Genomic DNA, 72089 nt, shown 5'->3' with positions numbered 1-72089 from the left:
AATGAGGCATAACTTCATAAATCCAATACAAAAATAAGAAAAAAGAAGTAGAAAACAACTTAAAAATAAGTGATAGGTAGAATACATGATGAAATAGTAAAACTCAATGTCATTGCTTTGAATATAAGTGGACTAACTTCTTCCATGGAAGAATAGAGAATATCAGATTGGATTTTAAAAATTAAACCTTTGTAAAATCTTTATAAGAAACACAAAATAATAAAAAGGTTATAAATATAGGAGTGGAAAAGATACTAAACAAACCAAAAAGGAAGTAGAAATGGCAATATTAATATCAGACAATGTGAAATTAGAGTAAAAATGCTAAAGATAAGAGTTAATTTTATAATGAGAAAATATCTATGAAAAATGTATAGACAAGATTTTATTAACAAAGAGCAGCTAAGTGTATAAAATAAAAATTATCCAATATACAGAGATCTGCTTTAAAAAAAATAGGCTCACAGTAGAAGACTATAATACATGACTTGGTAAAATTAACACAACTTGAAGGATTATATCATATTATTTAAAAATGTGGTTTAATGGATAAAGTATTTGTGTGTTTATGTGCATATCTTATAGCCCTTGACTAAAAAATAAATTTTCTCAATATTTCTTGAAGACTTATAAAAACTAATCATCTCCCAGCTATAAAGAAAACCTTAATAAGTTTGAAGAAGTATCTTAAACGTCACATTGTTTCATAATACTCTAGTAAAATCAGAAATAAGCTAAAATGAGTTACCAAATAAATCTTGTTGTGATTTGGATGTGAGGTGTCTCCCAAAAGCTCATGTGTTAGATAATGCAAGAACTTTCAGAGGTGAAATGATTAATGAGATCCTTGACCCAATCAATGAACTAATCCCCTGATGGGGATTAGCTGAGTGGTAACTGAAGGCAGGTAGGGTGTGACTGGAAGAAGGTGGGTCATTGTGGGTGTGTTTTGGGAGTATATATTTTGTATCTGGCAAGTGGAGTTTCTGATCATCATATGAGCTGCTCCACTACACTCTTCCGCCATGATGTTCTGCCTCATCTCAAGTTCTAAGGAATGGAGCCTGCTGTCTATAGACTGAGACCTCTGAAACCAGGAGCCCCAAAATAAACTTTTCCTCCTCTAATTGTTTTGTTTGGGTCTTTTAATCCCAGCAGTGAACAAACTGTCTAAAACAAATCATGAGTCTTAGAAATTAACTAATTTACTCTTAAACATAAGAGAAAAATTAAAAGAAAATTTACAAACTATATAGAAAGCAATGAAAAGAACATCTATTTTCACTTGTTTTAAAAATTTGGAATTAAGATACTTTAATTCATACTGGCATTTCTTTTTTCACATGGGAATAGAGTATATTTTGAAGTATTATACGTACATAGAATAAATACAACATTGCAATTAGGATCCCATTATTGGGGTAGTACATGATGTGGAGTTATATTGGTTGTGTATTCATATATGTGGATAGGAAAGATATGCTGATTTATTCTCTTTCCTATTCCCATCCCTCTCCCTTTCCTTCATTCCCTTTTGCCTAGTCCAATGAACTTCTAATCTTCCCCTCCCCTGTTGTGGGTTAGCATCCACATATCAGAGAAAACATTCTGCCTTTGGTTTTTTGGGACTGGCTTGTTTCACTTAGCATGATATTCTCCAGTTCCATTCATTTACTGGCAAATGCCATAATTTTATTCTTCTCTGTGACTGAGTAATATTCCACTGTGTATATATACACCACATTTTCTTTATGCATTCATCTGTTATCTGGTCGACTTTAGCTCAGTGATTACTTCCTCACGCTGGACTTTCCATCCATTATTTCACTTCATAATTTGAAATCTGGTGAAAGTTACTCAGGAAAATGTACAACCTTAAATATTTTCATTATTAAAGAAAAGTAAGAAAAAGAAGATGCTAAGTATTTCTTTCATGTTTGAAAGACCAATAATAAATGGCAGTCATCATTCCTATTCATTAAGGAAAATTAGAAAAATGGATCACAAAATACAACTTTCCTTACTTCCACATGGCTAGAGTAAGTCATGTGAGCACCCCTGAGTCCAAGGGGACAGGAAAAGCATTATTCCTCTTTTCCCAGAAGTAGAACAGAAATATCTGTGAGTAGCCCTAGACTACCACAGTACCTATGCCCAAATTTCATGGGTTTAACATTGGGATGAAATATTCATTTTCAAATTCCAAATCTCAAAGTCTATTTAATACAAAATGTAGGTGAAATAAGATTTATGTGACCTTTTAACCTTTAAAAAATCCTAGTTTATCAGTCCTGAACTTCCCTTACACACTCTGAATCTCTCTGAATCTGAGGGCTGAATTGAAGAAATTCTCAGCATTAGTAAACAAAGTGTGAGGTTAAAGGGTAACGACCATTCTGTACTGATGTACCTGTCACTATGAGCTCAAGTATTAGTAAATTGGTATATTCACATCTACATTTACTGGTACTGTAAAATAACTCTCCTTGATTAGAAAGTAGTAGTCTAATTATTGTGTATTTCATAATGTATATTTGTGTTTAACATTAGCTCATTGATGTAAATATTTTTGTTGGAATGGGCAAATATAAATCTTATTAAATCAATAAGCAGGACTAATCTGAGATGTAGCAGCAATATCATCAATAAATGTTTGTGTGTTTATGTTCACATTTGCTACCCAATTAGTTAAAAAATTATGTTTATATTGGAATGTTAAGCCAGTGAAAAAAGTATAAGGCTCCAAGAAAAAAAATTACATCTTCTTAGTTGTTTAGCTGAACAAGGAGACAAATACTGAATAATAATTTCAATTATTAAAGGAAAAAATTCACAATTTGAAATTGGACACTGCTAAACATTGAAGTGCAAAGGATATAATATCAAAATGTTTTATCAATTCTCTAGATGGCAAATCTTCAAAGACAACACCAACAACTTCCCATCTGTGTCTTTATCTGATATGAGCTTCATGACTCACCAATTATTTTCAGGTAAAACTAGTAGAGTTCACTTGATTTAAAATAAGAATGAGCACTGAAACAATCATATTATGTATGATTACATGTATAAATTTTATATATCATTTTATATATATCTACATATTTAGCTATCAATTTACTATTTATAATAAGAAGATCTGAAAAATTCAAAGTACTTTTTAACTTAGCTTTTTGCTTTTGCCTTTTATTAGTGTAATAGAATTATCTTAACTTTTTGGATGCTAAGCTTTTAAATAAAACCTTGCATTCTCAAGGTGTTCTATCTTGCCCTTACAAAATCACTGATTAACCTTATTTCAACTCCACTGAGAATTTTTTCAAACTCAGTCCTCACCTTTTTACCACCTCTGAAAATTTTTAGAATTTAATTTTTTTTTAAATCTTCACAAGCAACCCTCTGAGGCATAGAACTTTCCCTTTACCAGACCCTCCCCAAAACCATTTTTTTAAAATTTCCCTGGTGCCCGCCTTTCCCTTCCCTCCTCCCTACCCCTATGTCCTTCCCTTCTCCCTCTCCCATTCCCTTTCTTCTATTTTACTGGTCTACCTTCCACTTATTTATATATTTTTAAGTGGTGCTTTATAGATACATACTAAGATAGAATTCACTGTGGCATATTTATATATGCAACATAGTGTAATTTTGTCAAATTCATTCTGCATTTCCTCCCCTTTCCCATCCCTCCCCCCACCCCCTCCCCCTCAATCTCCTTCTACTGCACAGATCTTCCCTCTATTTTCATGGAAACTCTCCTTCACCTTTTCCCCTCCTTAATTTGCTTTTAGCTTCAGTTTCAGCATATGAGAAAGGACATTTGACCCTTGACTTTCTGAGTCTGGCTCATTTCACTTAGCATGATATTCTCAGTTACATCCATTTACTGGCAAATGCTATGATTCTATTCTTCTTTATGGCTGAGTAAAACTCTTTTATATATAATAAGTACATATTATATATATCTGTGTATTATATACATAACACACACACACGCACACATACACATGCACACCCAATATATTCTTAATCCATTCATCATCGGTGAGCACCTGAGTTGGTTCCATATCTAGACTATCGTGAATTGCACTGCTATAAACCTTGGTGTTCATGTATATCTAGTATGCTGATTTTAATTCTTTTGGATAAATATGAAGAAGTGTGATAGCTGGGTCATATGGTGGTTCCATTTCTAGTTTTTTGAGGGAATCTCCATATTGCTTTCCAGAGTGGTTGAACTAATTTTCAGTCCACCAACAACTTATGAGTGTACCTTTTTCTCCCACATCCATGCCAGCATCTATTATTATTTGTATTCTTGATAACTGTCATTCTGACTGGAATAAGATTAAGTCTCAGTGTAGTTTTCATTTGTATTCCTCTGATTGCTAGTAATGTCTAAAACCTTTAATTTAATCTTCAAGTTGAGTTAATCCTCAATTTGCCACAGTTGCTTACAATTACAATGAATTTTTAAGCCAAGCAATTTATTTAGAGTTCCTTAAATAATCGTTAAACTAACACCAACTTTTTACAGTGGTATGATAATCAGAATTTCAAAGGGATAATAGAATGACTAGTTGGAATGAACACAGGAAATAGATAAGCACATTTTGTATTTGTTTGCTTATGACTATAGAGGTACAGTGTATAATCATTGTAGAAAAATTGGCAAATTGAAAAAAGAATAAGAAAACAGAAATCTCTATAATTTCTCCACTCAGATATAACCTATTAATATTCTAGTTAAGTTTTGTTTCATAATAAACTGTATGCTGCACAAGATTCCATAAGGATGTGAAAATAAATGTATTTCTCTTTTGTCCCCCTTCCCCTTATGGAGATGCTAAAGAGCAGTGCTAAACAAAGGAGAAAGAATGAAAGGATGGGGAGAAATGAAAGCCATCGTGAACAGAGCATGCTGAAGACACCCATTCATGTGGGATTTTTAGCAACACTATTTTCCTCTGGAAGATGGCTAAGTTCAGCTAGTACTTCCACTGAGCAAATCCCCTAACAACAGCCATGCTATAAAACATGCTGTGTTCTGTGATACTAGTGTTTGACATCCTTGGTTAAAAGTATGGCTGGGCTTGTTTACCTAGATGTGATACATGGACTGTTCGCTTGCACCATGGTTAGCTTCTCATTGTTGCATTCAGTCTGCCCATTATTTCAGGTCCTTTAGACAAACATCTTACCATGTTTCATGATGTCATCAATCAAGATAGTGTGTGTCAATATCCGTAAGTTTACCTGTGCACTCAGGTTTATGAACACCTGGTCTCTGAGCCAAGTTTTTCTATTCAATTGCTGTCAATACTCTTGGAATCCTTTGACTCTTTTGTTGCACATAAACATATTTTTTATTTGTTCTAATTAGTTATACATGACAGTAGAATGCATTTTGACACATCACATGTAAATAGAGCATAACTTCTCATTCTTCTGGATGTACATGATGTAGAGGTACACTAGTCATGTAATCATATATGCAAATAAGGTAATAATGTTTGATTCATTTTACTGTCATTCCTACCCCTATCCCCCCTCCTGACTTCACTTCCCTCTGACTAATCCAAAGTACCTCTGTTCTTCCCTGGCCACCCCACCCCATTGTGAATTAGCATCTGCATATCAGAGAAAATATTCAGTCTTTGGTTCTTTGGGATTGACTTATTTCTCTTAGCATGATATGCTCCAGCTCCATCCATTTACCAGAAAATCCCATAATTTATGTGTGCATATTTTTGAAGGATGTTGAAGATTCCTATTCAATTTCAGGTTATCATTCCCCTTCATATCATCTTTCTTTAAAGTTCACTTTAATAAATTAATATTTTTTGTTGTTTCTTTCAGGACCACCTAAAAATAACCTCTCCTGCCTTCTTCAGTGTTTAATTGAAAATAAAATCTTATTCAAAATGGAAACATTGTTTTACTTAAAATTCTCCCACTTCTTAGGCCACAAAAGTTTATAATAGGTGAGTATACTATAAAATCAGGTTGGGTACTGACCCCTCTGTCCTGGTTTCTTATCTGCTGTTCTCTTTCTACTTTCTTTGTCTCACTTTCTCCACTATAAAATGTTTTCTTCATTACAAATATTTTTGTCCCCTGTATAGTCCATTAAAGTGCATATGAGTTTAACAAAATCTATCTTTGTTATTCTTTTTTTTTCTTGTAGATTCACCATTCATGTAATCATACATGTACACAGGGTAATGATGGTGGAATAAGACAGACGTCTTTCATACCCCCACCCTCTCACCTCTCTCATTTCCCTCTTCATAATCTAAAGTTCCTCCATACTCCTCTTACCCCCACCTCCCACCCCCATTATGTATCATCATGCACTTATCAGGAAAAACATTTGGCCTTCACTTTTTTGGAATTGGTTGATTTCACTTAGCACAATATTCTCCAATTCCATCCATTTATCTGCAAATGCCATAATTTTATTCTTCTTTATGGTTGAATAATATTCCATTGTGTATATATACCACAGTTTCTTTATCCATTCATCTGTTGAAGGGCATTTAGGTTGCTTCCACAATCTAGCTATTGTCAATTGAGCTGCTAGAAACCTTGATGTGGCTGCATTATTGTAGTTTGCTAATTTTAAGTCCTTTGGGTATAAACCATGGAGTGGGATAACTGGATCAAAACATGAGTCCAGGGCTGGGGAGATAGCTCAGCTGGTAGAGTGCTTGCCTCACAAGCACAAGGCCCTGAGTTTGATCCCCAGTACCACAAAAAAAAAAAAAAAAAGAGTCCATTCCAAGTCTTCTGAGGAATCTCCATAATGCTTTCCAGAGTGGTTGCACCAATTTGCAACTCTACCAGCAATGTACAAGTATGCCTTTTTCCCCACATCCATGCCAAAACCTATTATTGCTTGTATTCTTAATAATAGCCATTCTAATTGGATTAAGATGAAATCTTGGAATTGTTTTGATTTACATTTTTCTAATTACTAGAGATGTTGAACACTTTTTCATATATTTGTTAATCACCTTGTTGGGGGCTATGCCATGCGGACTCGCCAAGATGGCGCCTGGCAGCCAGCCAGAAGCTGTTTTGATCACATTGGAGGTACCCTACACAGGTGTTCCCGAGTGCTCCTGCTTGCACCTGCTCGTGATTGGACAACTGGCTCCTCGCCTGATGGCAACTGGCTTGGCCCCGCCCTCCGCCTCCTGGAGGGAATATAAGCAGGCGGTGGGCGGGGGCGAGAGAGTAAGAGCAGCAGCTAGCAGAAAGAAGCAGAGAAGCCTTTAGCAGAAAGGAAGAAGATGCGGCAAGCAGAAACAGCGAGTAGGGGCAGCGGCGGAAGATTGATCGCAGAGTGGAGAACTGAGAACACGTCTTTAGGTTGCAGAAGGCAGATCGCAGTACGCGGGACACATCACTAAAGCACCTTAGGTAGACGCACCCTTGGTTCACAGGATGCAGGAGGCGCCTTTAAGAAGAAGCAGCAAAACTAAGAAGACATGGATCTCTGAAAGTGTGGTCTCTCTCTCTCTTGAGCAAAGTCTCTCTCTCCTCTCAAAGCAAATAAACCTTATTTCCTCTATCCTCTATAAACAAGCAAGCAAGGAAGGAAGTAGCTCAGAAATAGAAGTGGCTCAGTTTCCAGTCCACCCCCCTTAGAGACCCGTGCAAATTGTTGCTGCAGGCAGTGACAAATATCCGCGGATTTGGTACCGTGAAGAGCCAGCGACATCACGTATCTTCTTCTGTAAAATTTCTATCCAGTTCCTTGGCCCATTTATTGACTAGGTTCTTTGTATTTTTGATGTAAAGTTTTGTAAGTTCTTTGTAAATTTTGGAGATTAGTGCTCTATCTGAAGTGCATGTGGAAAACATTTCCTCATACTCTGTATTATTCTTTTGTATAATAATATAGTTAAAATTGTTCCGTGGTCTGTGTATATTCATATATCTTCATTTTCAGAAAATTTTAGCAAAGAAATATTTTCAGTGTAAGACAAATGTGATCTTGTTCGTTGGGAAATAAAATTATATATATAACAAATGACATGGTTTTTATTTAAATTAACTGCAGTATCAAGAAACCCCACCTATTAAACAATGACTACTTCATATTATGTAAATAATTATCTTAAATAAAAATGGTTTCAAATAGAAATTTTTTATGTACAAGTCTTAAGTGTATGTTAAAAGATGGGTAAATGTAAATACAAGACTGAGAAAGGATTCTTATAAAATTTCCTTCTAAAACTCACATTGATTATTACCTTGTCACATAGTAAAAATAAACAGAAAATAATTGGTTGATGGATTAAGATTCTCAGAAACAATCTCTGAGGTGAAAAGTAAATATTTAATTGAATGAAAATGAAAAATAATATATCAACATTTGTATGCTAGGAGCTTGGGGTGTGGCTAGATCACTTGCAGGAATCTCAAGGCACTGGGTTTAATCCCCAGTACTATTTAAAAAAAACACCAAAAAGTGTGCTGAATGAAAGCAAGACTTAGAGGGTAATTTTTAGCATTGAATACATGTATTAGATGAGAATAAAACTCTATAATCAATAATCTAAGCTTCTACTTCAGGAAACTGAAGAAAGAGCAATATCAAAACAAGCTGAAGGAAAAAATTAGAGCAGAAATCAATTACTTGAAAACAGGAAATCAATAGAGAAAATCAATAAAATCTGGTTCCTTAAAATAACATTGGTAAACCTGTAACCAGAAATGAAGGGGTAGGGAAGAAAAGACACAAATTGTTATTACCAGAAATGAGAGAGGGGCCATCACTACTGATTGTAGATGTTCAGAGACGGGGTTGCTGAGGTTGAGGACGAATAATGCCTACCCTACCTAGCCTTACCCAGCATGCTTACTCAGGCGTAGGAGATTGAGCTCTGAAGGCAGGGATCTAGGGTTGCACGGGACATGTATAGGCACATTATCCAATCAGGTTAACACACTTGTTAAAGTATAACAGAGTCAGCCTATAGGTGAACTATACGTTGAGGGTCCAGGTAGTGTAAACAACAAAGCATGCCTAAGCAATTCTGCCCAGCAACAGGTCTGAGACAAAGGACTGGGGGAATGGTAAGCTCCTGCACACAGAATGAGGCAAGGCAGCGCTGGCGAGCTTACATCATAGCTTGCTGGGATGCATGACAGGGCGAGGCCTCCCCTCAGCTCCGAGCTCAGCCTCAACAACTGCAAAGACCTTCATTTCATGGTGAGTCTTTACCATTACCTCAGTTTCTCTGTTCAAATTGTTTGACTTACTTAGACCATGGTGTCAGTGACTACCACCAGATAAGTTGAGGAATGTTCCCTACAACTGATCACACAGATATTGAACCCTGAATAACAGATATACATATATGTCAATTCACACATAGACATAAAATACAAAATATGAAAAAAATACTCATCAAAATCAATGTATAGGTTACCCTTGGAGAAGGATCTGGAATGTAGTAGCAACTTGAAAATGACTTGACACAAACTTTTAGCAGTGTATTATTTTAAGCAAGAGAAGATATTTATGTATTTCTTATGCTATTAAAAACATTTTTGAAATAGAAGAACAGTGAAAGTCCTGGATAATCCTCTAATTAGCATTATATAAGGCAAAGGTGAGTATTGTTAGCACAGGAGCACACCCAACCGATACAGGTGCATAAGGAGAGTTGTCAGTCACTGCTGATAGTATAACCACACTCATCAAGTGCTCACAGTGTGCCGGCAAGAGAGTTGGGATAAAACTTCCCATGATGGAGACATCATCATCAAGAACATACATTTGGCACCTACTTCCATTCTTAGGAGGCAAGATTTATTGAGCACTAACCATGTGCCAGGCACTGTTCCTTATGTTTTGCAACATGGATTTTCTACCCAGTCCTCACAGAAACCATATGCATTATTCTATTTCTGTTCTGAAAATACCCAACCCAGGTGGGTTAGTAACTCGCTTATGTAGCCCAGCTAGACAGAGGGATTCAAACTCACTATGCCTTGCTGTCAACAGTACTTTATTCATCTTTACCTAAACCTGGCTAAGTACTACCCACTATTATTTAGTATATGAGGAAACAGACCTGAAGAGGTCAGCAGTGGTATATGGTCACACCAACTGGTGGCGGCAGAATCAGATTTTCAACCAGCTCCGTCTCTCCAACAGTCATTCTTTATGGAGCTATGGAAATGTCTAAGTATATAAAAGCCTTTTAAAGGTATACTGTCCAATTTGTTTCTAGTTTTTATTGGGGAATAATTGGTGCATGCAAAAACCATGCACAAGTAAAGTACCCAACTGGGTGAGTTTGGACACAGGTATACACTCATGTCACCATCACCACAATCAATTTAATAAACAGATCCAACACTTCCAAAGGATTCCTTGTGTCCCTTTGTGGTTTGTTTTGTTTTGTTTTGTTTTGTTTTATGGTAAGAGCACTTAAGAGACCTACCTTCTTGACAAAATTTTAAGTTCATAATAACTTGTTAACTATGTGTTGTACAGAAAATCTTTGGAACGTACTCATCTTCTATAACTAGTCAAAGGAAGAGAAGTAGTCCAGGGTGGAGAAGTAAACAGTAGAGGTTACCAGAGAATACGTGGGGGATTTGGGAAGGCGTTCAATATGGTGCTTCAGAGGCTTGGCTAATACCCCAGGGTGACTACTGAGCCTCATTGCCACGCTGTATTTCTTCTGTACCTTAGTCAGTTCCCCTCAACCTTCTTCCTCAATTCCCTTCCTGCTGTTTATCTACATGGGTTTCCTCTTGGTAGCTGCTTTTGTCTGTCAGTCTTTCTCCCTTTTTCTCTATCAGCCTGCCTCTCTTAACTAAACCCTCTATAAATAGTTATAACAAACTCCTAAGTTAAAAAACACCATTCTTCATGGTTTCAGTTTAAGGAAAATGCAAAAGAGGAAGCACTAGTGCTCTTGGTTAAATGCAGGTCTTTGTTGATCAATTATTTCCTGAAAAGTTAGTGTTTTCTTCTTGTGCATGTTCACAATGACTGTGGTTGCAGTGGTTTAGTGTGCATACATGTATCACATATGTCATATACAAGTGCTGATGGAAAAGGGTCTTTATGGGTAAAGAACTTGCCAGCTGGTGCCTGGATGCTTAGAATGCCTATTGCTCTCAAATCGCAGGCTGAAAACTTCATAATGAAACCCGAAAATCACAGAAGCATAAACACAGCTGCTTATGCCTCTAAAGTAAGTGGTTTACAAGGGAAAGCATAATCAGTAGAATCGAGTGTTTAGTCAATTACATTAACAGCAGACAAATAGAAATCATATGTATTTGACAGAAGGCCATTTTAAGAAACTTTGTATGCTGCAAATGTAATGAGACATCTTAAAAGAAATGTCATCCATTATTCATGAGTTTGAATAAAATACAAAGGGCTCTCCTAAAAAATTAGAAAATTAAAATTCTCTTAAAATGCAAGGTTTTGATTTTAATAGCTCATTTTGTTTTTTTAAATTGGCTCAGAGGTGCTTTTTTTTCTAGAAGTGACTTTTATGTGATTACAACCAGAGAGATTTAATACACCTTAAAAATACCAGAGATATTATTTCAGGAAATCCTGTGTGTCTGAGAATTTCTAAGAATATAAAAACAATCTCTCAGAACTTGAACTAAGCTGGGACAGGGGCATAGAGAAAAGTTAGACCCTGCAGAGTGGGGCAGGTGGTGGAGGAAATTCCCTTGGTGGATGACAGAGGGTAATCACTGTATGCAGGTGGACAATGGAGGCAAAATCTGGTAGAAGGCAAAGGTCAGAGTTCAAACCAGGAAGCTCAAAAGGCCCCTTGCAGGCTCTTGAATGGAATTCCAGTCCTTGGGACCCAGAATACAGAAAGATCATTGATAAAACCTAAAACACCAGAAAAGAACCCCTACAATGGGACTAGGGTACCAGCATCCTGTTATTAGAATTGCAACTTCAGGTAGGGGACCATTTCCAAGGCCATCCAGACATGAGTTACAGCAGGAGAGTTATTTATTTCTTAAATTCTACTGATTAAAGTCTGTTTTGAGGGACTAAAATGGGGCTGCATGTTCTAGGTACATTGTCCTGGTGATGGAGTCTGTGGGAGTGGGGAAAAAAAAGCTACTTGCAAATGAAATTTTACTGATCTATCGCTGCAGCAAGGATAAAGCAATAAATGATAAAGTTCCAGTACATACAACTAGAAATAGAAAATTTCCCAAAGCATTTTTAAACTCCAATTTTTATGGGAAGTCCTTGGGGCATCTGTTTTAGTAAACAGATAAGGTGCATGGTTCATATAATTAGCGCATCAGTGATGATACCCAACAACTATCACAAACCAATGCATCAGAAAAATCATGTGACCATATTTTACAAACAAGGCACCCACAGATGAACGGGATAGAACTTGAGAGCAAAATAAGTCATGCTAAAACAGTCAAAAATCCTGTTTTCTCTCACATGTGAAAACTAGAGAGGAAAAGAACAAAAGTTGTTGTGGGGGAAGATCTTATGAAAATAAAAGGGACCAGGGGGAAGTAGGAGAGGAGGAAAGGGCAAATTCTGGAGAATGATATTGATCAAGTTACATTGTTATATTGTGTGTATGTATGAATATATAACAATATATCCCACCATTAAGTATAATTATAATATGCCAACAAAAATATGGACAAAGGAAATAATCCAATCTGAGAAAAAGCCTGAGAATCTGCATTTACTACAAGATCCTTTCAGGGAGCCACTGACATTGACTATACTCCCTTTTAGAGTTTTATCCAACTTATGAGACAGAAGAATTTTGAAAAATGCTCCAAAGAATCTACGAATTTGAAGTCTTTTCTCAAATAGTTTAAGCATTCTCTCTTCCAATAATATCACTCTATTATGCCAAAATGTTCAGTTTTAGCTTACTGTTCTCCAGAACTATCACAAATTCAATTGAATAAATCTGAATTAATGAACCTTTAATTCTAGAAAATCATCTTCCTCAACTCCTCCTATTCTACTACAATTCATAACCCCTGGGACACATCTTCCCACAGACACAATGTCCTTGGAACCATCTCTGTGTTACTTTATTCCCACTCTTTCCTGTCATTCTGGAGTAAGTTTTATTTGGCACAGAGATGTGAGAAGACTCAATGAAGGTCACCAGAATGTGAAGACTCTCAGATTATTGTCCCAAGATGCAGATAAAAACACAGGATTGCACAAGATTTGAACACTTTAGAAGGCATCCTGTCACCAAACCTCTGGGCAAGTCCCTCTCTTCAGCTGGCAGCTGAGAATGGTTTCTAAATTTGTTCACAAATCCCAGTGATTTTCCCAGAATCCTGGATGGAGGGAATGGAGACCTGAATTCTGGTTTTTCCTCCAGGACCAGTCAGCTGTGTGTCCTTAAACAAATCGTCTCACAGCTCCAGGCTCTATTTTCTTGTGTAGAGGTAGAAACAAGCATTTAAATCTTCATTTTCTACTTATTTACATAATTTGGGGCCAATTATTAATATCTAACCTCTCAATTGCCTCATCTATAAATCAGAGATAATAAAAAGACTGCCTCAAAAAGTTGTTGGGTAATTTATTCAGATATTGTATATGAATGCTTAATATCATGCCAAGCACAATAAGCACTTCTTCCTTATTTTGGAAGAAGTGGGATAACAAATGTGAAAAACCCTTTGAAATGAATGAAAGCACTGATGAACATATGTGAGAATGGTATAGTATCAGCTATCTAATGCTGTATAACAAATTACCCCAAAACTAAGCAGCCGGAAATAGCCAGTATTATCTCACATGGTTTCTGAAAATAAGTTGTTTTGGCTCGGGGTCTCTCATGAGTGTCAGAAGTTCCGTTACGTTGAGGAGCAAGAAGTGTCAGAGTAACTGATTAAAGCAACCAAGAAAACAGAAGTAGCAAGGATACCTTTACCCACTTACTGCAATAGTGTAAACCAGAAACTAAGATGGAGCCAGGCATGGTGGCACATGCCTGTAATCTCAGCAGCTCAGGAGGCTGAGACAGGAGGATTGCAAGTTCAAAGCCAGGCTCAGCAATTTAGTGAGGCCCTAAGTCACTCTGTGAGACCCTGTCTGTAAATAAAAACAAAAAGGGTTGGGGATGTGGCTTAGTAGTTAAGTGCCCCTGGGTTCAATCCCTGGTACAAAAAAAAAAAAAGCAACTAAGATGGGAGAAAGTTCCCATTTCCCCTGTTCCACTTTCCCTCATGGAATAGGGTCAGGTGTATCCCTTCACTGTTGAGGGAGCCTTGAAAGATAGGCACCTGAAGCTTTATGGTGGGTGACCAGGAATAGAAAAGCACTGGGTGAAAGTCAAGGTCCCCACCTGCCACAAGGAGACCTTGGCCACGGAAGCTGAGGAAGGCCTTGCCCAGAGAGGCCTAGAGCTAGAAATGCAAATATGCATAAGTCCTTGAGGGCAGCACCCCTGAGAGATGGCACTGCACCAGGCATGTACCAAGTCTGCTGCAGGGAGGCCAGGTAAAGTCTTGTAACAGCATACTGTTAAGCTTGAAAAATCACATCCAGATTTTTGGTCGGGAGCCTCAGATGTGATTTGTTGGGATGGTGGGATGAGGCAATAGGATGCTTCAGCGTGATCCTCCAGCCAAGCTAGACAAAGCCTCAGGCAAAGATAGGGAAGGGTCAAAGAGTCTGTTTGAGTAAATGTTCCCATACAGTCAAGCAAACAATAAGCCGGTACCTGAGGGCCAAGGGCCAGGGAGGGCTTCCTCAGTCGGCGGGAACCTGGGACCTACCACTGAGTGTTTCTCCTGGTGTGGTGCTGGCTCCCCTAGGGATTCTGCAGGTGCCACGCTTGGTTCTATTAGTTTCAAAGTTGAATCAGGACGTTTTAAAACATTTTTAACTTTTGCTGCATACCACAGTTTGAGGACCACCAAACAAGAGTTTAAAAAGGAGGTGGAGAGCAGATCAGAAGCAGTCAAAAAGAGGTGGCAATGGCATGACCCTCTCTTTTCCAGGTGAAAATGATCCAACTATGGCTAGATTAGCTTGGAAAAACACAAAGAAGAATAATTGGAAATGGCTAAGGGGGAAAAAAAAAAAAAAGAGGACTGAATAATGAAAGCCAGTGTGGCCCTTTTTTTTTTATGTTTTTTTTTATTATTGTAAACAAATGGGATACATGTTGTTTCTCTGTTTGTACATAGCTTTAAGGCATACCATTTGTGTAATCATAAATTTACATAGGGTAATGTTGTTTGATTCATTCTGCTATTTTTTTCCCTTCCCCCCCACCCCTCCCACCCCTCTTTTCCCTCTATACAGTCCTTCCTTCCTCCATTCTTGCCCCCCTCCCTAACCCTAACTCTAAACCTAACACTAACCCCTCCCACCCCCCATTATGTGTCATCATCCACTTATTAGTGATATCATTCGTCCTTTGGTTTTTTGAGATTGGCTTATCTCACTTAGCATGATATTCTCCAGTTTCATCCATTTGCCTGCAAATGCCATAATTTTATCATTCTTTATGGCTGAGTAATATTCCATTGTATATATATACCACAGTTTCTTTATCCATTCATCAATTGAAGGACATCTAGGTTGGTTCCACAATCTGGCTATGGTGAATTGAGCAGCTATGAACATTGATGTGGCTGTATCTCTGTAGTATGCTGATTTTAAGTCCTTTGGGTATAGGCCAAGGAGTGGGATAGCTGGGTCAAATGGTGGTTCCATTCCAAGTTTTCTAAGGAGTCTCCACACTGCTTTCCAGAGTGGCTGCACTAATTTGCAGCCCCACCAGCAATGTATGAGTGTACCTTTCTTCCCACATCCTCGCCAACACCTGTTGTGCTTGTATTCTTGATAATCGCCATTCTAATTGGGGTGAGATGGAATCTTAAGGTGGTTTTGATTTGCATTTCTCTTATTACTAGAGATGTTGAACATTTTTCCATATGTTTGTTGATTGCTTGTAGATCTTCTTCTGTGAAGTGTCTATTCATTTCCTTAGCCCATTTGTCAATTGGATTTTTTGCATTCTTGGTGTAGAGTTTTTTGAGTTCTTTATAGATTCTGGAGATTGGTGCTCTATCTGAAGTATGATTGACAAAGATTTTCTCCCACTCTGTAGGCTCTTTCTTCGCATTGCTGATAGTTTCCTTTGCTGAGAGAAAGCTTTTTAGTTTGAATCTATCCCAGTTATTAATTCTTGCTTTTATTTCTTGTGCTATGGGAGTCCTGTTGAGGAAGTCTGGTCCTAAGCCGACATGTTGAAGCTCTGGACCTACTTTTTCTTCTATAAGATGCAAGGTCTCTGGTCTGATTCCGAGGTCCTTAATCCATTTTGAGTTTAGTTTCGTGCATGGTGAGAGATAGGGGTTTAATTTCATTCTGTTGCATATGGATTTCCAATTCTCCCAGCACCATTTGTTGAAGAGGCTATCTTTTCTCCATTGCATATTTTTGGCCCCTTTGTCTAGTATGAGAAAATTGTATTTATTTGGGTTTGTGTCCGTGTCCTCTATTCTGTACTATTGATTCACCTTTCTATTTTGGTACCAATACCATGCCGTTTTTGTTACTATTGCTTTGTAGTAGAGTTGAAGATCTGGTATTGCGATACCCCCTGCTTCACTCTTTCTACCAAGGATTGCTTTAGCTATTCTGGGTTTTTTATTCTTCCAGATGAATTTCATAATTGCTTGCTCTATTTCTGTAAGGTACATCATTGGGATTTTAATTGGAATTGCATTGAATCTGTATAGAACTTTTGGTAGTATGGCCATTTTGACAATATTAATTCTTCCTATCCAAGAACATGGGAGATCTTTCCATCTTCTAAGGTGTTCTTTAATTTCTTTCTTTAGTGTTCTGTAGTTCTCATTGTAGAGGTCTTTCACCTCTTTTGTGAGATTGATTGCCAAGTATTTTATTTTTTTCGAAGCTATTGTGAATGGGGTAGTTTTCCTAATTTCTCTTTCTGAAGATTCATCGCTTATGTATAAAAATGCATTAGATTTATGTGCATTGATCTTATAACCTGCTACTTTACTGAATTCACTAATGAGATCTAAAAGTTTTCTGGTGGAATTTCCTGGTTCCTCTAAGTATACAATCATATCATCAGCAAATAGGGATAGTTTGAGTTCTTCTTTTCCTATTCGTATCCCTTTAATTTCTTTGGTCTGTCTAATTGCTCTGGCTAGAGTTTCAAGGACGATATGGAAAAGAAGTGGTGAAAGAGGGCATCCCTGCCTTGTTCCAGTTTTTAGGGGGAATGGTTTCAGTTTTTCACCATTTAGAATGATATTAGCCATGGGCTTAGCATAGATGGCCTTTACAATATTAAGGAACGTTCCCACTATCCCTATTTTTTTCTAGTGTTTTGAGCATGAAGGGGTGCTGAATTTTATCAAATGCTTTCTCTGCATCTATTGAAATAATCATGTGATTCTTGACTTTAAGTCTATTGATATGGTGAATTACATTTATTGATTTCCTGATGTTGAACCAACCTTGCATCCCTGGGATGAAACCCACTTGATCATGGTGCACTATCTTTTTAATATGTTTTTGTATGCGATTTGCTGAAATTTTGTTGAGAATTTTTGCGTCGATGTTCATTAAGGATATTGGTCTGAAATTTTCTTTCCTCGATGTGTCTCTGTCTGGTTTTAATGGAACCTGGTGATAGTGCAATCCTAAGCCCCAGGACTCATCTTAGCCATCTTTTTGACTTTGAGTTTCTACCATGAGTAGAAAATAACAACTCTGATTGACATGGGAACCAGTTAGGTTGTTTCTCACGTAATCTGTACTGACTGCTGCAGGTAGATTAGATCTCTTGTAACTTGATGTGATCTATCTGGCTCAGTCTTTTTTCTTTTTTAACCTTATCTTTTATTTATTTATTTATTTATTTTAATGTGGTGCTAAGGATCGAACCCAGTGCCTCACACATGTTAGGCAAGTGCTCTACCACTGAGCCGCAACCCCAGGCCCTATCTGGTTCAGTCTGGTAGGGATATTTCAGATTTCATTGAAATAGCATTCGTGCTAATAAGAAGGCCTTGCTTTATTATGGGAAAGCCAGCTGGCTGCAGTCGTCCTCTGAGAAAGAGTTCATTGTTTCAGTGGTATAATGATTGTGGCCATTGGTAATGATACAGCGAATTAGTTAATAAATACAAATCCTAATGATTTGCAAATCCAAATCCTAGTGGCTATCTGAAAAAGCTGTCTTCCTACTGGGGAGAATAATAGACTTAAGAAATTCATATCTCTTGTTCTTATCTTAGTAATATATTAGAGCATTACTAGTATTCGATATTTTATCTACCATCCATACCAGCCATAATCAACAATTCAAAATATACTGGAAAGTATGTACAATTTTCTAAAGGCCTTTAGGGTCTTTAGAAGTTCAAGAGCTTAACATAAGAAATGTGCATGAGTTTTCTACTAACTGATAAAATGAGGTGACCAGATCATATGTTACAAAGGGGCTCATTTTAATAAAGAGAAGGTTCTCATACTTAAGACAGAGTGGGGATCCACTTTTAGCAGTCCTATGAATCTGATATTCTGAGAGGCATCCTCCTGAACTGCAAATAGATCCTGAACAAAAAATATATTTTAAAAAGTGATGGAGTTTGCAAGAAAGTAAAGGAGATTCCCAAGAGCCAAAAGAAGAAGCTGTGAGCTAAAATCAGGGCTGAGGGAAACATAGAAGCCTGGCCTACCCTGGAGCAGATGCTGACACCTGGAATCCAAAACTCTGGGTTTTGTAATCAATAAGGAAATGAGAGGGTATATTTCGTGCCTATGCAAGACAAGGAAATAAAGCCTGATATGCACATATAAAATGAAGCCCTCCAAAAGGAATATGATCTCAATGGGAAAATGTGTAAGGAAAAAAATCTGAGAAAGCAGCTAGCAGGAAATTATCTCTCTGGGCTGCAGCATTGGCTCAAAATCACCAGAGTAATAAAAAGACAATATTTGTCCCCTCAGAATTTTTAACTTTATCCATGTTCTTGTGATTTGGAAGTTTGGATTTATACTATACATTGAGTCAGAAAAATCCCAAACTGAGAAAATAAAGTAGTAGCACTTCCTGGTGCCTGGCATAAACTAATGCAACTCTTGGGGAAAGCACTTTTTTAAACTTCAGGATTCTTGCATATTAGATCCAAACAAAGACAGATTTCCAGTGAGAAATTTGCAAATACAATAAAAATGAACCATGAGCTCTGGACTACAACAAATGATAGGTTTAGATCCTATGGAATTCAGATAATGGAATATTCCAAAACTGAATATAAAGTAGCTATTAAAACAAATGAAAATTAAACATTCTACAAGCAAAGCTAATAAAATAGTAGCAAATAGAATTTAATACCACATTAAGAAGATAATAAATCATGAGCAAGTGAGATTTATTCCAAGAATGCAGGGTTGATTTAATATTAGGAAATATATTATTATCATATACCACATTGGTATGGTATATGATACCATACCATATCTCAATAAAACTTTTAAATAGCTTTATTGAGATACAATTAGCCTAGATATTTAATAGCATGTATTTGAAATGAACTCATTATCTTTAATGAGTTTTGACACATGTATACCTGTGAAACCAGCACCAGAGTCAAGATAATGAACATACCCAGAAGTTTCCTCATGCTATTTTGTAATTCTTCCCTCCCTCATCTCCTTATGGACTCCTTCTCATCCTTGTGCAACCACTGATATGCTTTCAGTCACCATAGATTAGTTCACATTTTCTAAAATTTGAAAATTTCTGTCTAAGTGAAGAGTAGAATCAAGAAAGCAGATTAGAATGGTGCTAGATACGGCCCTGTGGTCAGATGCATCTGCTATTTCAGGAAGCACTGAGAAGGACCAGGCCGGTAGCTAAGGGTCAGGAGGAGTAATTGGTGTCGTCATGGGAGATCATAAAGTGGGAAAGGAGACAAAAAAGGTAAGAAGGGCTGGTAATGGAAAGAGTAAATGAGTGATTTTCAGACAGAGTTCTCATCCAAGGTCATTTGCCATCTCAATGCTTGTAACACACTCCCTTCCAACCCAGTCTGGAACCAATTCTCAAGCAGACTGTCACAGAGGCAAACTGGAACGGCTGCTGGGGGAATGTGGCAGCAGAAGGGAAACTTACTTCCTTATGGGCATCTTTGGTGCTCCTGGAAAAATAATTATGTGCTAAAGAATTATTTTGAATAGCAGCCCTTCTAGTGCCTTGGAAGTTATTTTATTTATACACAAAATTCTTGCTTAGTAACCAATGTAATGTATTTTTTTAAAAAATGATTATAATTCCAACATAGCTGTGATTCCACCCTCGTGATAATCTCTAACACAGATAAACAGGAATTATGTTTATAGGTAGCAGCAATAGCTGCCAAAATGAATTTGGTGTGCCAGGTTCTGAATGCTTTCCAAATGTTAATTCATTTAATTCTCACAACAATCTTATGAAGCAGTCGCATCATTATTCCCATTTTATAGAATGACCTGTTTGCATTTTCGCTGGGCTAACAATGTATTTATTGGATTAACAGCTTTTTTTAGTCTCATAATGAGTATGTTAGTAGTATTCAGAAAAATTTTGTCAACTCAACAAATGATATAATAGGCATATTAATCATTGTGATAACAGTCATATTTTTTCATTGAAATTCATTAAGTAGCATTGTAGAGGTTCATGAACTGAAAAGAGGATCTAAAATGGAAGGTTCTGTGATCTCACGGAAATGCCTTCCTGGCTAAAAATGTGTACTAGTAATCTGACTCAGGCCCTGATAGATGGGAAGGGTAGAGCATTGACTTTGTTTATCTTTCATCCGTTTTCAACACCTCATTGCATTTTAGACTAATCTATTTTCCTAATTTCCTGCCATCCATTTCTCCTCAATGAAGGAGCAAGGAGAAAGGAATTAAAGCATAGGGATGAAGGATTTAATCCTCCTAAGGCAGATCCAAACTGAATGCAGCAATGGAAACACTGGGACCTGAACACATTCAGAACCCCTCAGAGCATGAACTACACTGGGTTTTACACAGAAGCTGATAGTTGAATTGCCTAGCCCAGCATGGTTGGTGCTACAGAGAGCTGCTAGAGAGTAAGCTGACCCCCAGTCCTGGAGTTCGTCTCTTTCTTCTCTTAGCCTTGCCCACTTCTGTGAGGAGCACATCATTCTCCTAGTTTCTGACAGCATCTGTAGACAGGTCACCTCCACGTTTTTAATTTAAGTCATGTTTTTCTTCTAAGTTATACATCTCACTGTTTATTCAACATCTCTACTTGACTGACTCATCTAGGATGTGGCCGGAACAAGACAGGCAAAAACTCTGTCCTTGTAGAACTCGTGTTCTATGCCTAGACTCAAGATGTACCAAACTGAATGTACATACCCTAAATCTTTTCTACCCATTCAGTCACTTGGGCTACAGTCTTCATCTTTTTAACTGGAAGGTATTTTTCTCATTTTTGAGTGCCAACACAATAATCCAAGAAATCTACCATTTCTCTCTTGAACTCCTCTAAATGGCTACTAAATGGTTTCCCTTCAAATTCTCCTCCAATCTCAGCTAGAATAATAACTTGAAAAGAATCACTCCTGGAAAATGAATTTAAATTACAGCTTAAAATTTTTTCAAATGCAGGTCTGGGAATATAGCTCAGTTGGTAGAGTGCTTGCCTTGCAAGCATAAGGTCCTGGGTTTGATCCCCAGCCCAGCAAAAAAAAAAAAAAAAAAAAAAAGAAAGAAATTTTCAAATGCAACTGGAATAAAATGTAAAGTCTACTAGACCTGGCATGGGGTGGCTCCTGCCTACCTCTGAACTCTCCTCCCTCAGCTCTGAGTTCCAGCTTCAGTGATGTTCAGTGGGTTCTTTTTTGTTCCATGTTTCTTATGGGTGTATTATAGTTGTACATGATAGTGGGATTTGTTGTGTGTTACATACTCATGCATGCACACTATATAACAATAGCAGATTCCTATCTATGCCAAAATTCTTCTCACTCTGTGGACATTTTTTCTACTGAGCTCCCTTAACTCCAATCATTTTCAGATCTCAACTCAAACATGATTTTTTTTTCTAGTCTATAATTCTTACCATATTATTTTGGGTTCCTCTATGTACACATTCCCAGCATATATTTTTTCTTCTTTTTTTTTTTTTTCTGCAGTGCTGGGGAATCAGATCCAGGGCCTTGTGCATGCAAGGCAAAAGGCAAGCACTCTACTAACCGAGCTACCTCCCAAGCCCTTCTTCTTATTTTTTAACATGATAATTACTTGTGACAATCTTCTTAATGTCTGTCTCCACTGTTAGGGGAGGAAATACATCCATCTTTTTCACCACAGAATCTATCACAATAGAAATAGTAGGCATTCAATGAATATGTGTTACATTTGTTGAATTTTTAAAAAGGTTATAAATTCTTCAAGTAAGCCAGTATAACTCATCACTAAGTATGTAATTATGAGAAAGGAAGGAGTACTCATGACCAATTAGAAAAAATAATTTAAATAAAAATTGTATTGTCCATATAAATATAGTGAATTAATACAAATGTAGGAGAGGGAGATGTATGTTGATAATAGCTAAATGTGATAGGGACAGAGAGAGAATAGCAGCTCCAATCTGGAAAGAGTGGGGATGAAAAATCATCAAATATCATCAAGTGACCTTTGTCACTTAAAAGGAACCAGAAAACCTCATAGCAAATAGGATTTCTAGGGTCCTGTCCAAATGTTTTCGGAGCTAGGATCTCCTTACAATCAGACATTCAGAGATGGCTGAGCAGAGTAGTATAGAAAGGAGCATAAAAGACTGAATATACCATAATGGGTGGATATTAGTCCATTTTGTTACTATAAAGAAATATCTGAGGCAGGATAACTTTATAAAGAAAAAAGGGTTATTTAGCTCACAATTTTGGAGACTGAAAGTCCAAAACAAGAGCCCAAGGCAGATAGCCAAATTGCATACAGAAATGAGAAATCACATCTCCAAACAGGAAGCCAGAGAGGGTAGGGGCCAACAATCCATTCTGAGGGCATTCTCCTCAGCCTGCAAACTTTCTAATAGGTTCCACCTCCTGAAGGTCCTACCACCATACTGAGACCAACACATGAACCTTTGGGGAACAAACTTAAACTATATCCCAAGGGCAGCAGGCAGGAATCCAGACAACTGGTAAGATGAGAGAAAAAATTCTAAATAGTCTTCATGCAGGTAGATCCCAGGATGGCTTTTAAGTCTGGTTTAGGATGCATACATACTTAATGAACTGAGAAGCTTTAGGGTTGGGAGTGTCTCAGTATGGGCAGAATATGAATTTCTTTTGCTCATAATTTCTGTTGATTTCAGAATCTGAGAGAATGACTTAGCCCAAAATTACTTGCTGTGCAGTAATAATTTCATAATGGGAATATTATGCCTCAAGGCTTAGAGCCTTCTAAATTATTCAAAAATCTTCTGAAATTTTTATTTTTCATCCTCAAAGGATAGAGTTTGTCTTGTTTTTGGAAGAGAAAATATCTCCATATTTCCAAGGGATTTTTCTTTAATAAAAAATAAACCAAGATAAATAGGTTTATGTATTTGGGCATATAAGGAACATATTTCCTATATTTTAATCCCAAAATATTGAGTAAAAAATTCGGTCTGCTTAATGCCAAATATTACATCAAGATACTGTGGAAGTATTACCGTTGACCTCTTAGGTCAATTTTGAAATTGTGTATTTTTAGTTTTATTAATAAATTGTTTTCCATTCAAAGATACCTGGATAACAATGCACTGTCATCTTTTCTCATTCATTGAAAATAAGGGAGTCTGAATAGACTGCTTTTCTATTCCTACAAAAGGCCTTGAACGCAGGTGTTTATGCTTTTTCTTTTCTCTTGTCTGGTTAGTGTTCACAATAAGCAGAATTATTTTTAAATTTAATTCCCAGCCACTCCAGTAAACATTTAGAAGTTTCTTAAACTGAGGACCCAGCATTTCACTTGAGCATTTATCTAAGAGAAATGACAGTTTATTTTCACATAACGTACACAAACGTCTACAGCAGCTTTATTTGCAAAAGCCAAAGACTAAAAGCAACTTAAATGTTTTCTAGCAATTTAAACAGTGGTACATGTGGTATGTGCCCCCACATACTACTCAGCAATAAAATGAAGTGGATAGTGAATATGTGCAACAATTTGGATGACGTTTTGGAGAATCATGCTAAGAAAAAAAATGCCAATCCTGAAAGTTTTGATACTCCCTATATGACTCCATTTTACAACATTTTCACAATAACAAAATTGTAACAGTTGCCAGTTGGAGGGTAGTGAGAAGGGAGTTGAGTGTGGTTTTAAAAGAGCAGCACAGAGATACTTGTGATGAAAACCTTCTGCAACATTGTTTTCCAATTAGATGATGGACATTAGGGTAACTTCCAGGTTTTTTGAGCTACTATGAATAATGTTACTGTGAATATTGATGTACTAGTCTTTGTATGGACATTTGTTTTCAATTTAGTGGAGGATCACTAGGAATAAAATTTCTAGTTAATACTAAGTTGACTTTGTTAATATAATAATCTATAACTACCAAGTTGTTTTATTTTGGATCAATTGCCAAAGTGTTTTCTGAAGTGGCAGTACCATTTACATTCTCATCAGCAGTACATGAGGATTCCAGATTTTTCACACACATAATCACACTTGAGATTATCTGGATTTTTTTAATAGCCTTGCTTATAGATGTGGATTGATCTTTAACTGTGATCTTATTTATTTATTTGTTGTGTGCATCACCGAAGATTAAATCCAGGGCCTCGCACACTCTTGGCAAGTACTCTACCAGTAAGCTTCATCTCTTCGTGGTTTCTATTAGTATTTCTCTAATGATATTGAGTATCTTTTCATTTGCTGATTAGCCATTCACATATTTTCTTCTTTTCAAATTAAGTTTTTAACTAATACATAAACATAAAACTCATACATGTTAATGGAGTGCCATGTGATGTCTCCATACATGTATACATTGTATGATAGGTAAGTCAGATTAAACATGTATATGTCTTCAGAGGTTTATCATTTCCCTGGTAAAAACTCTCAAACTCTTTTCTCCTAACTTTTTGAAATGTACAGAAAATTATTGTTCTCTATAGTCACCCTACTGTAAAATAGCAAAACAGAACCTCCTGTAACTCAGTACCCATCAATCAACGTTTCCCTGTCTCCCCCTCCTTCCTACCTAGCTTCTCAGCCTCTAATAACTACCATTCTACTCTCAAATTCTATCCATCAATGTTTTCAGTTGCCACACATGAGTGTGGTCAGGCAGAATTTGTCTTTTGGTCCCTGGCTTATTTCACCTCACATCATGATCTCCAGTTTCATCCACGTTACTGCCAATGATGGATTTCATTCTTTTTATGGTTGAAGAGTAATTCCATGGTATGTATGCACTGCATTTTCTCTTTCTACTCTTCAATTGGACACCATTCCTTTTTTTTTTTTTTTCATTTCTTGGCTATTATGAATAGTGCTACAATAAACATGGGAGTGCAGATGTCTCTCCAACACACTGATTTCATTTCTTTGATACACACACACACACACACACACACACAGTAGTGGAACTACCACATAATATAGCAGTTCTATTGTTAAATTTTTTTTAGGAATCTGCATAGTATTTTCCATAATGGCTATACTAATTTATGTTCCCACCAACAGTTTGAAAAAGTTTTTATGTGCCTGTTGACCATTTGTGTGTCTCCCTTTAAAAAGGGTTTATTAGACCTTTTTACCATTCTTAATCAGATTATTATTAATATTATTATTGCTCTTAATTCTTGGTGTTTCTTATGTATTCTGAATATGTCAGGTATACAGTCATTTTCTTAGTGAAATATCAAGTCAACACTTTTGTTCACTTGTATTTTTGTGATTTTTAAGAGTTCTTTAGATATTCTGGGTTTAAGAATATCTTTTTACTAGATAAATGGTTTGCAAGTGTTTTTCTCCTAACTTTTTGGTTTTCTTGATGATGCTTTTTAATTTAGAAGTCCAGTTTATCAACTTTTTAAAAAATTATTTTGGTTGTCAGTGGACCTTTACTTATTTATTTATGTATTTATGTATTTATTTATATATGGTACTGAGAATTGAACCCAGGGCCTCATGCATGTTAGGCAAGCGCTCTGCCACTGAGCCACAACCTTAGCCCCTCAACTTTTTCTTTAATTGATTGATTTAATTGTGTCATGTCTGAGATCCTTTTTAACCCAATGTCACAGAGGTTTCTTCTAGAAGTTTTATAATTTTATTTCCTTCATCTAAGTCTAGAATCCATTTTCTAGTTAATTTTTCTGTGTAGTGTATTCTTTTTTCACTTTTTGTTTTTGCACACAAATATCCAAATGTCTTAGCACGTTTGTGAAGACATTCTCTTTTCTCCTTTTGAGTTGGTTTGAGTTAGCCATAAATATATGCATTTTAACTCATCACAATCTACACCTGTAAGTTAAATGGACTGACAGTGCTGTTTAACTTTTCTATAACCCATTTGATTTGATGTCTACTGATTTATCTAGTATTGAAAGTGGTATATTGAAATCTCTATAGTTCTTAAAATAACTTTATCTCTTTAGACTTTTGTCAGTTCTTATTCTGGTTTCAATTTAGTTAGGTAATTATAAATTTTAAATTGTTTTGGTACTGGGGATTGAACCCAGCAGCATTCTACCACTGACCTACCCCAGCCCTTCTTCTTCCTTTTTTTTTTTTTTTTTTTTTGAGACAGGGTCTTGATAAATTGCTGAGGCTGGTCTCAAAATTGCAATCCTCCTGCATCAGTGGCCCAAGTCACTAGTATTACAGGCCTGTGCCACCATGCCCAGCTCCTAAAATTGTTTTATTTTCACAACATGGTGACTATTTTATCATTATAAAATATCTCTCTTTGTCTCTAGTACTATTTCCTTAAAGTCCATTTTGTCCTATATTAGTGTAACCATTCTAACTACATTAATATCCCTTTATTTTCAATTAGTGTGTCATGGACTCTGCATTGTCTTTTATATCCTGTCCAACAATCTCTGCTTTTTATTACAGTGCAATCATTTAATGTAATTATTGATTTCATCAGAACTATGTCTGTATTTTGGTCTTTGTCTTCTAGATGTTTCATGTACTTTTTATCTTTATGTAATTTATTTAATCCTCTCTTGGGCCTTCTTTTGAGCCAAAAGAAATGTATCATTTTAATTCCTCCATCAAACTTTTGAGAACACTTTTTGAGCTATTTTCTTATTAGTTACACTGAGTGGCATTATATGCATTATAATTTCTTACAGTCTATGTCAGGTTAATGCAGACTTAATTCCAGTAAAATTACACAACCTTGCTGGGTGCAGAGGCACACATCTATAATCCCAGCAACTTTGGAGGCAGAGGCAAGAGGATCAGGAGTTTAAAGCCATCCTCTGCAACTTAATGAGGTCCTGTCTCAAATAAAATATAAAAAGGGCTGGGGATGTGGTTCAGTGGTTAAGAGCCCCTGAGTTCAATCCCTAGTACCCCCCCAAAATTATGTGAACTTGCTTCAATATAACTTTACCTTTCTCCTTCTTTGTGTTATTATTGCTGCATTAGTTCAACTTATATTATAAACCCAACAAATACAGTGTATAATTATTACTTTATATAATCTCAAGTCTCTTGGTGTAATTAAAGAAAAATTTAAAAAGATATATATTTTTTAGATAGTAACCCACACATCTGCCATTTCATTTCATTCTGTGAATTCAAGTTACCATCCTATATTATTATCTATCAATCTAAAGATGCTTCCTGTTACTTCTTGTTAGATCTAAGTTCATTCAAATTTTGCTGAGTATAGAATTCTTGGCTGACATATTTTTTTCTTCTAGCACTTTAAATTTGTTATTCGACCCTCTTCTGTTGTGGTAATTCTTCATTGATTGGCTCCTATCTTTTAAACTCATAATCTAGGTCTTTCCTACCCTATAATATTGCCCTTACAGTGACTTAATGGTTGATTCTCTTGGCCTTATGTTTCCTATTAGTCCTGAAAACCATTGTGTTGGGAGCTATGCCCTGTGGACAGCGCCGGGATGGCACCTGGCAACTAACCAGAGGTTGCTTTGATCACATCGGCGGTGAGGAGGTTGATTAACATAAGCACACCCAGGTGATTTGTCATTGGCCATATTCAATTAAGTCCATACACACAACGTGTGCACAGGTGTTCCCGAGTGCTCCTGCTCGGGCCTGCTCATTTTAACCTTTGCCATGATAGGGCAGCCGGCTCCTCGCCTGATCTCAACTGGCGTGGCCCTGCCCTCCACCTCCTGGAGGGAATATAAGCGGGCAGTAGGCAGAAGGCAAGGAGCAGCAGCTAGCAGAAAGAAGAAGCAACAGTAAGAAGAAGCAGCTAGGAAAAGCAGCAGCTAGCAGAGAAAGGCATTAGCTAGCAGAGAAGAGAAGCAGCTAGCAGTAAGAAGCAGTAGGCAGCAGCAGAAGGCAGATCGTAGAGCGGAGAACTGAGAACACACCTCTAGGTTGCACCCTTTAGTTCACAGGATGCAGGACGCACCCCTAAGAAGAAACAGATCTCTGATAAGCGTAGCAAGCCTATCTTTCTCTAAAACTTCCTCTAAGCAAAGTCTCTTTTCCTGATAAGCAAAGTTTCTCTTCCTCTAAGCAAAGCCTATCTTTCTCTCAAGGTCTCTCTTCCTCTATAAATTAGTGAATATAGGAAAAGTAGTTTATTTCCAGTCCACCTCCAATAAATACCTGCGCAATTGTTGCTGCGGGCGGTGACACCACTGAGCCATGGTGATTGTGCCTCAACATTATTAGAGGTCTAATATCTGGAAGGAAAGGGAACTTTATTTTACTTGTTCCTAAAAGCAATAATTATTGCCTTGACTTTCAGAAAGCCAAAAGTTAAATTTAATTTGAAAATACAATGATTGACTCCCAATATAATCACCTCTCCCTTTATACAGTTAGCAATTTTCATACTATCCTTTTAAGTTTTTGAACTCTTCCAATAGCAAATCATCATAAAAGAATCCAGACTTCCTGTTGAGTTTATTTTTTAAGCTGCTAGCATTACCATCTTCACTTTTATTTCCAAGTTTAAAAACAGAGTAATTATACCTGGGGTCTGGAACTCTTCTAACTGATACATGATTCATGTAGTTATGATTCTGACTAATACAGTTCATTTATACCTTAAAAGGGAGAATGTTTGACCCAAATAAAAAAGGGAAAAAAAAGAAACCAAATGCTTTACATGCTTCCTTGTTAAAACAAAATTTATATTTAACAAAAACTTGAGTATCATGGGGAGATCTTTCATACTCAGAAAGTGTGTCTTAGGAAGCATAATAAGAGACATGACCTGTATCCATTGTCTCCATTAAGCTCCTGTCAGAATATAACTGTCACACTAGTTATCTAACAGAGAAAATATAACAAGAGAAATTGTTAATGAGTTAATTAGGTAGACGAAAAGAACAGGAAGAAACAACTTCAGAAACTAGTTCCCACCCTGAGGGCTGGGGGAACAAAAGGAAGAGGTTGGACACAATAAAACTTAGAAGCTTGGGGAAAAAGCCACAATCTCTGAAGAGAGGACTCTAGGCAGCTGGTCCTGTGTCTCTGAAGAGGTGCAAACAGGCGGATTCTATCATTGTGTGATGGGAAGGAATTGCCATCTTGGGGATAAGCAGTATTTCAGGACTGACACTTCCAGGAACAGGAAGCAGACAGAGAGGAGCATATATAATTTCTTCTTCCTCCTTCTACCTTGTACTTGACCTCTAAACAATCTCCTCTAACACATAAACACACCCTACTACCACCACCAGCACTACTAGTACCACCACCACAATTGACACAACCAGCTGGCAAAGCAGAAATGTGGTTGGCAAAGTCCCAGCTTCAGCAGCGTGTAACGCAGTAGGAAGGGTAGATTTGGTGCTGAGATACAAAAAAGTAGTATCTGACACATTAATTTAATTCTAAATAGAACTCTTCCTTTACCTATCCAGTTTCTGTTTTCATGTACCTGAGGTTTCCAGAATGTTCTGACATGAACAATCAAATATCATTGTAAATTGTGGTTTTCTATAATTTTAACCAAGGCTGAATCAAAAAAACTTTTATAATCAAATCTGTAAAAAATATTTTAGAATTATATTAAATACTTGGCATTTTCAGAATTAATATTTACAGTGTCCTTGCCTTCATTTTGCAGAAGTCCATGTCTTTTAGCTAGCTTTCCATCAGCATAGCAAATACCAGAAATCCTTAGCATGAAGAGAGAAGGCTTATTTTGGCTTACAGTTTTGCAGGTTCCAGTCCATGATCAGGCAGACCCATTGCTTTTGGGTCTCCGAGTGAGGGGTTGGAGAGCAGCACATCATGGTGGAACTGTGATGTAAAGCAAACCCACTCACTTCATGGTTGACAAGAGAAAGAGAGAGAAAGGAAGACACCTGGATCTCACAATCCCTTCAAGGACACACTCCCAATGACCAAAAAACCTCCCTATTGGAGGCTCAGAGTCTTCAGGTGCAGGGCTAGTCTTTTTTGTTAGAAAGGAAAGAACCCAGTTAAAGTTCAATAATTCAATGAATGACTGGCTCAGTTTTGAAGGTTCTAAGTCTTCCTGCATGTACAAAAATTCTTCCAAGTAGTCTTCTATGCCTTTAATGAATGAAAACATTTTATAATCAATTGATAAAAGACAACTTCATGTAGTAGTTAGAATAAGGCTTCATAGCCAGACCATCTGAATGGTATCCCTCCCTTTTCTATCAAATGGTGAGCCATTTTTACCTCCTGTACCTCTCTGCCTCATTTTCTCATCCCTAGGAAAGGGATAATAGTAGTACCTCTTTCACAGGGCTTTTGTTAAAAGGATGAAGTGAGTTCACATATGTCAGGTGTTTACACAGAGGTTGACTGTGTTTCCCACTGTTAGCTGTCCTCTAATCATCAATTCAAGAAGATCTTTCAAATCAACCCAGCCTCTGGCAATTAATTTTTAATTTAGTAACAATAAAGCTAGCTTTAACAGTGTCCTGCTGATTGTAAGCAGGCTTATAAACCCCATTTAAAAAACCTTTTTTATACTTGCTTTATTAAAAATATTACTTCCTATTATTTAAAAAAGTTATTATTCCAGGTAACTCTTCAAATTTGAACAGGTTGTTTAATATGGCTATGGAATTGTCATTGCTAGAACCCACTTTGAAAACTAATGTGCTTGGCTCACTTTAATCTGCTTTGTTTTGACACGCTGCAACTTCCAAATCTATGTCTTTCTATCAATAATAAATATGTTGCAATGCTAACAGCCTGTCCATGTACTGCTAGGAACCAGAGTTGAAAGATACCATGGAAATACAATAAATGAAATCAATGTTATCTTGGTTTTCCAAAAGTATACTTCATGATATGTTGGCACTTTTAGATCACTTCAACTAAAGTGGCAATTTTAGCTGCCACATTTGACCCCATTTAATAACTTGTAATTTGCATCACAAGATTGCACTGGCCCATCAGCTTTCTGGTTCTCTTCTGTGAATTACTTTTTGAGATGCCTTAAATAGATGATGCGGTGAGCATCATGATGTAACTAGTTCATTTTATTAAGCTTAATTTAAAATGTATATAAAGAATGCTAGGAGCTCATAAATGATGAACATGGGCATTAAAAATCAATTGCTGATGGAACTTGAGCATAAAGTTAATGAGGTGGTTCATGTTTTCTGGTAACTTTTCATCTCTTGCATGGGATTTTCCATTAAAATGGGGTTTAAGGACCAATATGTCATTCATCTATCTTTTCTAGTGATGATTTTTCTTTCTCCAACTTGTTCTCCTGTAATGGTCTTGGGAGAAGCTACAGTCCCATCAGCATTTTATTCTATAATATGAAAATACAGTTAAATAAGTATAGAAGGCATTAGGAGTCAAGCAGTAACAAAGCAAAGGAAATAAAAGCAAATATACCTGGAAATAAATGACCTCAAGGAAAACAACCAAAGTCCTTCTATTTTGTTATTTGGGCAGCAAAGTTTTCATTTTGTGGTAAATAGATAACTTCTAAAAGACCATAAAAATAGATTGAATGCTTTTAAAATGCAATATGGTTGGAAGATAACTGTGCTGTGTAAAGAATCATAAGCAACACAGTTTCTTCTTGGGAATTCATTAAAAGAGAATTGATTAGCAGAATTGATATTTTTTAGCATAAATTAGATTTTATTTTGCCCAAATCTTAGGTGGATATGATTTTGAAAATTAAAATATCTTCTAATGTAATTACATTTTCTTCTCTTATAAATCATTTCAGAAATGAAATTTCTGTTTTAACATGAAATGAATGCATGATTTTAGCCAAATTAAATGGAGGCCCAAGCAGAATCTAAAATGTATATGCAGGGTGGACTGCAATGTGAAAAAACTGGGATGCACAGCACCTCCATAAATACTCAATTTAAATATGAATAGCTGTATACAGGATATATATTAAGTTTAGTATGTTTGCTTTGAAGATCTATTTTTGTGACATGAGAAATCTACTTTTTTAAATAGGTGGGTTTGTTGTAAAACGTTTGTCCATCTGTTTCTTTTGGATAAGTAAGGACTTAGGATATATTTGAACAACATGACTAAACTGAATGTTATTAAATGCATAATTGTTGTAGTGGGATGTGTTGTGGTTGGTGATGAATTAGACTTGGTTTGAATCCTGTTTTTGTCACTTAGTGTCTGAGCAATCTTAGGCCATCCTCACCTCTAAATTGGGAATGCAAAACCTACCTTGAAAGTTCATCCTGAGGACTGAGACATGATGGATTCAGAGTGACTTCCTGTGCTATCTTGGTAACTAAAGTACCTGAGAAACAGCAATTTTTAAACTTCTATTCATGGAAACCTTTTAAGGATGACTTCTTAGGACATGACAAATTGAATTGACTAAATCAGTTGCACTCAGTTTTCTATCATGCTCCCTGTACTATCCTCAGAAGTCTTGAAATGGTAAATGTGGGTTTAAATCTACCTTTTTATGTGCTTCTTATTTGTCCTGACTTTTTATGTTCTTTTTTTCTCTGCTTCCTTATGAGAAATTGATCTTTTTTATTCCATTCTTGTTCCTCCATTAGTCTAAAAGCTATGCAACTTTTTACTCTAAAAATGGCAAATTAAAACTTTAACCACAGGAAAATAACAACTAAAATCTATTATTTAAGAGTCTTTATTTTGATTCTGTATACTTTAAACTCTACAAAACTTTATTATTATTATTTTATATACTGAATGTTTGTTTAGATTTAGCCACTTATTTATGACTTTCTTTGGTATTCTTTCCTACTGCATACTTGACCTTCAAACTAGTATCACTTCCCTCTGCCCAAAGAATATGTTTATTTCCTTCCTGAAGGTCTGCTCTTAGCAAATTCTTTTCTGACTGGCAGGGTCTTTATTTCATTTTCATCTCTGAAGGTTATTTTTGCTGGGTATAGGATTCTATGTTGGTCATTATTTTCTTCCAGTCTATTCAATCTATTGTCTCTTCATTTTTTTCTTCTTGTTGTTGACAAATCAGAGCTGGTAATATACATTTTGCCCCTTTGAAGATAACTGTTCTTTTAAAAATAAGAACAAGTTACTTTAGATTTTTCCTTGTCTTTCTGCAATTTTACTCTGATATGACTAACTATAGATTTTTTACAAATTTTATGCTGATCAAGATTCCTTTTCACATCATAACTAAAGTTATAAGCTCATCCCTAGTTATAAACCTCTTATCTGCATACATAAAAACAACAATGAAAACTATTTATAACTGTACTATAATCTTCATATTGACTATACTCAAACAGAACAACAACTTCTGGACATACAAGAAGATAATAAATTCTTTATGTTCAATATCTCTTCTAAGTAACTAAATGCAAATATGAAATTTATTACTTTCTTTAGTTTTCCATTCCTACAGTGAAAGATAAAAAAATAAATAAATAAGCGTCTGTCCAGAGATGCAAAGAAATCAATTACATTTTTTTAATGAACTCTTTCTTTGACTTTCCAAGACTCTTGGATCTGTAAAAGGATATTTCAATCCATTAAAGCAAATATGACCAGCCAAAGAGAAGACAAGTATGATCCCAGGGTTAAACAGTTGAGTTGAATATGTCCATTTATTCAGAGGGATTACTGTCTAAAGATCAGGTAGCCATTTTCACAGATCAAATTAATTGAGCAGGAGCCCACAGGCACTTCAAGGACACTCATGGGCAGTCCTGGTGAAATTGTAACTGGAAGCCTTTTGTCAGCCTGTGCAAGCTGTTATTCCTACCCAAGGCAGGAATATCTAATCATTAAGTATCAGAATAAGTGAAGCTGTATCTCTATGGTAAATAGTCCCATTCAGGCAAGGGATTTCAGCAACTGTAGCAGTGGGGAGCATCACTTTCTGGAGTCAGATGAGGCACTCATTTGCAACATTGTCCTGTGTCAATAAGTTAAAGAGAATGGTTCCATGTGAGGAGTCTGTGTTCTTTCTAGTGTTGGAGACTTTGTCTTTCAAACTCTATGGTCACTGGGCATGGTGGCACACACCTATAATTCCAGCAACTCAGGAGGCTGATACAGGAGAATTGCAAGTTCAAAGACAGCCTCAGCAAATTAGCAAAACCCTAAGCAACTTAGAATGAGACCCTGTCTCAAAGTTTAAAAAAATTTTAAAGGGCTGGAGATATGGCTCACAGGTTAAGCAGCCCTGGGTTCAATCTCTGGTACAAAACAACAACAAAACCTCTAGAACCAGCCCGGTGGGAGTGGGTGCAATTTCAAAGCTCTAGGAAGATACAAATCTTCAAATGCAAAGGGTCTGCTATGGGTTACTAATAATGACTAAAATATACACATTCAGAACTCTTGGAATGAAATTTCAGAATAACCAAGAGGAAAGAGAAAAGGTGCTATACAGATGCAATGCAATTTCAATTAAAATCCCAATGACATTCCTCATAGAAATAGAGAAAGCAATCATGAAATTCATCTGGAAATCTAAAAGACTCAGGATAGCCAAAGCAATCCTGGGCAGGAAGAGTGATGTAGGACTAACACAATACTAGACTTAAAATATACTACAGAGCAAGAGTAAAAAATCAGCATGGTATTGGCACCAAAATAGACAGGTAGACCAAAGGTACAGAATAGAAGACACAGAGACAAACCCACATAAGTACAGTTACCTTATAAAAGACAAACGTGCCAAAAAAATACAGTATAGAAAAGATAGCTTCTTCAACAGATGGTGCTGACAGAACTGAAAATCCATATGCAGTAAAATGGAATTAAACTCCTACCTCTCACACTGCACAAAATTCAGAATGGATCAAGGATCTCAGAATTAGACTTGAGACCCTTTACCAAATAGAAGACAAAGTAGGTCCAAATCTTCATTATGTTGGCTTAGGACCAGACTTCCTTAACAAGACTGCCAAAGCTCAAAAGAACCTTCTACAGAGGAAAAAAGACTAGATTATTTACAAAGGAGCCAGACTCTAAATGTAATATATAACAGCAGAAGCAATGCCTTTAAGATTCTATGGACTAGATTCTCTACCCAATCATTCCACCAAGAGGGAGACATAACTGTGTTAGAGAAAGACAACTAAAAATGTTTATCTTCCATGTATCTTTTCTTGTGAACATATTCATCACAGAAGGTAGGAGGCAAGAGATGGTGTCCATACTGAAGAGATAAGAAACAGAGTTTAATTCCATTGAAATGATGAGGAAACCAAGAGAGGCACCAAAATTTTATAGAACCATTTGGAAGGATGAGAAAAGAGAAACTGTATAAGGGAAATAAGCTCTCATGTATAATAGTAGATCATTAATAGATAATATCTGAAATTGATAAAAAATACCAACATTGTAAATTATAATATAACATTATTTGCAAACATTACTAGAAGAATTAAATAATGTCAGTTTCCTCTTGGGTGGGAAATATTGAAATAGGACTGTTTTCATATGACTTGATTCCTTTAATGTATCTAAAGTTATATTTAAAAGTAGGAAAGATTTAAAAACACATTTATGCCAAAATTTCAGAAAATAGGAAAAATCTCAAAACACATGGATCATAGGTAACTACTATTAACATTTTACTTAGGATGATATTAAGTTTGTTTTACTTCTCTGTAAAGAATCCAGGTATTCACACTATTCATTTATTCCTTACAAAAACATATTCTCTGTGTTCAGTCTTATGTGATTTGAATACAGTTTTGGATTTCTTTTTTCAGGCCCTGAACATTTCTGTTTCTTGTTATATTCTCTATTTCTCTTGTTGGTAGAAGACTATTTTCTAATCTATTAGAAGTTAGTTATTGCTGATAAAAAGGATGTTTAAACAGAAAGACCCTCATCAAAAAAAAAATTTTTTTTCAGATAATAAATACAGAGTTCAAAGCCAGATATAAAGAAGGAAAATGCCAAAGAGGAGAGTCAAGAATAAGTCATATGACTCTTGAATCCCTCACCCCTGAATAATATATAAAGAGTTCTAGAATTATGGATTAAAGACAGATTTGTGAAAAGAATACTTGGAGAGAGTTGTTTTAATGTGGTTCCTTTACTGAGAGAGAATGAAAGTGTTCACCCCTCACCTCAAATCCTGGTGAAAGGACTTCAGTTGAACCCCTCAGAGAAACCAATACATGGCTCTGCAGTTGGCAGGTACAAGGGATGGTGTTGATTCCTGCCTGAGAAATTTGAAGGACCAGAGAAGGACTAGCCAGTTGCTGCAAAATGAGCTGAAGATGTAGCTGCAGATCTATACACATGCCCAGACTTTCCAGGGCAGAGTTTGACCTGGTTTTCCATGAACTAAAGTAACAACATGAACAGAGTACTGGGATATGGCCATGTAGGCACCTGAAGATCCCCCAACCCAGAACAGCAAACAGACCTCAGTAGAGAGAAGTTGGGGTATCAGATGAGTCTTAAAAATATGGAAAGAGTACAGTAAATAAGTGCATACAGGTGGGAGATCCCCAGTAAGAGGAGTATCAGTGCAGTATCATGTGCTGCAAATTCTAATCAGAGTCAGCTCACCATAGTGCTAGTCGTATGGAAAGTTTTCTGCTCCCCTTACCTCTCCTACCTTCTCTCCACTCCTCTCCTATCTCTGGAAGGATCAATGAAGCCGAAAAAAGAAAGAAGCCATTCCTATTCCTTTCCATAGCTAGAGGAGGTAGAAATAGCTATAATTTTGATGAAGTTGGAATCTTTGACCATTACACTGGAATGGTTGTGCTCATACTAAACTGAACTTGAATATTTATTGAGCCTGCAAAAAAGAACCAAACCTCTCAAATTTAAAGAAACAATGAGACATCAAAGCTTCTTTATAATTACACTTCATAAGTCCTGAATATTCATCATACCAGTTATGCTACTCTACTACAGAAACTGCATTAAAATGTCTACAGTTTTTCTCTCCTACTCTTACAACTTCTCTGCATAATCATCTCCAAATGCCTATTGCCCTCTGCTGGCTTTTGTCCCATTGTCTCCAAATTGAATTCTCTCATCTGCCCAACTCCCAAGTGATATTCTCTTTGGTGGCTTGATTCTCATTTCTGTTTCTCTTCAAGGAGCTGAGTCTTGACTCATTGTTGTTTGTCCCTTCACACAATTCAGCTAAGTTCCTATGACAACACATTCCACTATTAGACCCCTCTCACTGTCCAGACTGAGGAAAATGTATAATTACCTTCCCCTCTAATTCCTGAAATACTTAGCTTTCCTCTCACCATGAAACTATGACCTAGCAAGATATTCTGATTATTTCAGGGTTTCATAGTTGATCTTTCCCCTCCATTTGTGATAAATTTCAGGTCATGCAGGACTTACTCCTGTTCTAAGCTTGGCTGTACCAACTGCAGTAGTCATTTTTAAAAATAAGAGTGAACCCTTGAGCACAGCAGTGCCTGAACCTCATCCCTTCAGTTTTTCAGAACCAAAATTCTTATTTCAGCCCAGGTCTTCCAGAACTGAGAAGTGAAGTCTGCTCTGGGTTAAACAAAGCATCTCACTCGTTCAGAGCTACTGAGCCTGCTTCTCAGAACAATACACAAGGATGCCTGGAAACCTGCAGAGCATTCCCATCCACTATCTAGATATCTTGGGCACCAAATTCATAGAGCAGCAGAACACAAAACTTTTTCAATCTGAAATTGTCTGGAAAGAGTTGCAGGGAGATGTCCCTGTCTAAAAAGAATTCCTGGGCCTCATAGCAGGACTTAGATTCAAGTCTGGTGTTTCCACTGGGAAGGAGTTGGTTGTAGCCCCATTGGAAGGATAACATAGGACATAGTTCCCTTCTCTGTGGAATGGAATTGAGTCCTTTCTTGACTTTGGGTAACACAAACCTGTGATATATTTCTTAAAAGGTTAAGGGATTGGGCTGGGGATATAGCTCATTTGGTAGAGTGTTTGCCTTGCATGCATAAGGTTCCTGGTTCAATCCCCAACACCACGAAAAGAAAAATATGATTCAGGAGTGGGAGTAGGGGATGGTCTTTTCAGTGTGGAATTTTGGGTAATTTTTAATAGAGATTTACTTATTCTTTAGGATCCAGTTACTAAATAGCATGAAGAGAGAAGAATAACTAACACAAGCCCCTAAATCCCTAATCTTTTTCATTTGGTAAGTCTCACTTTAAGGACAGAAAGTCACATGGGAACTGCTCAGTGCCTCACAGATAATTGGTCATGCTGTTCCCCTTCCAATTTTGCTGAAACATCACTACCTATAGACGATCAAAGAAAAGAAAAACCATCTGGGTACAGTGGCATGATGTCAGTAATCCCAGCTACTCTTGGGGCTGAGGCAGGAAGATTCAAAGAGTGAGGCTAGCCTGGGAATATTAATGAGATGCTGTCTTAAAATAAAAAAGGAGGCGAAGTAGCTTAGTGCTTGCCCAGCATGTGCAAGGCCCTGGGCTCAATCCCCAGTAACTAACACATAAACACAAACACAGGGAAATCACCAAGTAAGATGGTGCATAGTTTGCAAGAGGGCTACTTATTTTACCTTTGTACTTAACAGTTCCTATCCTATTTTTCTCCTCTATTTGGATATAAATATCATCCTATGTTCCAGTAAAGCTTAGGTAGCAAATTCCTGCCTCTAGTGGCTTAGTGATGTCATATACTTTGCATACAAAGCCTACTGCTCTAGACCTAGTTCCCCACCAGATCTAAGTTCCTCCCCTCCACCTGCCATGATTCTTCTGTCTCTAACATGTTGTCTTGGGAACCCACAGACAGTTCAGTTAAGCGGTTAGATGCATTTTCCATGCTTCTCCTCCCTAGCATCTCTCCGGATGCAAGTCTGCGATTCATACTTAACATGGGAAAACCCTTCTTATGCCAGATTTATGCCACCACCACTGTCTACCTTGCAAAGGTGACTAATGTGAAACCAGCATGTTTTTAACCCACATGGAAAAAAAAATTTTTTAAATCACAAATAGGTGAAGAGAGAGGGTGATTTGGATGAGTAATGACTAGAGGCTAGAAACTGCCAAATTACCAAGGAATGTATGATATACTACTCTTCATGGTGAAAGCTGTAGGAAGTGCCAAGATAGTTTTGGTGAAAATATGGAGGTTATATGGGACCAAAACAAATCTTGAGAATAGAGAAAAAAAGAATGGTTAAGAACCTATAACAGGGGCTGGAGCTATGACTCAGTGGTAGAGCACTTGCCTGGCATATGTGTGGCCCTATGTTCAATACTCAGCACCACATATAAATAAAATAGATCCATTGACAACTAAAAAAATTTTTTTTAATATATGACACTTTAAAAAAAGAACCTATAAACCTATTTTCTTGTGGGGAAAATGATGAAGGCCTTTATAAGGCAAAGGCAGTAGGAATGAAAAAAGGGGATGACTACATAAAATATTAGGAGAAAGAATTGGTAGAACTTGGAAACTAATGGGTTGTGGATGTGAGGAAGAAGGAGAGTAAAGGATAAAGCCTACCTTTGAGGAATAAATTGGGAGGGTAACATTCATATGTACGTGAATGGGAATAAAGCAATTTGGAGGGTAAGTTAGAGCTCTGATTTGGACACAGGGAGTTTGAGGAAACTGTACAATGAAATACAATACCTGGCTGAGTACATGTGCCTGGAGTGCCACAGAAATGTCCAGGCTGAGATAGACATCTGAGAGTAATCAGAGTCATGTAGCTGAAATGCCAAATGTGATAAGGATACTGAAGTGGGTGATGGATGGTAGAGGAGTTGGGGGTGAGGTTAATATAGAAAGTAGGGAAAGAAGGTCTGGCAAAACATACCAACATAACAAAGTAGGCCCAGAGAAATAGCAGGAAATCAAGAATAATATAACAGGGCTGGGATGTAGTTCAGTGGTAGAAAACACTAGCCTAGCATGTGCAAGGCCTTGGTTGGACACCCAGTAGCATACACACACAACACACACAGTAATACAGAATCCAATGAAAGAAAATAAAGGGAGTTAAATGTTCTAGAGATAAATTAAGATAATATCTATATAACAATATGAAAATCATTGGTAAATCAATAAGAACACTGTCAGTGGAGTGATGTAGATGGAACTCAGATTGTTATGCATATAAGATATAGTGGAAGTTGGAAAATTGGAAACTAACTAGGGTACTCAAGTAATTGGTATGAGTAAAAACTATACAAAGTTCTGCTATAAGCATGAAGAGAATTTCACTATCAAAGACACTTGAGAATGTTCATAACATATTCTGAGGGGAGAGTGCCAGTGGAGACATTAAAAATACATAATTTGATAGGATTAAATGATAGTGGTTAAAAACATTTGGAGACAAACCTGAACAAAATTTTGTTCTCAAATTGATTTGAGACCCAATGTCTTAAAGCTGTGTCATTTTGGAAAAATAGATCTAAGTCCATTACCTCATTTTCCTCATTTATAAAACAAAACTGTATTTACCATAAAAGGTGGTTGGTAAGATTTAATCGAATTACATAAAAAATACTTAACGCAAGGCCTAGAACATAGTATATACTTAGTAGTTGAAAGTAATGGTCATTTTTACTATTAAGGATAGCTATTTTATATGGAGTGAAAAGAATCCAAAGAATAGGGTTGGCAAGAAAGAGGAACACCTCTTCAAATTAGGCAGAATAGATATCAATGCATATGGATATAATTACAAACTAAAATAAATACTTTAAAAATCCTAACCAATACTTAGGTGTGTAGATCAAGACATGATTGTAAGAACTTTGAAGAACCTAGAAATATCTATTATAAAACTATACTAAAAAGGTATTCATCTTAAATTTCGTATATATATATATATATATATATATGTGTGTGTGTGTGTGTGTAAATACATGTGTGTATATACACATATACACAATGATTTAGTGAAAATTCATTGTGCTATTTTCATTTAAAGTTATAAGGGTTTTTTTTGTTTTTGTTTTTGTTTAATATTCTGTATAGAATGTCATTAACATCCAACATTGTGTGTAGATTCTTCAGTGCTCTGGGATAAATAAGGAGGGTAAAAAAAAAATGACCCAATGTAAGATTAAAATTCCTTTGAAGTATAATAATATTTTATATTAAAAGTTAATGCAAATTTTGCTCACCAGCAAATTGGTATGATTTATATTAAAATATTTTTACTTTACATGCATGGAGTAAATATTGCTGGTCTAGGAGAATTTGCCATATTCCTCACTTATTCCTGGCACACTGCAAAAAAATCTTTAATTTAGGATAATCAGTTTCTTAGGTCTGCACCAAATACCAATGACAAAAGTTTACTAAAATTATCCAACTCTTCTAGTTATTTTATAAATTTAGACTCAAAAATATTGTGAGGTCATCACACAAATGACTGATCAATTAGATGTTTTTAATCAATCAAAATGACTTTATGAATATATATTTAAAAAACAAAAATCCTTTCTAGTTAACCTATAATTTTCGATTTTGAATCCACTTTGGTGAAATAATATTTACTAATAAACAAATATAGATTATCAACAAAATGCTGCTCAAAAGTTTTTACTTAGATTTCATTATTTCATATTTTATTTCTATGTAATAGAACTAGTAAAGAGGGAAGCTATTTTAAAAATTAGAAACTTGTAGTTTCCCTAACCTTTCCTTAATCGGTTGGTTAAATAACAATTTTCTGACTTGATAACTTAGTTGACACTGATAGGCACAGCCAAATTTCTGTGTTCATGTCAGTCTTTTAATGAGTTCCATTTGTGATAAATCCCCATTCTGTCTAAACATAATAATGGGGAAATGAATGAAAAACTCAATCTTATTGGAGTCATGATAGAAATTGATTCAACCCAGATAAAGCAATTATGGTGCCAACAGCTGTTTTCATCGAACCAGTGTGAGATAGGTTTCTCTTCCCTAATGTTGACACTATCTTTTTAACTTCAAATATAAGGTTTCTTTCCCTAGCTCAATGAGGATCTTCAAATAATATCCATTTAAATCAAGTTATTCCAATTTCTCTCTAGAATTTTAAATTCATCTACTTAAAAGTTTTTATTAAATGCCTATGGCAAGGTACTCTTCTGGGCAATTGTGTACAGAAATACCAAGATATGTAGACCTCTAAAAACAGATGATAGTCTGTTTCCAAAAGAGACATTCAAAAGTACTGACAGACCTAACTCCTTTGAACATTTACTCTCAAATATATCAAATCACATTCTTTAAATCATTTTCTTCTGGCACACATTTTAACTACCACATAATCTCTGTAAGGGTAATATTTACTTCAAGAGACTAAGCTCTAATTTGGAAGAATACATACTAAAAAAAAAAGGAGTGCCCGAAACAACAAATATGTTAAGCCAAAAATTATAAATATAATATTGTTACAAATATTCTAATGAAGATTTTACTCATAAATTTGCCAACTAATGCATTAAAAATAAAAGTATTTGAATTAAGAATTAAGTTTTTAAAGCATAGAATTTATGATAACACTGATTATTTAAGTCTTCTAAAAAAAGTTCTTTTCCTCGGAATTTTGAATTTATTAAGTAGAGCAAGATAGAATTCTATGGAAAGATAAATCCAACTTTCCTAAGAAGGAAGGGTTTAGACCACAGCAAACTAAAACATTTGAATGAACTAACAACGAAAAAGATATTCAATGGGTATGAATGCTCTTATCATTGAGCTTAAAAAAAGACTCATGTAACTAGATTCACATTTTATGCTGAACTGGGCTCCCTTTTTAATTCTATGGCCATTGATGGATGAAACACAAAAAAGGATGAATTTTTAGCCAGTGAGTCTGATGTTTATAATTTCTAAAAGAGCAGATTCAGAACACTCAAAAAAGTTAGAATGAAATATGGAGTTTCCTCAATTGCATGCAAATCAGATAATCTCTGATATTTAATTACCTTAATGTTTTTCTAAATCTTGTTTTCAAGAAAAGAAGAAAATTATAACCACTAGAATTTTTACTTGCCTTCTTAAGTGATAGATATAAGAATAATAGTTTTTTTTATATGTATAAGTTTGCAGAGACATTCAAACATAAAATGATTGTACAAAGAAAAAAAAAGTCATGGGGAGACAAACAATGTGACTCCTTAAAGTATCATAGAATGGTGTATACTTTTAAAAAAAATTCCTTCAGGAAATAGTATTTCTGTGACTTTAGCAAGGTATTTTGGAAAGAAAGAAATACTAACACAAATTATGTTGTCTCTTTTTAGCAGAATGGTATAGTTTTGCCCTAAAATAATTCTTTTTACTCCAAATAACTCCTTCATAAGTATGATATATAAAATAACCATTGGCAAATTAATCTTATTAATTGGACTATTTTTAAATTTCAGATAAAAATAACCAATTACTTTATTCTTTTTGTGCTATTTCTTTTCTACACTGTTACATTAAATAATGTTTTAAATTTGGCAGTTTCAATTTAGGATACCATTCCAAAGAGTCATTTATAGTTTTTGTGTGTTTAGGCAGGAAAATAATTAAAGTAAGTATTCTATAACTTTTTAGTAAATAATTTGGACCTACTCAGATGTTTAACCTAAAGACCTTTTTCAGTTCTTCATAGAAAATATATATAATAAAGTCAGCTTGATGGTTGTAAAATTGCTGTCTTTTGAATGTATTTTAAAGTCTTATCTTAGTAATACTTTATAAAAGAAGAAGAATATACTTTGTATTTGGCTTTCTCAGGGCAAAGAGATATGGTTTAAAGTGATTTGCTTAGTATTGGCTGAGAAATTTAAAAGGAAATTTTAGGGGCTGGAGTTGTGTCTCAGTGGCATGCTAGTGCCTAGCATGTGTGAGGCACTAGGTTCAATTCTCACCACCACATATAAATAAATGAATAAAATAAAGGTTTACCAACATCTAAAATTTTTTTTAATTAAAAAAGGGAGATTTTACTTTGTTGATACCGTAAGATAGTAATTTTAAAATGGAGTTTTCTACTATATGCTTTTATCTGAATATAATAATAATGAAACACTACACTATTTCTTTTGAATGATGTTAATATAAATACTTAACCAAATTATGAAAATTTTCAAATAAGCTGCCACAAACACGAACTCTAAAACATGGGTATCTTTTATAACTTCTACTTTTAATATAATGAAATATTAATTAACTGTTAATTGCACATTAAATGAAAAATTATTTTTAACAAAATTTTATTCAAAGCATTAGGAAAATCATATTCAAAACATAGAAATTATCAGACTACAACAATGCTGCATAGATAGTGGTATACAAATTCCCTGACACTAAGTGACTTCTTCCTAACTAAAACTTCAATTTTCAAGTCACCAATAGAAAATGGTAGAAGCATTATTTCTTCTCTGAGGCTGGAAAAATGCCTTCAAAGGTGAGAAGTTACACCACTTAAAGAACAAAGATTAGATTATTTCCCAATTTAATTATATTCCCCTCTGCTATTTCTCAAATGTGAAAATTTAGAATGGAAGGGAATAAGAAGTGAATTACCTCTTAGTAGACACCATGATCAGTGTCTGCTTTACTCAGACAAAACAGTGAATTATGTTTTAAAAATTACAACCACACCATTATATGTAACTAAAATTGCCAATATGAATACTTTTTTACATAATACATTACATGTATACAAGATAAAAAATGACCTGTTTCCTATCTTTGACCTTCAGTAGAGGGGAAAAAAGTATTATCACAAATGGGGACTTGAAAAAAAAATTCATGGCACAGTATTAACTCCTTAGAGATAAAAATCTTTTCTGAATATTTATAACTTACTGAAACAGGTAATGAGAAATTGCTAAAATTTCTTTCATATGAGTACTTTTTGAAAAGAAAGATAATTTATTTAGAAGGAATTTATAGCTGGAAACACTGTTCATTAAGAAAACATTGTTACCCTGAGAAAGACTTTTAAATACCAATGTTTTCAGACATCCTCGCCAATGCTTGAAGGCTCTCATCTCTTATGGTTACCTACATAAAGGATGTTTTGATCTAAAAAGCAATTTGGATCTCTCTACTTTACTAAAAATAGGTCACAACCAAGATATCTGAATCTGATGAAATATAAGCAAATTTTATATTTATTTTTGGGCAGGCCTCTTACTTTTTCTAAGAATTTATAGGTGTTCAAATGATCACAGACTCAAACATACTATTTACAAAAAACAATCTTCTGTTAGTCAATTGGTAGTTTTCTTAAAATAGTAAACAAATTTGTTTGGTCTACATTCCCTAGTGTTTGCCTAGAAAATAAGGCATTAGTAATTCTTCATTGGCCATTGCAGAGCATAGACAACTGTTTTCTTTCTAGTCAGTGGCAAATGCAAACATTCCTGAAAGTGCAATGTTATTTTTAACATCTTTTATACATTTACAGAGTCAGCATTTATGACTCCCTACATACTTTCAGTATAAAATAATGCTTATTCCTGACACCTTACATATCCCATAATTACTTGAGGAAAGACAAAGTGAGAGCAGCTACAGAAGTAGCAAAATATTTTCCACAAATAAAAATACATTATACAAAAATGGCAAGTTAGTGATAATTGGTAATATGAACTCTCAATAATATCCCACTCTTGAGTCCAAATTAAGATTTGACAAGTTTAAAGCCTTGTCCTGTGTCCAGCACAGTAGGAAGAAACCAACTCATTTTTAATCTTTTCAAGCATCTGAAACAAGTTTTGCAGATCCAAAAAAGGTTCAAACCACATAACCAATTTGCCAAATGCACTAATGGATATGTAATACGAGGAAAGTGTAGCATCCAGTGCTTGGCCACATCGCTTCCTGTTGGCAAGTGCAAAGTGTAGTCACTCCACCGCTTTGACACACCATACACTGCTTTCACTGTGCGTCCCTTTTCAGACCAACAGATGTTATTGTTGGTGTTGCAGTTATATTCTACCCAGTCTTTTGTAAAGTCACCCAGCTGTGGTGGGTCAGCTTCTTCAATATCTACTGTCTTTGCCATCTCTGCTCCTTGCACTGCAATATACTGGTCGTTAATCTTTCTCACTTCTTTCACCCAAGGAGTTGAGTTCTCACAGTCTAATATGATAATAAGCCGGGAACAGAAGGAACCATTCTTTTCTCTCCACCATTCTAAAAGTGTGTCAAGGCGTAGTATGTCTCCACCTGTGGACAAGAAAAAATCAATAGACCAATACTTTCTGAAGAATATTCTCTTAAGTATATTTTAAGTTCTTAAAATTAAATATGTGAACAAAAAATATGAAAATATCTGAAAGATAATTCCAAAGTATCATGTTGGAAGATTTTTTTTTTTTCTGCCTGTGGGATTTTGTTTATTGTTCAATTTTTCAACAACTCCCCTCAGACCAAACATTCAAGTGGTTAAAGCTTGGAGATAATTTAGGAGGTGGTCTGCATATGGGAGTTCTAGACTTGACAGGGTTTAAGAGATCATCTGACCAAACAACAGCTCATGATCTATTCTGCTTTACAGTATTACTGCCAGATACTCAAGTAGTTTCTGTTTGACACCTTCCAGCAAAGCAGGGCTATGTCATGCTGAAATTAGTATCTGTATCTTAGAGCTATTTCAACTTCCTAAAATAGTACATAATGCCTACTAGCCAGTGGTTTTTTAAATTTGTATTTGTTCTTTTTAGTCATACATGCTGGTAGAATCTATTTTGATACATTGTATACTTGTATAAATGTATCTTATTCTAATTAGGATTCTAGTCTTGTGGATGTACACAATGTTGAGATTCATTGTGGTGTATTCATGTAGGTACATAGGGAAGTTATGTCAGCTTCATTCCATTGCCTTTCCTATTCCTTTCCCTCCTCCCTTCCTTTCATTCCCCTTTGCCTAATCAACTGAACTTCTATTCTTCTCCTTCCCAAGCACCTTGTTGTGGGTTAGCATCCACACATCGGAGAGAACATTTGACCTTTGATTTTGGGGGACTGACTTATTTCACTTAGCATGATAGTCTCCAGATCCATCCATTTACTGGAGAATGTCATAAAGTCACTCTTCTTTATGGCTCAGTAATATTCCATTGTGTATACATACCACAATTTCCTTATCCATTCATCTGTTGATGGACATCTACTGTGGTTCCATAGCTTAGCTATTGTGAATTGTGTTGTAATAAACATTGATGAGTCGGAAGATGTTTTTAAAGCAGATTTTTCAACTTCAGGCTAAGAAAAAATACTATTACTTCCATTAAAAACAAGTATGCTATGATAATTTAAGAAACCTGTTTTATACACATATGCTCCTTGATTTATAATAGGTGCATATCCCAAAACTCATTCAAAAATATTAATGATCAAAAAATGTATTTCATACACCTCACCTACCTAACATCACAACTTAGTAACAAAGGACACTGTAGAGTGTCAGTTGTTTACTGTTGTGATTATGTGGCTAACTGACAACTATAGCTGGATGGCAATGCCCAGCATTCCTGAAGACTATAGTACCACATATTGCTAGCCTAGGAAAAGATCAAGATTCAAAATTGGAAGTATGTATTTTACTGAGTACATATGACTTTTGTACCATTATAAAATTGAAAACTGCTAAACTATTGCTAATTGGGAAACTAGTTAAATTTAGTAAAAATAAAAATTATATAGAAAAATTAATATTCTACACTGGGGTAGCAAACTATATCTTGTAAGCTGAATCTAACCTGTCAAATGTTTTTGTATGACTTGAGAGCTAAGAATTGATTTTTTATTTTTGCTTAGGTCAAAGAAAACCAAAAGAATATTTTGTGACATGAAATTATAGAGGAAATTTAAATTTCATGTAATTATTTCCATAAATAACATTTTATTGGAACACAACACTAATTCATTTGCATTCTGTTTATAGCTGCTCTCATTCTACAATAACAGAGCTGAGAAGTGGCAATAGGGATCTTATTGCACAAAATGTACAGGGCCAAAAATATCTGGTCCTATAGAGAAAAAGTTTCCTGACCCCTAATAAAATGTTTCCTTCTCTTCATAAATAGGTACTATTAAATAAAAACAAACAAAAGAATACCTTTCCTGTACCAAGAGTTTAAGAATGCCTTTAAATCAATTCTACACCCCAAGAGCAACAAAGAAATAAAAAATATATACCCAGAATATATTTAAAATATATTCTTAAATATATTTTAATAATGCATTTCTAACCTATAAACCTGTCTTACAGCTTCTAAATTTTATATCTGGCTCAATATAGATTCTTTTGCATTAATTTTTATTTTTAAGAATGCTGCATTAACAGATTATTTATTTTGATGACTTAGTTTTTTACCACTCTTTTCAGGCAAATTTTTGTCATTCACCAAGGCAACTGCCACCTTCACCTCACCTAGTCCTGGCCCTGTATCAATGACTTGGACACAGTCCTTTCAATTCCAGGAATCTATACTCAGGAAAGAACAGAAGTGAGGACAAAAATAATTGCATATAGAGATCTTCTTCTAACTTTGCACTAAAGTAGTGTAAAATTTGAAATGGGAAATGGAAATAAATTATGATATAATTTAAAGAGAATTTTAAAATTAAATATTCATAAAAGTTTTATGATGATAAAATGTCTATATTAGAGCACAGCACAGAATTGTATCTGTGCAACTGTAGTAGATACTGCTGGGTATTTGGATTTCTACTGGTTTTTAAATACTTTTCTGTATCTTCCAACATTTTTACATTAAGCATATGTTACTCTTACAATTAGAATTAATAAGCTACAATTTGTTAGCAAAATATCCAATACCCTAATATATATTTCTACCATGAGTAACCATTCAATAACCTAATATACATTGCAAAATATACCATGAGCAATCATTCTTTTTGCTATCTAGTGAGAGCACTAGAGAAAAAAGAATTGTCTATATTTTCAGTTCTATTAATATGATCTCTGAAGCTAGGCCATATCACATTATTTATATGCAACTAATACTCTTTTATTCATCATCCTTCCATAGCGCAGACTCTGAAAATGAAAAATATGTTTAATGAATTGCTCTAACAATCATGCATATTGTCTCAGGAACTATTTCAACACATAGGCTCTACATATTACTAATATGCTGCACTTCACCAAAACCTCCAAAAGATATTACTTTTTAAAAAATGGCCAAATGTTAACTTCTCATTATCACTGGTTCTACAAAATGTCTCTAGAGATGAGAGGATAACATAGATTACAAGAGTTATTACACAAATTCTACCTGCCATAAAACATCATTGCTTACACAGCCTCCACAACTTTATCAATATTCTTCGGCACATTCTACCCTAATTCTCTTATATAAAAGCTCTTTAGACATCAGCAAGAAAACTTAAGGCAGCATGAAACCTTTTAAATTATTTCTCTTCTCTTGTTTAGTTTTGTTCTGCTTTCTTGTATGAATAGGTTCTATGCTGCATTTGGCTTTTGGCCCAGATGCAAAGTACTTAACATTTATCTCAGATGATAACAGCCATCTGATGCATTTCAAGTAATTGAGACTGCTTTTTAAAGGCTGTGATATACTACATTATAGATTATCTCCATTTTTTCTTTTTATGTCTGTATCTCTTATAATTACTATAATTGTTTTTTACCCTAAAGCAAAGAAGCAAAAATATCAGGTTCTATATTATGAAACTCCATAAATGGAAGAAGGTTTCATATTCTCAGAAGTACTACAAGTAAAAGTATGGGATGAAAGGCAAATATAGATTGCCTTTCCCACAGTAATATTTAGTCCTGGGCTTGCTCTTAATTTGTTAACCTAAGAAAAATCCAGTCATGATGCTTCCTGTTTCAAAGGTTGCTAGAAAAATAATAATTAATAAATTATCAGAGCTTAAGTTCTTTGTCACTTGATTTAGAATATATTAAAGCATTTCCCCTGGAGCAAGGGTGCTTAAATTTTATTTTCAGACACAATCAGCCTTGGAGGGCTATATCTAAGGCAGGCCTGGGTACATCCTGACTGAAAAGAGGACTTCTAGTCCTGGCTCAATCTGGGTACCTGAAAGTGAGTCAGGTACCTCAGTCTTGTGTGACAGTATGCAGCTGGTTAATTGTGGGATAAGGGAAAGCCATGTCAAGCTTTCTCTATTATTATTTTTTTATGCATTTTGATAAGCACTCAGTGTTACACAGGAACAAATCTTGGCTAATAAAAGAATTCTCTAATGGTCAATTTATTGATAGAATACATCAAAAATTATGAAGATACTCTTCCAGAATGTGACTGCAAGATATTTACCTAAAATCATAACTCTAAGAATTAAGTTTTCATAAATTATTCCTGGAAATTCATCATGAGTGAATAAAAATTTAAGAATACTAATTTATATACTGCTTATCTTGATATCTTTTACTTTACTTATTAAAAGAGAAAGCTGAGTAAATATCAGTAAATTGAATACCTACAATTTATTCCCTAAGTCACCTTTTAAAAATACTTGAACCTAGCATGGTGTTGCATGTCTGTAATCCCAGTTATTTGCGAGGCTACAGAAGGAGAATCAAAAATCCAAAGCCAGTCTCAGCAATTTAGCAAGATCTTGTCCCAAAATAAAAAATAAACAGAACTGGAGATGTAGCTCAGTGGTAAAGTGTCCCAGTGTTTAGTCCCCAGCAACAAAAACATGAATGCTTGAAATAAATTTTAAAATATTTAAGAAGGAAAATGTAAAATTTTTTAAACAGAAATGCTTAAATTAGGTAATAAATCCTACCTTTTTCTGATACTTAAAATAAGTAGGGATATATGTATACATCAAAATCATACCATTTTATTTTTCTTTTTGACCTCAGAGAGGTTATTATTCTAAGCCTTGTAGTAAACTGTCAATAATTAGTCCCAACTTTTAGGTCTGAAATTTTACTTCTGTAAAGATTTTTTAATTGATTAGAACTCTCTTTCTTGTGCTCTGAGTTACAGAATGATATACTTTATCAGGAACTGAAGTAGCCATAAAGGTTAAAAAGTCATTTTCTACATTGTAATTAAAAAGTTACAGGTGAAATAAATGAGTTTATAATCTATGTTCAAGTAGTTTTAGTGTTAAATACCTTCTTGCACAATCTATGTTTCTGAATGAGGGATACATGCTCACAAAAATATGTATTTAACCAGACATGCCATTTCACAGTGTTTGCCTTTGGCAGCAACATGGAACAATGGGGAGAAACACAATTCAGGGGTCAGGCAGAACTGGGCTTGAATCATGGTTTTATCACTTGGTTGTATGACTACAAATTACACAGTAACTTTCAGCTTCTGTTTTATCTTTTGAAAAATGAAAATAACAGAGGTGATTCGGCATCTACCTAAAAGGACTGCATCAAGATTAGATCTAATATTGTTTGCAAAAACAGTGTTACAGTAGCTTATGCTTAAAAATATCTCCAATAAATGTCAATTTGCCATTACTCCTAGATAGCTACTGAGTTGTTCAATATCTAATACAAAAAAGAAAAATTTCAAAAAAATTTATGATAAAACCCTAGTTAACAAACCTGACATAAAATCAATGAGATGATGCTGACTTAATATCATTTCTACTTTATTGTTGAGGGTTTTTGTTTTTCCTTCTGGAGGTCTTATATTGATAGGTCTGCCTGTGTCTTTTCTATACTACTTATTTTTCTTTGACATAAAAATATGTTCCCCCTTATATTTTATGATTATTTTATTTTTATTATATATTCTTGGTTTAAAATATCCAAAATCTTTCATAGAAAAAAGAACAAGATGTAATTATGAACTGTTTCTAATCTAAAATAGGAAAAATTCTTTCCTTTTTCATGTTTCATTCAATGATTTCATCTACCTATCAATGATTAAAGGGTTCCCTACTATGTTCCAGGCTCTGTTCTACATTCTAAGCATTTAATATTTCATAGAACAAAACTCTTGACTTATAGGGTCTCTACAGACAGTAAATAAATATAATTTTCCTATGTACACATATGAAAATATCTAAGTGAATCCCATCATCATGCCCACCCACAAGAATGGAGTCCTAAATAGAATAAGATATATTCCCATGCTTGTATAATTTTATCAAAATGGATTCTGCTGTCATGTATAACTAAGAAGAACCAATAAAATTTTAAAAATAAAATAATACTATTGGGCCAATTAGGACAGATCTCCTGAACTGGCATTACTTCTACCATTTCATAATACATGCTATTTAAAATTTTGGAGAACTTTCTAATATAAGTAAAACTATACATATGAAGACCTATTGAAGTCTACATGTATAATATATTTTAAGACTTAGAACTATGAGTTTAAGAATTTTATCAGCTGCTGAAAAATGTCACTATATTTTATAATTCCGAAATACTATAAGGGGAAACTGATCATGTCTCAAATCAAGCAGATATTTTTTCTTCCAATTATTACAATACATAATTCTCAAACCCTTACTGTTATAGATTACTTAAAATGATATTAAACCCATATGCTAAAGAAAAGATAGTCATATGTGTTCTTGGTAAGCTGTGAAGTAGAAAACTGAGAAAATTTGATATCTCTATGTAAAGAACAGATTTCCACAAATCTGTATATTTTCCGCAATTGTGAAATTGCCAAAGGAGAATTTACCTGCTAGAGCCCATTCTCCAGACCCATGGGTGTGCCCACTATAATACAAACATATGTATCATGTCTAGGTCCATCCACAGTCCGAAGTTCAAGGAAAGCTTTCAGTTTGGAATGTAGAGTATCAAAAGACAGTCCACTTGTGGAATAGTCACATCCATAAGTCTCAATCATATGATACGCAAAAAATCTTTGGATAGCGTTGAGCATGCCAGTAGACCTCAAATTTAATTCTTGCACATGTTCTGGGGGAAGCAGCGTGGGCTGACCATCAGGACTGAAGGAGAAAAAAATAATTTTCGGGTTTAACAAGTATTATTCTATATCACATTCTCATCTGTCATTTATCATTGGTTATCTAAGAGTCACAAGAGTTGCCACTAACTAAATGACAGGATATTAAAAATAATCTTTTCTAAAAGTTCTATAGTGCTACTAAGCCTAGAATCAAAACCTGGTTTCTAAAAATTACCAAACAAAAAACTGAAATGTACATATTCCTGTTCCTTATTTTCTTACAAAATGACAGATAATGACTTAAGACCTTTTAAAAGCAAGATTATACTAAATGTTTTGAGAACACCTGGGTGGGAACTCTAAGGGAAAAAACCTTACTGAGAAAAAAATGTTAACACCTCAAAAGTGGAAGCAATATTTTAATTATATATTGAATTTCTATATTGGAAAACACAAGATCTTTAAAAAGTTGTGTTCAAATTTTACAAACTTAAGGTAGATAAATGATAAAAGAAATTATCTATTAACAAATACCACTTAAAATAGTTCTTAAAACTTAGGTCCATAGCCTTATACTTCTGAACACTAATTGAAGATAGATCTACCCTGGGACAAATGTAAAATCACACTATAGTATAGATGATAGATCATGTCTTACAAATAGCAAAATATTATCAGTGTTTATGAGAGAAAATCATTACTTCTCTCCTGCAAAGAAATTTCTATCAAGAGATTTGGAAAACTTTAAATTTTGTTTTACTATCAATACTATTCTAATAACACTTTAGTTTTTAGTAATATAAACACTTTGTTCCATATTTTGTAACATTTAACAGTTTCACCAAAAAGTAAAATAAGAAGCCAGATGCAATGGCACATGCCTGTAATCCCAGCTGAGGTTGAGGCGCAATTCAGTGAGACCCTGCTCTAAATAAAATACAAAATAGGGCTGGGGATGTGGTTCAGTGGTCGAGTGACCCTGAGTTCAATCCTCAGTACCCAAAAACAAAACAAAACAACAACAAAAAATAAGCACAGGCAAAAAAAAAAAAAAAATGATAAAACAAAATCTAACTGTGCATATTACTATGTCCACACATTCTTTCTGCAGAATTACCATGTCTTACTTTATAGGACCCTTCCAAATCTCCTTCTTTCCTTCTCATGAGCATCTTCAACTTTTTATCAAGCCATTAATGTAGAGGGAAATATTTGTTACAAATCTATTTGGGAGGTTTTATATCAAATATTTTAAATCAGGTAATGTTTTTAATTTCAAAGTATTCTGCTCAGAAAACTGATGAAAACTAGATCATCAAAATTCATTAATGGCAAAGAACAATTTTTTTCCTAATAATCCCTCACATTTTGAGGGATAAAAATTATTTTGAAATAAAACTGCAATTAATATTTGTCATAATTTACTGCAAATCTTTTGAATTCCTGGTAGTTGTATGGCATTTTTCAGGTTGCAGAATGTTTTTACATGCAAATTCTTTCTAGCTCTTCAGAACATTCCTCTGAAATGGTCAGAGTAGGTATTACCATTTGCATTTAGATAAAGACACTAAGGTTCAGAGAAGTTGTGATTTGCCTAAGGTAATAAAGAACTAGAATACTGGGCTCTCAAGTCCAGTGTACATTATATTCTATTTTACTATATAGTTTTATAGGACATTTTCTTAAATGAGATATTCTCTTTAGGGAAGAATCTTTCCTTAGAAAATGCACTCATATTTTCTGATTTCTAGCTAAAATATAAGCTAATCATATATATTAATATTTAAATTGAACCCCTGAGATTATATTATCACTTGAAATAGAATTTTCTAAAAGTATGAAATAAAGAAATATAGCATTATATTTTGAAAATATCATATCTTTCAAAAATGAGCTATCCTCTTTTCTATTCATATTTATATAAACATTACGAAAATGTTATAAGTCAAGTAGTTACCACCACAGTACCTGCAAAAATTGGTAGGAATCACAATAGCATATCCAACTGATGTTCCTCCTAAGCAGTTACCCAGTTCATGGAAGAGCCCATGAGCCATGGACTCCAATGGCAAGACGACTAGAAACATGCTCAAGAAGATTCCATTTGTTGGCTAAAAGAAATTCAAAACATTTTTGTATAGTATATGTATTTATGTGTATATTTATATAGATGCATATGAATTCACATTTTTATCCGTACTTCCAAGAATAAAAAAACAATAAATTATCTAAAAACAATTATAAACTAATATAGAAAAATATATAGGGATAATCTAATTAGTGTAACAAAGCTTAAATTTATCTCTAAACTTCCTAGAAGCTGTGGCAAAACACAGCACATTGTATTTTTTAAATATGTGAAATAACATCTTCTTTCCATCCAAACTAACATAACAGAAAACATAACAACTCTTTGATATGACATAAAAAAAAGCCCAAAAGATATTTCCTTGTTAAACCCACAGGCCTTATGTCATTTTTTAAATAAGGTATTCATTAATTTATCAGAAAGGATACTTTAGGAAGGACTCATTTTTTTCCTCCCTGTGGAAAAAGTTCAGAAAAATCTTAATGAAATTTAAGACCATATGAATTATAAAAGTAAATTCCATTCTTTTAACAGTTTATCTTTGAAAAGTCCTCAACTTTGAATTATGTCTAAACTCAAAATTGTAATAAAAAAAGAAAATATTAAGGATATTTAAGCATCTGAAAAGCAAAGTGGAAAATAGAGAAGCAGAATAAATATTAAAATGAGTTGGCAAGATTAAGTATCAACTGCAATTTTAAAAGACTGCATCAGACACAGTGATGCTTGTCTATGATTTCAACTACTCAGGAAGCTGAGAAGAAAGTATCCTGAGTTTAAGCCCAGACTAAGCACCATAATGAGATCTAGCCACAAAGAAATAAAGATAAAAAAAAAACAGAAAAAAAAGGACAGGACCCATTTAAGTAAAAGAAAATGGGAAGTCAACAGTCACTTGGTCCTAAACTCTTATCTTTAAAATACTAATACTGTTCCACATTCTTTTTGTATTGTTGCTGCACATGCTCCATGCATAATCACAAGTTTTAACAATGAGTGATTCATCTGATGAAAATCTTAATAAAAAATGAGCCTTGTGCAGTGGCTCATGCCTATAATCCCAGTGATTTAGGAGGCTGAAACAGGAAGATCACAAGTTCAAGCTCAGTCTCAACAACTAAGTGAGACCCTGTCTCAAAATAAAAAATAAAAAAGGCTGGGGATATAGCTCAGTGGTAAAGCAAGCCTGGGTTCAATCCCCAGTATAAAAAAATTAATAAAAAAAAACAAAATTGATTCATACAAAAAAAATGAATATACTATCTGATTTTGGTACATTCTATTTTACCAATTATGTAATATACATTATAAATAATCATACATAATTATTTAGTATATAACATAATTACATGAATTATATAACATGCTAAATTTAGAAATACTAGAAAATACTAAAAAGTAAAATATGATTAAAATCATTCCAAGTACCACTTCTGAAATATTTCCAGACTTCATGCAATATATAATCACAAATATACATTCATGTGCATTCATGTGTACGTATAGGTATATATAGCTTTTACCAAAACAAGATGATAGATAATATTCTGTGAACTTTTTAATATGTTGTAAGTCTATTAATTCTACATCATCTGTAAAGACCAACTAACATTCCCTTATTCTTGGAATTTACATTGCTTATAATTTGCCATTTTTATAAATAAAATTACAATAAATATCAAGTTCTCTTGATTCTTAATAAGGTTAAATCCCTTTGATCATTCAGGTTTTGGTGAGTGTTAAGTATTTTGCCCACTCTTCTATATGGCTGGTCCTTTTCTCATTGATTTAGTAAGCTCTGTTTTGTTCTCAATGTCTTTCAGATAAAAGTCTTTGTGGGTTGTACTGCAAATATTTTCCCCCTGTGTGACTCTTTAACATAGTTTTAGGCTTAGCGTAAGTTCTTAATTGCAATGTAGCATTCTGTTTCTTTGGAAAAAAAAAAAAAAGGTCTACAGTTCAAATGGAATTGAGTTTTATGATAACGATCCAATTTCAATTTTTTTCTCTATAGACATACCATTGTCTAAGCACCTATTATTACTCAAAATATCAGTCACTCCACATCACTCTACAGTGCAGTCTTTGTTATAAACCAAATATTCACAGACCTGTTTTTGGACTATTTCTTCTATTTATCTATTTATCTGTCTTTCAAATTATGACTTTGGCCTTTATTTCACCTCTTTCTTCCTGGGACACCAATCAAACACAGATATGATCTTCTCACTATATCCTTTTTGAATTTTAACCTTTCCTCCTGTTCAATTATTTTCCAAAATTTTTTCCTCTTCCATGCTCCTTCTGAACTGTATCTTCCAGTTCACTAATGTTCACTAATACACTGTTTCAAGCGTGCATATTCAATTACTTGTAGGTAATTTTATTTTGACTCTAAAATTTGTATTTAGTTTTTTCAAATCTACTTTGTTACTTTTTTTTTTCCAACCATTACTTCCTTATCTTTGCTTTTATTTTTTCAACATAGTAATAAGTATAGTGTTTCTTTCTGTTTGATAATTGCAATATCTTAAGATCTTTTATGCCATTTGTTGGTTCTCTTGCTTCTTGCTTATTGTCATATATATGTGTGTACACCTGCTTATTTTTATAAGATGAATACTGTATGTAAAAAAAGTTACATGATACATTTTAGGCCTAAGATAACGATACCTTCTCCCAGAGAGGATATTTTGTTTAGTCTAGAGAGCTGAGGACATTACCAATCTACATATCTTAATTCAGGTTTCACACTAAATCCTAGATGAAATATTAACAAGACACAAGACCAGGAGCTGAGGATGTGGCTCAGTGGTAAAGTGCTTACCTTGCATGCAAATGCCCTCAGCAGAAAACAAAAAGAAAAGTAAAGCTCAGATGAAAATTCATGAGAGGACTCTAACATACACAACTACACTCTTTTCATTGTGACAGTTTAAAACGGAAAGTAATTTACCAGAGATCCCACTTTTGGAGACCCTGGATTTTTCATTTTGCTCCAGGCAGCTCACCTTTGAAAACTCTTCTACACTAACAAATGTCAATAGGACATAGCTTGAGCCTACTTACCCCAGAAGGTATGGTATGTTTTTCCATTTACCCAAGTCTTCTTTTATAACCTTTCATGGAGTTTTATGGCATTTTTTTTTTAAGTTTCATGAGTTTCTTTTAAAACCCATTCCTAGGCATTTTATGTTTCTGCTTTATTATTACTGTAATCATTTCCATTATAGATTCTAATTAACAAGTGATTTCCAGGCTATTCATTTGTATATATTTACAAGTTTTCATTTGCCTGTTTAATGGTATTAAAAATGTACTTCCAGTATAAATATGCTATTTATGTCCTTTTATATATCAGTTATGCTTTATGTGTGAATTTTTTTTCTTATATAACTCATGGTATATAAGTCCAAGAGAAATTTATAGTTTCTATATTGATTGAATTAATTATATCAGCAATACGACATAGTTTACAACTTTAAAGAAGCAACATAATTCTAACATATAGTACACAGTATTACAAGTTGGTTTATTGGATAACATTAAGGTTTGATAGCTAATCCTCTGCAAATATTTATAATTTCAATACTTTACTGCAATTTCTATTGTATATGTTGCTCCACTATAATAGAAAATGCTGATCAATTAACATATTCACAAAGGAGGATTGCTTTTCAAATAGGCATTCATATAAAAAAATTACAATAACATGAACAATATTATTAACTTTATTATTTCTTCTTTTATGTTCCCATACCTAGTACTTTTCTAATCAAGATAGTATAAGAAATTAAATAATTCACTCATAATTTATAGCAAGGGTCACAAACTCAAATGCCTTCAGGAGTCAAACTAGCAAATGTGTGCAAAAGCTGAGAGTAGCAAGTAGCTGCAAGTAATTTAAAGGAAGGTACATGGCTATCTAAAGGCACACACTAAAAAATGTACTGGGTCAAACAAAATTATTCTACTAAAAAATCTAATGGTTATGTTTATTTACTCATTTATTTTGCTCTACAGACATAATTATAGGACTTCTACAAATACAATAAGAAAATAGTATCCTCTTTTTAAAAATCCCTGCACATTATTTCTAAAATTAGGATAATTATGAAGATTTAAGAGTTAGTAATCAGGTATATAAAATAACCTTTCTGTATGTAGGAAGAGTTATTAGGGAATTTCATGAAATAGATTTAAAAAACATGTATTAAAGAAAATTCACAAATAAACATTAAGGAACTGATTATTCCTCTTGTAATGGTGAACTACATTTTGATATGTACATGGGAAAAATAACATTGTATTGCAGGAGATCATAATATGCCATCTAAAACTATGCCTTTTTGGCATAAGGATTATTTTGAACTGAATCAAACTTAAAAGAAAGAGATACAAAAAAAAAGATCTCTAGCCTTGCCTTATTTCCCTAAAAGCAGGAATAACTTTTTAAAAGCAAAAGTGTCCCTCCTCCCCATCTATCAGGAATGACAAGGTAGATAATGAAAACTTCAGACTCTTAGTAGAAATGGCACCAAATATGTATAACACTTGCCTCTTCACAAAAATTTATTCCCTCTAGAGCCTCAAAGTCTTTTCCTTTGTCCTGACAATTCTCTAAAAAGTCAGTTTATTATCAGTCTTTATTGAAGACTAATAGGTAAGCCTAAATAATCTCTTTGAGAATTATTTATGCCCTAGATATCTCCCATGTATACATGAGGTATACATGTTAATGTACTTCTGTTTTTCTCTTGTTAATCTCTAAACTAATAGGGCACCAGTTAAGACCAGTTAAGTCTATGAAGTAGAGAAAATTATTTTTTCCTCCTCTATAGTACCACCAAAAACTATTACCTTAAGTCAAACTATTTTCTTAGTTAAAACTTTATTAATTTGCTATCAATTTTTCCTTATTTCCTATAGAAAATGAAAGTTTCCATTCCTGAAACAGGCCTTAAAATAGTTATTTTAAACTTGGTCTTTTATTTATCCAAATATGCCAAATATTGAGAATGGCTTTTCTTAAGTAGTCATGTATACAGAATACCAATGATAATACTGACTTCTGCATTAAAGAATATTATAAAGCTATTAATACTAATAGTTTATTGTGGAATTAAAGCTATATTGCTTTCACCATTAGAAAAAAGTATTAAACAGTTTGATTTAGCAGTGAACTAAGTAAAAATTAAAGTTCAAGCCCAAATCATTTGTAGATGACAGTGGAATTTTTAATTTAAAATTCTAAAAGTTAATTGATACTGATGTTATTTGATATGCACATGTTGGTTATAAAAAACTGGTGGTAATATTCAACACAACAGTACTAAATAATACTCCTGTCTAATGGCTTGAATATGTTCCTGCCAAAAGATTAATCCCCATATTAACAGTCTTAGGAAATGGGGTCTAATGGGAGATTTTGGGTCAAGAGGGCTCTGCCATTATGAACGGATTCATGCTGATTTAAAGGGCTCCAGACTGTGAAATGGACTTCTTATACCACCTGTCTTCTTCTTTTCCCTTCCAAGGGATGATGTAGTTTAGAAGGTCCTCAACAGATATTATCACCTTGTCTCCAGAACTGTAATAAATTTCAATTCTTTTTAAATTACCCATTCTGTGATTTTGTTACAGCAACACAGAATAGACTAAAACATGCTGTTTCATACTGTTTTGGCAAAAGTGACATAACAAAAGTTTCGTTTCAAGCTAGGAGTTAAGTGTTTCTCTTCTCATCTAGACCAAAATGGCTCAAGATTTTAGGAAGAGAAATGAAACAAAATTAAAATTATGAAAAATGAACACTTCTAGTTTTACCACAGATTTGAAAATTCCCTGCTCCTAATGCCAAGAGAAGTAATATAACTGATCCTGCCATCTTGCTAGAATTGAAACTGTGCTGCATCTGTGGATTTCATTCCTTCCTTGCATGTGAAGCTGACATAAAGACAGCTGTCATACCCAGTAATTGTTACTCTTTCCCCATAGAGAAACCAACTGTGATTATGGTTTTTCTCATTTGGGTCAAAAGGGCTTGTACATAAAAAAAAAAAAAAAAAAAAAAAAAAAGATGCATCAAACCCCTGTGAAATCTGCAAATGACAATGGCTGGCAAGAAAAGGCATATAAAAATTTCATGTGAGAGATTTCAGAGAAAGTTTCTAAATATAAGAAAGTGCCATAGGGCATGTTTCCTTAGGTTTCAGGATACTTTCTTCCTCTTATCCTTCTGTGAATTATCATTTATCATAAAAGCCTACAGTCAAGTAGCAAAACTAGCATCAAATGCTACGGAGTATGGTGTCTTTCTAATTGACTTATTTAAGGAAAAAAAAAAAGTTTAAAGGGGGAAAAGCAAATAACACATTCAATGAACATAATACAAATTGTAGGAAACAACAGCTGTAATGTTGCATTTTAAAGTTGAAATGAGATTATGAACAAAACACAACAGAAGTTAATGGTAAAATTCCAGCTTTTTAATGTAAATGACTTGGAATGATACTAGTGACTCATTCTGACAATATTAAACTTGGTAAAATTAACAAAAAACAAAGTTATTTATATAGGGTTAGGCAAAGACTTCTAAGCTTGACACCAAAAGAGAAATAACTGATAATTTGGACTATACAATCTCTACTTTTATCAGTCCTGCCCATAGCTGACAAACTGATCTACTGTAAAGGCTTCTTTAATTCATCATCTTTTCTTGCTACTGAGTTTTCCCTCACCTAATCAGTGGAACAGTGTTTCCAGTGAAAATCTATTAAAGAATGTTTTAACAGAAGAGTAAAAAAAACCAGTTTAGTACACTGGTATTACTCTTTAGAAATGTGACAAATGGATTTAGATGTATTATTATTAATTAATATCATTTAGAAATGTTAACTAAAAACAGTTCAACTTAAAAATCAGTTAAAATGCATTTAAATCCATTTGAGATACCTCTTAGAATTTACTTGAATCAACAATGATGTTATCCCCAAAACAGTCTTCTCCTAACAAAGCTCTTACTTCATAATATAAGTTTCTGATTCTTTCATTATTCAAAAGGACTGGAACTTGTAAAAATCCTGTGGATGCTTCCCAAATTATGTTTCACACAGAGGTTATACTTGATCCTAGCCAAAAGTCCAAGAAGAAATCACACACAGAGGTTAAAAAGTGTGTGTGTGTGTATGTCTGTGTGTGAGAGAGAGAGAAGATGGGTAATGAAATTAATGAGAGGTAGTGGGAAGGAGTTCATGGTCAAGTAAGTTTGGAAATGCTTCTTTTTCTGTATTTCTCTGAACATTTTTTCTCTGAGTGCACTCATTAACATGTCACAGAACATGAGTAAAGTTTGGGAAATCTTTCCACAATAGATTATTAAATTAAGCTTAAAAAGTCTAATTATCTGCAAGGCTCAATGCCAACACTACAGAAGCAGTTACCATGTAGTAATTAGGAAATGTAGACATAACTGGTATATTCAACTAAGTGCTGAACAATTAAATAAGTCACTCAACAGATGTGCTACTGACCAGGATCTTCACCTTAAAGATCTTAAAAATGCAGAATCTGTCTCCTTACCCAAATTACTAAATTTCAATTTTGGGACCTGTAACAAGTTTCCCCACATAATTCATATGCAATATGAGAAGCACTGGTCAAAAACAAAAGTTGTCACACTTTTTCTGGAAAAGGTCAAATAGTTAATATTTTAAACTTCATAGGCAACAGGGTCTTTGTTGAAATTATACAACTATGCCACTTATCCAAATGATAAGAATCAGTTATTACTACATCTAGGACAGGGTTTCAAATACATATAAGGCAAAAAAAAAAAAAAAGACAACTGAAGGAGGACAGAAACAATTCAGAAATTAAAATGGAGATTTTTATAACTCCTTCTGAGTACTTATAGAACTAGACAGAAAATCAGTAAGGATATAGAGACATGAACAACACAATCAATACTAACCAAAGACACAGATACAGAACCAAGTTGATGTTTATTGTATGCTCTGCCCAACAACATAGCACTCATTTTTCTCAAGTGAAGATGGAATAAAACAAGTTCCAGGTCATAAATCAAGTCTTAATTAAAAGAACAAAATCACGTAAACTATGTTCTCCAACCATATGGAAATTAGAAATCAGCAACATGAAGAAATGTGGGAAATCTACAAATATTAGGATATCTCACAACAAAATTATAAATAACCCACGGATCAAAGAAGAAAGCTCAAGGGAAATTAGAAAATAACTTATGAGACAGCATAGTACTAGTGTAAAGATAGACATATAGGTCAACGTAACAAAATTGCTCAAAAGTAAAATCTTACATTTATATCTAATTGATTTTAGACAAAGATGCTAAGGCAACTCAAGAGGGGAAAGGTTCATCTTTTCAACACATGACCATATTTTTAAAAATGAATCATGTACCTAAATATAAAAGCTAAAACAATAGAAGAAAATACGGATAAAAATTTTTATGACCTATGGTTGGGCAAAGATTTCTTAGATATTAAAAGCATAACCTATAAAAGAAAGAGTCAATATATTTGACTTTATAAGGTTAAAAAAATTTGCTTTTCAAAAAGCATCATTAAGACAAATAAAGAAGCCACGGCTAGAAGAAAACATTTCCAAATCTTTTATCTGATAAAAGGCTTATACCCAGAAAATATAAAGAATTCTTATAACTCCAAATTACCCAATTTCAAAATGGGCAAAAGATTTGAAAGATACTTAAATAACCAAGGTAAGTAAATGGCTAATACACAATTAAAAGATGTTCTTTACCAGTCATTAAGAAACATATTTAACAAAACCACAAGGAGGTACCACTCCACACCTAATTTGAGGGACTTTCTCAAGTAGATCAACTTTAATTAAGAGTAGAAAAGGAAAGTGAGAATCTCAAAATTGATTCTCTTAAAATTATTTTTGCTGGGCTGGGGTTGTAGATCAGTGCTAGAGGACTTGTGCCTAGCATGCATGAGGCATTGGGTTTGATTCTCAGCACTGCATATAAATAAAAAAAAGGTCACTGACAACTAAAAAATTTTTTTAAAAATTATATTTGTTGCCATACTCCTTAGAAAGCTTTTGTGTACTTCCAATGGTACATGTTTGAAGACCACTGGTATAAGGAAGAAGAAGGAAAAGGAGGAGGAGGAAAAAGTAGGAGAGGAAGAGGAAGAGGAGGAAGAAAAAGAATCTGGTAACCAAGAACAGGATTTGGTAACCCGGAAAGGCATTCTCCATGAATAAGGATGACCTGGAAAGAAAAAGCAGTTAAGGCTGGAAGGAGGAGGCAAATTATTCCTTGAGTTTTTCTGACATCATAATTCTGACAGTCTTCAGCCTGGCACGTAAAGTGAGGAAAATATCCTCAGGCAACATCCATGATGTTTTCATCATTTGGCTGACTCCCCCAAAGGTTTCCTGCCATGGCCCACACTGACTAGAAAACACCATGCCCGGGCAAGTGTCCACATCTCCCTTTAACACTCATATCTAGAAATCAAGAGCAGTAATAAACTGGTCCAAAGAAGAGAATTGCCTAGCAGAGGTGACCTTTATGCCCCATGCCCCAGCCTGAAGTAGTCAAATTATACCATTTGTCACATCATAATCATAATTATTTGTTTTCATGCCAGTCTCTTCCTCCTCCCATTACAAACTGTTCCTTCTTTGAGGACACAGTCATCTTGAGATCTTCAGCACCTATCATAGTACCTGATATATACTGCAAAGTCAATAAATACTCAAAGACTGGGTTGGTTAATATTGTAGATGAAATGTCCAACTATACAATTTAAATTTCTACAAGGACCTTTGTAAAACATTTGGAGCAGCAAACATATTGTAAAACACATTTTTCTTCCTTACTAATCTTTAACTGAGAACCTGATATGATGTTATGTATATATCTACTCCCCTTTTATATAAAATCTTCATAGAAATGACTATATAAAAGAAATGTGCTGTCCTGGGACCAGGAACTAGATACAAAGTAGGTAACTGATTCTGTAGTAACTCTGGATATGCTCTCTAGTTTTCAGTTTCCATAGGTAAAATGAAAGGATTAAAATATGATCTCCCAAAACTCTTCAAATGCTAATTTTCTAAAGATATTTAATCTGAGTGTTCCCCTAATAATAAATCATGATGTAGGCAGCATATCACAAACTGAGTATTCCTAACATTTTGTTACCTCATCACTAGAGATCAAACTAAATTATCCTGTCAAAATGCATTCAGTGATTCAATTCCATGAACAAAATTAAATGAGCACTAAAAAATAATCTCCTTTTGAAATCAGGAACTTGAACTTACTAATTTCAACTTCTGAAGTCTAGCATTTTATCACATATGATAGGCAATGGACATAATTAAAAAAAAACATAAGCTTACCTGCCAGGAAACTGCTCCCAAAATTGCTGTTGCAAGAAGACTAAAAAAAACTAACTGCTCTGAAATTAAGCAAAAATGACGCATCCCTTTGGATGCCATGATTCTATCAAGGCTATTGTTATCTGTCCTGTGGGTAAAATAGACTTTATGGCAGTCATTTAATTTGGTATGGAATCCCCAAAGAGTTAAGAGAAAAATAATATGGCAAATCATCCAGAAAATTCCAAAAATGGAAAAGCCTGGTATTACAAAATACCAGAGATGGGTGTCTCTAAGTTTAAATGCTGAAAGAATAAAAAATGTCAGCTCAATCATTCCAGTGAAAACGACTGAAAGTCTTCTGCAAATTCTTCCACGGTACAAAAAAGGTTTCCACCTTTCAGTTACTGAAAGTCCACTAAAATAAATGTCGAGGAAAGGATCAGTTATCAGGCAAATAAAAAAACATGCAAAAGCAATTGGATTTTGGGGAGTTTCCAAAGAGGAAAAAAATAACAACACTGCAAAAATAACTAAGTTGGGAATAGCTAAAAAAGACTTCATTCTCAGGTCTGTAATCAGCATGGCCAAAGCTACAACAAGTAAAATGACACTCAGAGACTTCTCTACCAACATAGTTGTGCTGGCAATGGCAAATCCCACAAGTTCCAGAAATTCTACTGTGGTTAGCAAAGTGGGTCGATGACGAACATAACCAGAAATTCTCTCCACCAAAGCACATAATATCCTTAATACTATGGAAGTTAGCAGCAAATATTTGGTTGATTCTTCTTTCACATCATTTTTAAAGGATGAATTATCAAGAAAACATAGAAGGCCAAGCAAGAACCCAAACCAAAGATTGGAGAGACTTAAACTTGCCGCTTCCATTGAAAAATAATAGTAGAGTATGCTGGCAATTCCAAGAACAAAAAGACCAAGAATAAAAATTACCAAAATTAAGGAATTTGCTGTTTTTTCCCATCTTACATAAAGACCTAAACATATAGCCACTAGTAAGTTGATTCTGGCTAAATAGCCAAGATATCGCACTGAGGAATGCATGTTCACTTCTCTATTTACTTCTTCCAGTCTTGTCATTGCTAAATAGAGACAATGACTAAAGCAGTAACGCAGTGATTTACACATGTAATCTGACAATTTAGGTTTTTTTCCCACTTTGCAAAAATTAATTTCTTGTATTTCATCCAACAAATCCAATGTATCTGTTAACTCCTATTTCATCATTTTCTCAGGTAGAAGTTTTGTTTATGGGTGATCTAAAAAGAAGAAAAAATTTCAGTTAATTTCATGTAATATTTTTATGCCATCTTCTTTATACAACAAATAAGCACTTACATGTGGAAAATAAAGGTTTTCTGAAATCCAGTTAAAACCTGATTTGCATTAATCTTAATTGATAACGTTTCTGGCTTAAAAACTTTGCAGTTTATCCAAAGGAAAAGGGCTGTACTTTTTATTCATCTTGTTAAAATTACATGATTAAATCACCATCAATGGAGTCTTCTTCCAGAAATGGTGAAGAATTCACCTAATACATTCTTATTCCAACATTCATTTAGCTTAGATTGTGGCACATGGCTCTACACAATAGAGCTAGCTATTCAGCTCTTAAATGAATGAGGGACTTCATCATTACCTCTAATTTGAAAAGCACTAGCATACAATAATAGCAACCATTACTAGCTACCTAAAATCCCCTATGTCTTTTTGCAAGGCAGCTCTAAAATGCTATAAAACCTTACTCTTTATATTGTTTAATACACTTAGAAGTAAATTTTAACTATATTAAAGTCACCCAGTTCTTAAAGTTGAGCCATAGTTATCCTTGTAGTTTTACCTCTACTAAATTACTTTGGTTATTCCAAATTTAAATACTATCTCTGTAGCAAATCAATTCCCAAACTCCCTAGTCAAAATTGAAAAACTGGAATGATGACCAACAGCCATTAAAAAATGAAGAACTATTTCAATTCTACTTTTAAAAAATAAGTTATTACAACTATTATTTGCTGGAGGATCCAGAAAATTATTTCAACCTTAAGTGCTCCCACAAGTTGAACCTAAAATATGACAGGGATAAAAAATAATAATAATAATTTAGTCATCTACTAGATAATGCCTCAATAATTTTCTAGTATACTGCTTCAGAAGAACTGATCTATTTTAATGGATTATAGTCACACAATATTCAAGGAGAATTCAGATATTAAAAAAGTAACGGGGATTTTGCTCAGTACTAGATTACTTGCCAAGCATGTACAACAAGGCCCCTGGGTTCCATCCCCAACACTGTAAAAAAAAGGGGGTGGGGGTGTGGCAACTAGCTTGTGATCAGCTTATTTATGATTTCTTAATAGCAATATACTAAAAGACCCAACAGAAACATAAAAATAACCTGGAATTAACCCTTAAATAACCATTTGGCTGGAGAAGGTTAATGAAATGACCTCAGGGTCTCTGGGAGATTCTAAGTATTATTATCAATTCTACTTCTATATGTTCAATAAGCATATTTTTCCACACTGAAGTCTATTTGATGGATTAAGTATTTCAACTGCTTTTCCTCAACTGCATTTTCATTCACTCATTTCTTAAGATAAAACATTTTTTAAATGCCTTCCTTTGGTATATTTTGGGTTATCTCGAGAAACTGATAAAATGTGGAATTCGCTTAGATATTTTTTTAAAAATATTACTCTTATGTGTTATACAATCATTTAACAAATATGTTGAGATACACAACCTCAAAAGGCTGATGGTACAGTCTGGGGTCACATTACTGAACACTGCTGGAGGAAAAAAAATCACTATGCTAAAAGGCACCACTCTCAATTCATGAGACATTCTTCTGTTTCCGTGGTCAACACTCTGTTCCATTCTCTGTGACTATTCAAACCTTTCTTCCTTTTCCTTAAATCTCCAATACCCAGTTTCCAATACATTTTCACCAATTGACTGCCTCCTACAGTCATCAAAAGAGAATTCATTTGAGTTTCCAATACCACAAATTCACCTGTGTCTACATTTCTGGATACGAGGAAAGAAGAGTGTCCCAACCCTATTTAAGGCTAAACTTTCATCCATACTATGTATCTCTTCCCTTTTGCCTCTGGCAGAAAATCACTCTGTCTCCTCTCTCCAAATTCTCACTTGGCTCTCATCCATTAGCACTTAAACATTTGTAATTTTTTTAAATAAGAAAAAAGAATAAAAACAACAGAGTAAATGCAATCCTTGTTCATCTTGTTCTCACCTACCAAGTTCAAACTTTCCTCCTTTTGATGGCCAATATTTGGCTGCTTCATTTTGCACACATTCACTTTTCAAAGCATTAAACATTCACATCACAAAACCACTCTGTCAAATTCTGAAACCTGTAAATTCCTAAATGAATACTTTTCACTCAGTATCCTGAACATTCTTTACAAAAATGTTAACATTGTTGCACTCTGTCACTTCTAAAACCTTCCCTCTCCTCCCTCCACTTGTGAAGACCAAGTCTCTACAGATTTTCTTCAAACCCACTGGTCTCTACTTGGTCTCCTTGAAAGCTCTTTATTCTCAACTGATCCCCTGGATACTCAATTCCAAGCCTACGCTTTTCTCTCACTACATACCTTCTTCAGGCCATTTCAATTATTTCCATATCTTAATTTATACATATATCATGGAATATATGCAGCCACATTCTTATGGACCAAAACAATATGGTAGGTAATTATTTTTAAATGGCTAATTTATAATATATTCCCCCATTTTTACCTTCTTCAAAAGGCAAATAGTGAGAATTAGTAAAACAAAAAAGCATGACAATCCTTTTCAGTTGGTCTGTCATCAATAAGGATTCAGTGGAAAAATTACTTTAGAGACAGGTAAGACTGTAGCACAGTAGAGTCAATCAGCATATGGCAAAATTTAACTAACCACTTCTACAGTCTAAATATTTTATAAAATCCTGGGCTGGGGATATAACTTAGTGGTGAGGCAGGCACATGCTTTGTATGCATGATGCCCTGGGTTCCATACCAAGCGTGACAAAGAAAAAAAAAAAAATACACATACACACACACACACACACACACACACAGGGAAAGAGACAGACTACTTTAACCCTCTTCTCCTTCCCTACTATTTAATCCTCATCAGTTCCTCTCTATTCTTCTTATTAAACAAATCTCTTAAATATTTCTTCTCATCCCCCAGTTCACTATCCCAATTTTTGGCCATCATTATCTCATGCATAGGTGTCTCCCTAAAACCAAAATTAACTCACTTTCTCCAAAGGCTCCCTATGACCCTTGGGTGACGGGGACTGAAACTCCTTACAATGTCTAATAAAGCACTCCACATTGACCAGAATAACTCTCATGCCTCATCTGTTACCACTCTTCCTCTCACATTATGTATTCCAGACTTAGCAACATTTCAATTCTGAACTGCATAAATACTATTTCTTCTCCAAAAGCATTCCTTTCCCTCCTTCTGGCCTCACCAGGTTTAGTTCTATTCCTCAGGTCTCAGTTTCAATAATTTTCTTAGAATGATCATCCCTGATCCCACTATATGTTGCCTGTACTTCCTCTATAGTAGAAAAATATTCATCATCACTTCCTTAATGTCTGCATTCCTCACTAGATCATGAGGTCTCTAAGGATTCGTCTTCAATAATGCATGCCCAGTGTCCAGCATAAAGTCTGGCATCCAGTAAGTAGGAAACTACTTGTTGAAAAATAAAAACTAATAAAGAAATAACTACGTTTAAAAATAATGGTAATGAGTTATTGAGCACTTAATACACAAAGAAAATAACTTGTATAATATCCTACAGCTACTACTAAGTAGTAAAGCTAAGGAGGATTTCCGCGAATTTTTGGTTTGTTTTTCTTTTGGTCTTATTCCAGTCTTCATTTAATTTACCCAATTTCCTCCAAACCGGTTTCATCTCCATGACCTACATGCAGGGAATGGCTTCAAGACACTATCGTTTGAATCCTCTTTTGCTAGGAACCTATTTTTGATCCATCTAAGGGAAGTGTCAAAAGCTGAAAAAAACCACAAAGAAGCCACGGTTGGGAATTCCGGTCCTTCGGTTCTACGAATTGAACATATGAAACCTCAAAGATTAAATTCCCCCACAATGGCAGCAGTAGCGATTTCTTAACCATTCGGCCTCCTTCCAGCGAGAAGTGGGGCGGTCAGACCAGGACCCCTTGACTTCCGGAGAAGGCGACCACAACGTGCTGCCCAGTTAAGGGGGCACCGCTGGAGGAATAAGGAGAAGGGCCCCCTGCCCTCTCGCTCTGCGGTCAGCGACTCCAGGGTCTGGTATCCCTACCCCCGCCCCAGGAGGCCTCCTGGGCGGGGCTTAGGGTCTGGACCACGCGGAGCCCTGGGCGGTGTCTGTGCCCAGGTCCCGCCGCCCCGCCGCCCAGCCGTTCACCCCGTGGCCCCCCTACCTGACTCGGCGGTCGCCAGTGCTTTCTGAACCTGCGCAGACCTACAAAGTAAAAAGGGGGAGGCGGCTTTGGGGACAGAGCTTACGACTAGGAACTGGGAAGTGCCACGCCTTGGGGAACAGGGCTAAAGGTCCCACACACTAGTACAAGCCGGTCTCGGTAGAAACTTTCTCCGTTGCCGGCCGAAGCGCGGCCGCCATATTTCCGCCGCGGAGTCCGCCGACCGACCGTACGGATCCCCGCCGGGGTCAATCCGCGCTGTGCGCTTCCTTTTCGAAGCCCGTCCTCCGTCCAGCCCCCTCCCCGCCCCAACCCGCGCGCGGTGGCGGACCCAAGATCGCCCAGCACTGCTTCTCCAGCGCCATCTGTCCCAGCCAGGGCGTCGGCCTAGCCTCGGTGACCTGGAATCAGCGGCGGAGCTCAGGGAGCGAGAAGACCACCAACTATCAGACCCTTCAAGCACCTAGGCCGTAGCCTCAGGCTGGACCGAAACTGGAGCAGCAGGGCCTGGACTGCCGCACGTGGACTGTAAATACTGCAGGAGGCGTTGCTGCTCTTTAATATATATATGGCATAATGTAGCTTACTGTCTA

The 72089-nt window shown here is 34.9% G+C and overlaps 1 protein-coding gene across 1 annotated transcript; it reads right to left on the bottom strand.

Annotated features, from left to right (window-relative positions):
* Window positions 1-44780: 44780 nt before the first annotated feature.
* On the bottom strand, window positions 44781-71746 carry Tmem168 (transmembrane protein 168). Its single transcript, XM_047562393.1, is given in 6 exon segments — window positions 44781-46834; window positions 53299-53349; window positions 53352-53572; window positions 55501-55643; window positions 66038-67296; window positions 71497-71746. Coding segments are annotated over 5 exon segments (2091 nt in total). The 5' UTR covers window positions 67166-67296; window positions 71497-71746; the 3' UTR covers window positions 44781-46286.
* Window positions 71747-72089: the final 343 nt, after the last annotated feature.

This window comes from Sciurus carolinensis, chromosome 8 (assembly GCF_902686445.1).
Source record: "Sciurus carolinensis chromosome 8, mSciCar1.2, whole genome shotgun sequence".
NCBI classification, from domain to species: Eukaryota; Metazoa; Chordata; class Mammalia; order Rodentia; family Sciuridae; genus Sciurus; species Sciurus carolinensis.
This window is presented reverse-complemented; position numbering and strand designations above follow the sequence as displayed.